The 72,089-nt window shown below is 41.0% G+C and overlaps 1 protein-coding gene across 6 annotated transcripts; it reads right to left on the reverse strand.

The window, feature by feature from the left end:
• Positions 1-5,484: 5,484 nt before the first annotated feature.
• On the reverse strand, positions 5,485-48,258 carry rrbp1 (ribosome binding protein 1). Of its 6 annotated transcripts, none has more exons than XM_031901636.1 (24): positions 48,098-48,258; positions 36,368-37,392; positions 25,772-25,920; positions 24,179-24,301; positions 22,812-22,964; positions 22,158-22,276; positions 21,726-21,879; positions 19,945-20,083; positions 18,963-19,150; positions 18,138-18,175; positions 16,707-16,797; positions 16,486-16,578; positions 14,959-15,051; positions 14,145-14,225; positions 13,789-13,878; positions 13,422-13,514; positions 13,216-13,287; positions 11,734-11,829; positions 11,305-11,388; positions 10,277-10,339; positions 9,443-9,496; positions 8,272-8,355; positions 7,656-7,799; positions 5,485-5,990 (listed from the first exon to the last, which is right to left on the reverse strand). In XM_031901636.1, the coding sequence occupies exons 2-24, from the start codon at positions 37,368-37,370 to the stop codon at positions 5,952-5,954; spliced, it is 3,243 nt and encodes a 1,080-aa protein (XP_031757496.1). In that variant the 5' UTR covers positions 37,371-37,392; positions 48,098-48,258; the 3' UTR covers positions 5,485-5,951.
• Positions 48,259-72,089: the final 23,831 nt, after the last annotated feature.

Below are 72,089 nucleotides of genomic sequence, written 5' to 3' on the forward strand. Positions count from 1 at the left end.
GCAACTCCTAGAATTAAAAGAGAAATAACATTAGCCCACCTTTATATTCTTTAAAGCCACAATTTCAGACTGTACAGACCCCTGATCAGCTAGAGAAGCTGTTAATTCATCATAAGACAAAGTTACCCATTTAATGTTTTCAGCCCTGACACAGCACTGCATTGCACATTGCATAGATATATATATATATATATATATATATATATATATATATACAGTATATATATATATATATATCTTGGCCAATACATACATATAATAATGCAAGTAGAATACATAACTAACTCCTTTTTAATGGCTGACTTGAGACAGATTATGATGTTTTGGGGAAAATACCATCACACTAAAGAGATTTTTTCTTGATTTTTTCTATACCTTTTTACTGGTTTTCAAGCCTTATGCTTGTCTACACTGTTCTAAAGTGTGTCAGTTCCCTCCAGCACCACATCATTCCCATAAATGGTGTGTAATTTCCTTCAGTAGCACTGTAATTCTGACCCTGAATAGAGTTATTGTCCCAGTAGTACTGCTGTATGTAGGTCCCGCAAGCAGTTTGTTAATGCCTTCAGTAATGTGGGTGTCCTAAGACCCTCTGTATTTGTTCCATTAAGAGCTTAAAGGAGAAGGAAAGGCTAAGTCACTTAGGGGTGCCAACATTTTAGGCTTTTTTAATCGCTTACCTTGTACCCTGAGCTGGTGCCCGACTTTCTTGTTAAAGTTTGGCTTTTTACCCTAATGCGCATGTGCAGCATGCCAACGCAGAAGAAGAAAGTGCTCGCTACAGGTACCCCGGGCTGGTGCTGTTTTCTCCGAACAGGGGCACCAGCCCGGGGTTCAAGGTAAGCGATTTAAATCACTTGGGGGTGCCTAACATTTTGGCACCCCCAAGTGACTTTGCCTTTCCTTCTCCTTTAATGCATTAGATGATTTGTTCAGTTAAATCTAGTATCCCCTGTCCCCCTTATGGCAGCCCTGCACACAGGAAATACATCATTGTAACTTCCTACCTTAGCTGGCTGGACTTCTTCCTCTGGAGCTGTGGGGTTATCTGCACTGGGAGCAAACAGCTGGGCTGGCATGGGGACATTGAAATAGAAGAAATCCCTCTGCCTTGCATGTTCCCTAATGGCCAAACCATGCTTGTGATGCCTTTCACGCTGCCATGCCCAGTGTGCTGGGTTATCTTTCATTGCCTAGAGGGGAAAAATAAATATTTCAGCCTGTAAGAATTTGCTATTAACAACTCATCTATATTCTGTGTGCAAACTTACCTTATCTACCGCCCAATTTTTCATTGACTTTACAATGCAGTGCCATCCATTAAAAGAAAAGTGCAAATCACTGGGGGCCGGGCAATTTATTAGTCTCCCCCAATGAATATAGTCACTAACATTTGGATGCCTCATGTCGATATAAAGCAGTGGCCTGGGCTTATCTGCATTGAGCTCTGCACTGATCTCCAAGGGATCCTTTGTGGCTATACAAGACCATTCTGCATGTACAGTATAGAAACATTTCTAATCAGCACATGTATGGTACAGTAAGGCGGTGTCACTTACTAAACTGCTCATGCAGAAGATTCCAGACAGCTGCAAAGATCTGTGCCCCCTGCAAAACCTTTTGTCTGGGGCCCCAAAAGCACAGGTCACCTGCGATTGCACGTGTTGCAAGGCGAATACAAATTCATGGACCAAAATGTGCAGACTATAAGGCTAATGGCAGATAGAGCTTATGACCTTGGCAATAAAGTCACCCCTGCCAATGCCAGGGATTGGAAAGTGCAGTGAGTGAAGCACACTTTAGCAGAACTCAACCTGTCATGGCTCTATAAGCTTTCCTTGTTTTCATTCACTAGCATCAGCATTGGTAACAGGCAGATGGGTATTTTCAACAATGCAGTTTTCCACCAGATGGCAGCAGTGGTAAAAATTCCACATACCATAGACCTAAGCATGGAGGGCATTTGTCCATAGAACACTGTCAGTCTATTCAGCTGAACATTTAACATTTATAAATAATATCAATATGTATGTATAACTTTATTTATAAAGTGCTACTTATGTACGCAGCGCTGTACAGTAGAATACATTATTATAAACAGGGGTATTAAAATAGATAAATACAAAGTATAACAATAAGCACAAATAAATAAAAGATACAATTGTAATAAGATAAGAGTCAAAGACCCAAGAGGATGGAGGTCCCTGCCCTGTAGAGCTTACAATCTATATGGGAGGGTAACTTAGACACAAATAGGCAAATATAAGTGCTGTAGGTTACAGTGGGTGACAATATAAGTGCTATTTCCCAGATCAGGTGCTGGGCCAGTGCTCCAAAAGGTAGTCTTTTAGTTTGGTTTTAAAAAGACTGAGCGAGGATTCTCTCCGGAGGAAATCAGGGAGGGCATTCCAAATGTATCTCAGATACTTAATAGCAGGGGCGGGCCAAGCTGACCGGGCGCCCTAGGCAACCTAGTTGGCCACTCCCCACCCCACCCCAACGGCGCATGCGCGCCAAAGCACAAGCGAGGGGGGGCGCAATCAGAACAGTCATTGCCTCCACCGCAAGGTGGGGGCAATGACAGAGGAAGATGACTAGGGGTAGGCAGGACAGGCTCCAGCCTGGCACCCCCCAATCGTTGCGCCCTAGGCAGCTGCCTCTTCTGCCTACCCCTAGTTCTGGCCCTGCTTAATAGTATATGTGTATGTTGCTGGGTGGAGATACTGTGCCATTTAAGCTTGAACTGGGAATCTGTGGGTCCTGGCAATTGCAAGAGGGGCTGCTGTAGGATGCTATAGACCAGTACTGTCCAACTTCTGTGGTACCGAGGGACGGAATTTTTCCGGCCTACATGGTGGAGGGCCAATAATGGAAGCCAGTTTTGACCACTCCCCTTTTTTAAACCACAGCCCGTGTCATCATATGACCATACCCATATTAATGGTGGTAGTACAGCAAAAACCTGCCATACTCTGCCTACCCTAACCTGCCTGTGTGTGCCATACTCTGCCTTCCCTACCCTGCCTGTGTGTGCAATACTCTGCCTGCCCTACCCTGCCTGTGTGTGCCATACTCTGCCTGTGTGTGCCATACTCTGCCTGCCCTACCCTGCCTGTGTATGCCATACTCTGCCTGTGTGTGCCATACTCTGCCTTCCCTACCCTGCCTGTGTGTGCCATACTCTGCCTACCCTACCCTGCCTTTGTGTGCCATACTCTGCCTGCCCTACCCTGCCTGTGTGTGCCATACTCTACCTGCCCTGTGCTGCCTTTGTGTGCCATACTCTGCCTGTGTGTATGGCACACACAGGCAGCATAGGACAGGCAGAGTATGGCACACACAGGCAGAATACAGTGACACAATGCTGGTACTGCTCCTACAGTCTGCACAATAACTATTTATTAAAAAACTTTTTAATTGCAGTACCACCTCAGTATATGTTCTTTTTGTAGTGTGCAGGGTTTATTTGTGGGTTTCTACTGCTCCTACAGTCTGAGGTGTGAACAGGTGAACAATGTGGGTGCTTACAGCCTGAGGTGTGAACAATGCAGAGGCTGAACAATTTAGGGATTAAAAGGTGTGAACAGTACAGGGGATTACACTTTTAAACCATCAAATCAGCCAGACAGGTGGGGGGGCCACACAGATGGGGGTCGCGGGCCGCCAATTGGACAGCACTGCCATAGACAGTCACTATTTGGTGGAGGGTGGGTATTTGGGCCTCTGTGTATATGGAATGCCAGTGATTAGTTTGAATCCCAATCCAGGCCTGTGCTATTTGTGTGCCATATACACACAGGGTGGCCTTGGGCCATTATTTTACCTGCGCACATGATTTAGACAAGACCTAGTGCACACACTTAAAGGAGAAGGAAAGGTAAAAACTAAGTAAGCTTTATCAGAAAGGTCTATGTAAATACAGCCATAAGCACTCCCAGAAACGCTGCACTGAGTTCTCTGTCAAAAGATTTGTTGTCTCTGTTTTCCTCTGCCAGAGGCACGCAGCTCTCTCCGCTCTCCTGCCACCCCCCCCCCCCCCTTAGGAATGTGGATCTGAACCAATCAGCAGGAAGTTTCCTCATAGTCTTAAAATCTGAGCATGTACAGGGGTCTTGGTCTCGGTGCAGGAGCGAGGCATTATGGGAACTTACTTTACAGAGCTCAGCGGTCTCTTTTCCTATGAGGTTTCTGATCATCTGAATGGGAGAAATATGGGGAGACCTAAGGGCACTATTAGGATCATCAACCAAAGCCCATGGCTTGATAAAGGTACTTTGGTGCCCTGAAATGTTGCTGTTGTTTAGGCTATGTGAATATTCCTGGCACCCAGGCAAAATATAATATGGGAAGTTGTGCTCACCAATAAATTTTAAATTATTTACCTGTATAAAATGTGACCGTGACATTGGCTCATATATGCACGTGTTCTGGAGCTGTCCAGCTGTGCAGGACTTTGAGAAAAATTTCAATTATATCTCAGATGCCCTAAGCTTCCCCCGGATCCTGTCACCAATTGTTTGCCTACTGGGAGTGGCCGAGGACCTGGGACTTAATCATCACTCCAGACTTTGCTACCTCCAGCTTCTCTACTATGCCAAAAAGCCATCCTTCTACAATGGAAAGCCTTGGCCCCTCCAACGCTCACGTTTTTGAGAACTCTAGTCACACCCTTACCAACCAAAAGCTGACCTACCTCGCACAGAGTCCAAAAAAATTTGATGCAATATGGGGCCCCTGGGTGATCTTCCATGAAACCCCAGCAAACTCCACAGCAATAGACAAACTGGTTCCAATTTTCCCAGCTCTACACTTCTGTAGATGCATGAATTTTATAAGAAACTAGCATTCCCTTAGCACCTGTCTACAAGATTAGTCTAGAAAAACAGGTTGCAATTGGTTGATGATGGCAGTGGGCCAGTTATACAAGGTACTACATATTCAAGTAAACCAGTAATGTTAGGGGCCATACATATCCCTTGGTGGGCCTAATATACAGCTGGACAGCCCTGAGTTAAGCTGGCCATACACTGAGATGTGGTCACCAAACGGGTATATTTTTCCACAATATGCCCACCTTGATCACAATGGCGGGATGCAGCCTGTCGAGGTGAGGAGTGAATCAATGAGCCAAAGTGCTCCCATCTGAGGGCCCCATACACAGGCCGATAAGCTGCCAACTTTGTATCTCAGCAGCTTTTTTCAGCACGTGTATGGCCACCATACACATACACGTTCTTGCAGCCCAGATTATTATCTATTTCCCAGTGCTGTAACCAACCACCTGCTGGCATGTTTTGATGAACTTAATGGCCTGAATTCTCCTGTTTATTGACAAGAGAGGGATGTTTATTTAAACACACAATGCAGTTTGCATGTAAAGGTGGCAATACCCTAGCGATACTTGTCTGTATCTGACCAATCAGCCCTCAACAGGTGGATACCATACAAGTTCAGTTTAATATAAATAAAGAAACAGGCGCTAAATACATTTATTCCATTTGGACACATCTTCATTTTAATGGCATTTTGGAATCTTAACAATTCACATGGTTTTATACTGGAGACCAGTTCCAATACATTAGGCATCTTCATAATCACTTCTTGGCTTCCGTTCATCCATCATCACTCAAAAGACAAACAATAAAGAAATTGCACTGTTTCCTGTACACAGCATAGAGTCTTTCCCTTTGCATAACACCCACGCTCCCTGCTCTCCGTAGGCTAGAGGAGTGGGTTAGTGGAATTGGCTTGCTCACACAGATTCTTGTGCTCTTTTGGTCTGGTTTTTTTTTTATTTAATATGTAAAGTACTTTGTTCATATAAAAAAGTATATAACGTTACTTCTCACTTGTGTTTCTGAAGTGTTTTGGCTCACTAGAATGTTATTACTATTTTAATTTCAAGAAAGGAATGTTTAAGGCATTTGGGTAATAGAGGAAGAATTCATGGGTCAAACCGATGTTCCATTGTTGGAATCATTTTCTTCTCCCTGAAAGCAAAGAATAAAAGGCTTGATTATGAAGGGAGACTAAAGATCACTTCCAAGATTTACGGAAAAGTTTTATGAACAGCTAAAAGCACTAGGGAAATGCACTTTATTTTGTTCTAGGCTTGTTTCCGACACAAATTGTATATTTATTTAAAGTGGTAGTTCACCTTTAAATTATCTTTTAGTATGATGTAGCCATTGAAATTCTAAAACCATTTGGATTTTTTTATAGGTTTTTTTTTGTTATTTAGATTTTTATTTAGCAGCTCTACTTTTTGGTATCTTAGCAGCTAGGGTCGTATGGTTGCTAGGGTCTTATATACTCTAGCAACCAGGCAGTCGTTTGAACAAGGCACAGGAATATGAATAGAAGAGGGGCTTAATATAAAGATAAGGAATACAATCTAGCAATAACAATAAAATTGTAGATTATTGCAGATAATTTTAAAACTATAAAAAATAAATAATGAAAACCAATGGCAAAGTTTCTAGGAATAGGGAATTCTATAACACACTAAAAGTTAATCGAAAGGTGACCCATCCCTTTAAGGTAAGCAGGAATACAGACATATTTAGGTCCTGGGTGATCACGTCTTCTAGTTTTATGTGATTTATTCTTTTGGGGCTCATTGCATTATTGATTCATTGCTATTGACACCATGCAGCATTTTTATGAGTTCTCATTCCATCCACCTTGGCTGGGATGCACTGCATGGCCCTAAAATGCTGTAGTGCTTAAACAGAAGCCAAACAACTTACTACAGTAAGGGCTCTGGCACACGGGGAGATTAGTCGCCCGCGACAAATCTCCCTGTTCGCGGGTGACTAATCTCCCCAAATTGCCATCCCACTGGCGAAAATGTAAGTTGCCGGTGGGATGGCACATGCAGCAGCGCGATTTCGGCAAATCGGCGAAAATGCCTCGCGAGGCAACTTCGGTGATTTGCCGAAATCGCATGCGCAGCGTGTGCCATCCCACCGGCAACTTACATTTTGTTTTGTTGGTGGAAACAATACAATTTTGTGTCGATAATGCGCCTAACAAGCACTGAGAGGGAGCTCCCTGTACAGGAAGCCATATTGGGGTACAAGCATGTAACTGCCCACACCTACCCACAGGAGCTCTCTCCTGGTATGGTTGGCATAGCTGAATTTTCTGCACATAATGCTAATGTTTCCTCTAACTAAAGTGCAGGTTCTATTAATGGGGAAACAAATTTTCACCAATAAGTGTCCATTAAGTATTCATAAATGTATTGCTTTAGCCGATTATGAAAGGGTCTAGTGAATCCATGAATTTCCATTAGGATGTAAGAGTACAACCTGCTACCCAGCAATAATGACAACATTCCTAAACTTAGTTTTAACACTTTGTTTCATGGAGACTTTTAGAAAATACCAAATCTATATTCTAAGCTCAGACATGGGTGTCTTTTCAGAGAAGCCTATGGTGGGGATATGGTGGCTAGTTAATATTTAAGGCCTAATGCCCACTGCTAATATTATCCTATCAGGGGGAATTCCTAAATATAAAGGAAAAGCACAGGCACAAAGCGGAGACCACATCCTTCTGAGAGAAAGAGATAGAGTTACAGGGGGTTAGTGGTTTTAGTCAGGGATATTCTGGATAGGAGATGAAACAACAGCAATGAAGGGAATTAGTACCGTCTGGTGAAGTTGTGTTTTCAGGACTTTATTACGCTCTTTTTCCTTAGTTAGTTCTTCCTGAGAGGCCTTCAAAAGCTTTAACAGTTTGGTAGACGCTTGACCTAAGTCCCGTGTTAGTTTTTTTTCCTTCTCAAGTCTTTCCTACAATGTGTTTAGTGCAGGAATTGGTTAGTTGGAAGCACTCTGGACTTGTAAATAAAATAACATATGGGATGATGCACCCTACTATAAAGGGGGGGGGGGGACTAAAAACTTGGCAGTCCCCAGATTCATTCTACTTTAGTGGATATACTGTAATGTATACAGGTTGGCTCATTTAACAGAAGGGCTGCTTTATTTCTCTTTCTATTTATCTGGAATACTTCTGTGTTAGCGAGGGGCTTGAAAATGAAGTGAGAATAACTGGATAAGGAATAAGGTGGAGTAAATAAGAGAGAACTACTGTGTAATGCATATTCCTCTGTATATTAGGATTCACATAATATCTGCCTCTCTAACAGGATTACAGGAGGTGCAAGAAACTCATCCCAAAGCAGCAATAAAAGAAATTTTCCATTCCATCTCCACCAATAAAATCAGGCTATATATCTGGTTTACATTTATACACACAAACCTTGATCTGTTGCACTTCTTCTGTGTCAGGCTCCTCTGTAGATTTTAACTTTTCCAGTTCTTCCTGCAAACTGCGCACTGATTTCTGCTATAGTTAAAAATATTTATATATATATATTACAAGGTGTTACCTGCTTATTTCGTACACAAACAAATAAACATCTCAAGCAAAGCACAACATTTCCAACTGCAGCCACTGGCATATCTAGCATACAGCAGGCCCCTCATCCATGGGGGGCTCAGACAGTCGTGAGGTCTGCTGTATGTCTCATGCCTTCAGCTCTTCACTGTGAGTGAGCAGAGGGGTTGTGCTGGGGAAGGGGATATGTGCAAGCACTCCTGTATCACCTGTAGGGGCTCAGCGACCTATTGTTATGCCAACTATGCAGCCATAGACAAACGCTGCATGGAGACTTGCACACTTCTTTCTTGGCCTGGCCAAAGGGTAATAGCACCGTGAAAACTTTCAGTAGCCCAGAATGTGGCACCAGAGGCTCAGAAGGTATGTATGTATAACTTTATTTATAAAGCGCTACAAGGGTACGCATCGCTGTACAATCTTACAATATACAAAATGACACACAGGGAGGACAAGTGTTATAATAAATACAATAAATATGTATAAATACACAGGGAGTAAGTGCCATGTGGTATGAGACACAGTAGGAAGGAGGTCCCTGCCCCGTAGAGCTTACAGTCTAAGTGGTTGGGTAACATACAGGGACAGATTGGAAGGTAAGAGTGCACCAGGTATGGGCATTTGCCCTTAAGCTCAGGAAGGTGCTTGTAAGTGCCTAGACCACTGCATCTCTCAATATCTGAGTTTTCTAAACTAGCTACTGAAATAGGCATAGGGGCTGCCATGAGGCGACTTGAGAAACTTGCCTTAGGTGGCAGAGCCCCCAAAGTTACTAGGGACACAAAAACCGTTCTTGTTAACTTTAAGCGGCAAATTTTAATTGTGCTCTCTGCATTAGCGATGTGACCCCCACCCCCCGGCCCTACTACGGTGCAAGAAAGAGAAGGTAAGTGCTGGGGGGGGGGGCTCCCAGTTTGGTGGGAAAGCTTAGAATAGAATCTTTACTTAGACTCAGGCTTTGGATATTTTTTTGTGAACAGCATAAAAATTGAGCACATAGTTTAAAATATACTGTCTTCAGTTGCATTCTTACCTCTTGTGTTTCTGCTAAAGTGCTCTCAAGATTTACCATTGGTACTTCCATGATCTGGAAAAAAACAGTGTGGAAAAACAATGTTGTAATGTAGATTATTCACCACAAGAACGGTGTAATAAATTCTAACCACGCTCCACTACTTGGAAACAAAATTACTGGAGAGGTTTGTAAACAGCATTATTCAGAAATGTGTTGCACTGTGTGAAAAAGTGTTATCCTAAACACACAGTGTAATATATCTCTGAAGAAAGGATGATATACAGGTATGGGACATGTTTTCCCAAATACTTTGGACCTGGGTTTTTTTGGATAAGGGATCCTTCTGTAATTTGGATCACTATACTTTGTCTACTAAAACTCATTTAAACATGAAACCACTCTAGTCTGTTATTTATAAATTCATGACTTTGTTTATTAAAAATAAAAATGTCCAGAGAGGCTTATCTCTAGAGGATTCTGCAATATCTTTCACAGAAAGCCAGTTATTTGTGTGAGATTTCTGCACTAAATGCTGATAGATTACACAATAAATATTTGTAGCTAAAGTTTTCTAGGGAAATGAGGGTGAGCTGGGTGAGTCCTGAGAGACAGGGTTCAACAGAGGATACTTGCGTGCATTGCTTGCCCAAGTAAGGGGGCCATGTTTCCCCCAAATGAAGAAATTTATTGTGAGGGGAGAGTCATCCATGTGACATTACCAATCAGGAATAATATACTACATACAGTAGTTCTGTCATGGTTCCAGGGCCTAATACACTTAGCATGAATGGAGTACTCAATTTTGAATGGAAATGCTTTAATATTATAGGGTCTCTGTAAAAGTTTACCAACCTTTGAAGTCTGGTGTTCAGTATCATTTACATGATTTTGCATTTCACTAAGTTGTTGCCGGAGCTAATAGACAAAAACAGGAATACATCATCTTTACTTTAAGCAAGCGGAAAGAAATATCTGTATTTAGAACCAGCCAGTTCTGTAGGAGCTCTAATGGAAAGATATGATGTGGTCTGACACCAATATTCCATTTTAAGGTTTAGGAAAGCCTCACACATAACACATAGTTTAAAGCAAGGCAGAGTTTCTATGTTTTGTGCAAAATCAATTTGTCTGCATCAGTATTTAGCAACCAACGCTGAATATACATATTATACCTGATTCTAATTATTTACATTAAGTAACTACATATAAGCAACTCCAGAAATCAAAACTAGCAATACAGAATGATAAAATAGTAAAGGCTAAAGATTTAACCTAATAATACCACCCTAATGTACCACTACACAGTGTGTGAAAATAAATATGAATTAATTGAATTAATTTTAAGCCCAATTTCAGTTCTCCAATATGACCAAAACCATTATAGATACAAATGTACATTATATACATTATAGATGCAAAAGTATTCACCAGTGAGAATGGTGCCTCCCAGCACTACCTAAGCCATCTTGCTGTTATCTTACATACACAAGGATATTATTGCATAACTTTTGGCTTCATTATTTTGCACTCCATATGCAGGAACAAAGAAGCCATAGCGTCAAATTTACACATATCCAGTGGGATTATTACTGGAGAATTTCTAGCCTTAAGAGCTGGGGAAAAGCTTTATTTTAAAAAATTGCTTTAAGTGTATAGCCCTGCTGTTGCTCAACTACAACTCTCAGAATGCTTAAACCATTGATAAAATGTTGGCGTATGCTGTGATTTGCAGTCCAGCAAATTTGGCTAAAGTTTGGTTGAACAAAGAGCTTACATCCTCTTTAAAGGACAGCACCTTTAACACAGAACATTGTGTAGGAATTATGACCATTATACTAGAACTAGAGCATATAATAAGTGTATTATTATTTTGAACTCACCACAGAGAGTTCTACGCTTTGCTTCCTTGCTTCAGCTTTGGTAGCATTTAGGTGTTCCTGAGATTCTGATAAAAGCTGCTGCAACTGCAAGTAAAAAGAAAAACTTGAGACACCGAAACTGTTAAGTTTAATTATACAAAAACAGCTGTCATAAGGTTATAATAATGTATTTTAATTTCAATTACAATAGAACACAGCTGGGTACAAACTATACTGAAAGCAGGTGCTTCCATGCAGGTAACTTTGAAAGTAACACGATTGTTAGGGCAGGTTGACAAGAGCTATTAAAAGGAATACTGCTTAATAGCAATTGCACATAGGGCTATAGCCCCAATAGACTTTATTGGGAATACCAAAAAACAAGATGCCCCCTGAAGTGGCGCCACAGTGTACCACTGCCTTAATAAGTCCCTTTTTTAATTTACTTACACTCTCTATTTCGTTTGAGTAAGTCTGGCATTCTGTACTTTTTGCATTCATCTGGGTCTCCAGCTGTGCCTCCATCAGAGATATACACTCTTTTAGCTAAAAACAAGCATAAATGGGCACGTGAATTAATAACTGTAAAATTAATTTGGAGTAAAGGTGATGCCTTTATTGATTATTAAAGATGATGATTGTAGCAAAATATTTCAAGCTTGCTATAATCATCATCTCATCCAATAAAGGTATCACCTTTACAGCATTTTTGTTATGTTTCAGTTATAGTTTTAATCTATAACACTTTGAATGGGAAACATGGTATGGCACCTCTATTGGAGCTGCAATATATAGTGAATAAAGTGATAGGGATATTATAAGTCCAATGACCATATAAAAGCACAAGGCCAAAGATCAAGTGCTTTTATACAGGTCATGGAACTTCAAGGTTCCATGATACAACAGGCCGAGTGCTTTTACACAGGTCATGGAACTCCGAGGTGACTTCTAATATCCTCATATTTTACAACAGGGCGTACTTTATTTATTATATTAAACAAGTTTCAATGAGTCATGTGACAGAATTACATTACTAAGCTCCGATTATAACTGATAACATCACTAAGCACTGCTTATAAGGATATAATTTACAGTTTAGTTCCATAGGGAACTGTATATTATAATGTTATATATATAGGGCTGCACTATAATGAGGCAAGTGGAAAATCTTACCACGGATGACACTTTACCAGGTGTGAAATTCATATTGCAATTCCGCTTTCTACACTAGCAATTGTGCCCCCCCCCCCTCCCCCAACCATCAAATCTGTAACCTCATGTGGTACAAGCAGTAGTGCCCCCTTTCTGATTACACTATGGTAACAGTTGCTAAGCATTCCTGATAACTCTAATGCAGCATATAATCTGTTTATAGTTTGTACCTTTCTGTAAGGGATTACAATTAATAACTAGTGCCCATATATAAATGAGAAAACCATTTTTGTTATAAATTGTTAGCTCTCGGTACACAATTATTAACGCATATTTATAAAAACCAACATGAATAGATTGAACATACAGAATTACATACAAAGCAACCAATAAAATAAAATGTGAGATCTGTGATTATATTATAGGGTAAGTGGAGGAGGTTATAAGCATTAAGGTACTGCTTCCACAACATTCCAAATGCCTCATATTCTGTACATAACATTAGAATGTAAAAGCCCTTAATAGATTGTAAGCTCTACGGGGCAGGGACCTCCATCCTCTTGTGTCTTTGACTCTTAACTTATTGCAACTGTATTTATCTTGTATCTATCTGTATTTATTGTTGTACTTTGTATTTATCTATTATTATCTTAATAATCCCCTGTTTGTATTAATGTATTCTACTGTACAGCGCTGCGTACATAAGTAGCGCTTTATAAATAAAGTTATACATACATACATACTTGCTGAACATTAAAGCTGTGCCAGACCTTTGCTTACCTGTTCTGTGCTTTGAAGATCTGACCTTAATTTTTCCACAGTTTCTTCTAGTGTTTTCACCTGGGAATGTGACTACAAAACAAGAAAGGCTATGTATTGTTAATTGGTGTAAATACAACTTAGTGGAAGAAATTAGTGCAAGTATATGCCACAGTCTTTAACATAGTCTGTGTTAGAACAAATTTTCAAATGAAAATGTACTACACCTTTGTGAGATCTTCCTCTGATGCTGCTAATTTTGCCTTCCATACTTGCTCCTCTTCTTCAACACTCTTCTGAAGAGCTTTAAGCATTGCTTCCTAAATGATAAGAAGTTTCAGTATATATCTATAAAACATGTCTTATTCCCAAGGATCTAATAGGGGACAAATGATTTTCCAGTGGGGACCAGTAAAGTTTCCTAGTTGTTTCAGTTTATCTTTTAAAGATGGCATTACTCTAACTGTTAGAAAATAGAGGATCCTTTGAGTGGCATGTGATAATATGTGAAATAATAAGGAACATACTTAAGTACAAGCTGTTCTGTGTACAAATGCACATCGGTAACACATGAAAAAAATTCTACTGACTTACTGTTTCTCCAAGGATGGTTCTGTACTGCTCACATTCAGTCTGTAGAGCACTCTGTGTATCTTCTGCTTCTTTTAATTTAAGCTGTGATTCCTAAAAAAAAACCAAAACAAGTATGAATAACATGTGCTGCATCTGGCACCAGAACGACACATAGGGGTAATTGCAGCTTTCTTGTATTTCTTCTACACACAGTCAGCTGATTCAGCTAATGCAGCCTTTCTGTTTGCACTTATGAACAAGTGCACAAATGAGAGTCATTTTTATTTTGTGTTTTAAAATCATATTAAGGAAAGAGGTAAGCGTTCAAGAACCTATTCTAGAATTGGCACTACAGCATTTCTTACTTTCATACTCACCGAAGAACCGTCTTTCTCTGTTGGCTGGTTGAGAAATTCTGTCGTCCTCTGTCTGAACTCCTGTAACCACTCACTATATGACTGTGGGCACACAAAACAATTGTAAAGACCATCAGTGTCTGCTAGGATATAAATATGGCCATATACAGACATTTCTGGACCTTGAGGCACGACCCCTTAAATTTGCTGTGATTGGTTGTTTTTTGTTCTGAATAAGCAATCCCCACATTTGATATCACCAGCATCTGCTATAGGCAGAACATTTCCTATTCACTTGATTGGAGGTGAAAAACATTATTTTGACCACCAGTAATCTCCCTGAGAGCACTGCAGTAGTCCAAACACTTCATGTGTTCAAAATGGAACCACAAAGCATAGGTGATTGTATAAAGAAGAATATGAGTATGGTTAGAAATGCCATATTTATTATATTAAACTCACTGCAACAGCCTATAGGTTTAACATCTTTGTAAGAGTATTCAGGACTTTTAAGTTGTCAAAAGAGCTCCCCATCTAGGATCTTGTTAGAAGTGTCAGTGACACTCACATGCTCAGTGTGCTCTTGGCAGCTGTTGTGTAGCTAGGGTTAAGGGTCATCACAAATCATAAAGCAGAGAAATAGGTTTTGTGTAATATATGCAGATTATTCCATTCTAATGTGAATCTGATTAAATTATTAATCAGTCTTGTAATTTGACATTTAAATTCTAAATATACAGTATATTGTGATTCAGTCCGGCAACAGCACAGAGGATGTGTGAGGAATCAGCAGATCATGACTCATAAGCCCACCATAAGTATGACTGTGCTGTACCTGTTGTGGCTCAATAGTGATCTGTGGATATAGTAACTGCAGCGTTTCTTTTGTCTGTATCTGTACTGCATTGAGTTGTTGTACCATTTCTTCCTAGAAAACAAAAAAGTTTACACTGGTTAAACATACATGTGTTGTAATAGCTGTTAACCTATAATTCTGTAGGGACTAAAACATGATTGGAATTAGAAGAGCTGGCATTTGTGTTCCCTTAGAGCAGTGCTGTCCAACTGGCGGCCCGCGACCCCCCTCTGTGTGGCCCCCCACCTGTCTGGCTGCTTTGATGGCTTACTCTTGTGTAAGATTTAAATGGTATCAGTACTGGGATTAACTGCCCCCCCCCCCCCTGCATGGTTCTCACCTCAGATTCAGGCTGTATTGTTTAAATATGTAATTCCCTGTGTTGTTCACACCTTTTAATCTCTGCATTGTTCACCCCCTGCAGTGTTCACACCTCAGGCTCAGGCTGTAATCACCCCCATTGTTCCCCTGTTCACACCTCAGGAGCAGTAGAAACCCACAAATAATCCCTGCACACTACAAAAAGAACATATACTGAGGTGTTACTGCAATTAAAAAGTTTTTTAATATATAGTTATTGTGCAGACTGTAGGAGCAGTGCCAGCATTATGTCACTGTAGGCTGCCTGTGTGTGCCATACACACAGGCAGCATAGGGCAAGCAGAGTATGGCACACACAGGCAGGGTAGGGAAGGCAGAGTATGGCACACACAGGCAGGGTAGGGCAGGCAGAGTATGGCACACACAGGCAGAGTAGGGCAGGCAGAGTATGGCACACACAGGCAGAGTAGGGCAGGCAGAGTATGGCACACACAGGCCAAGTTTGGCACACACAGTGAAAGTATGGCACACGTAGGCAGGGTAGGGAAGGCAGAGTATGGCACACACAGGCAGGGTAGGGCAGGCAGAGTATGGCACACACAGGCCAAGTATGGCACAAACCAGCCAAGAATGGCACACACAGTGAAAGTATGGCATGCAGGCAGGGTAGGGCAGGCAGAGTATGGCACACACAGGCAGGGTAGGGAAGGCAGAGTATGGCACACACAAAGGCAGGGTAGGGCAGGCAGAGTATGGCACACACAGGCCAAGTATGGCACAAACCAGCCAAGAATGGCACACACAGTGAAAGTATGGCATGCAGGCAGGGTAGGGCAGGCAGAGTATGGCACACACAGGCAGGGTAGGGAAGGCAGAGTATGGCACACACAGGCAGGGTAGGGAAGGCAGAGTATGGCACACACAGGCAGGGTAGGGCAGGCAGAGTATGGCACACAGGCAGGGTATGGCAGGCAGAGTATGGCAGGTTTTTGCTGTACTACAACCATTAATATGGGTATGGTCATGTGATAACATGGGTGTGGTTTCAAGTGGGTGCGGTTTCAAAAAGGGGAGTGGTCAAAACTGGCTTCCATTATCGGCCCTCCACTACGTAGGTCGGAAAAATTCCGGCCCTCGGTACAACAGAAGTTGGACAGCACTGCCTTAGAGTACATTATTTCTTACCTTTGCCTTCTTTTCAGAGTTCAGCTTCTCCTCACTGGTCTTTTCTGACAAGCCCAGTGCTTCCATGGCTTGCCAATTCTTCTCCCTTAAATCCTTGTAACGAAAAAAAAAAAAAATTAAAAAAACAATAGATTATATATATATTTATTTGCAGGAACAAAACCTGGGTGCTGGTACCAAAAAAGGCAGGCAATTTATATCTTGACAAACAGAATACCTACATTATTTTTATTTTTCTGTTGTTCAACCGCTTCTTTTAATTCAGAAGTTTCCTTTTCTAGAGATGCAATATGTGAATCTTTTTCTTGAAGCCTGGTTTATAAGAAAACATGTATTAGGAAAACACGAGGGGTAAAACACAAAAATAAGGTTCTTCAAATAAGGTTCTTCTGCTTTTCTTTAAAGCACTACCCTGCTGCATATGGTTGGCAGAGAGAGCAGTACTTTGGCTTAGTCTAGTGATCCCTATCACCAACCCATAGAGTGAAATGGGGACTGTGACACCCCAGTGTTTTGCTTTTGAGTGTGTAGTGAAGAAGTGGTAGAAGGGTGACAGAATGGGAAGAAATGGCCATAGGACAGGGGTGTCAAACTCAATCACATAAGGGGGCCGAAATCTAAAACACAGGCTGAGTCGCGGGCCAAATTTTTTATTAATATACTTAGTAAGATACTAAGGGGCTGATTTACTAACCCACAAATCCGACCCGAATTGGAAAAGTTCCGACTTGAAAACGAACATTTTGCGACTTTTTCGTATGTTTTGCGATTTTTTCGGATTCTGTACGAATTTTTCGTTACCAATACGATTTTTGCGTAAAAACGCGAGTTTTTCGTATCCATTACGAAAGTTGCGTAAAAAGTTGCGCATTTTTCGTAGCGTTAAAACTTACGCGAAAAGTTGCGCATTTTTCGTAGCGTTAAAACTTAACGCTACGAAAAATGCGCAACTTTTCGCGTAAGTTTTAACGCTACGAAAAATGCGCAACTTTTTACGCAACTTTCGTAATGGATAGGAAAACTCGCGTTTTTACGCAAAAATCGTATTGGTAACGAAAAATTCGTAAAGAATCCGAAAAAATCGCAAAACATACGAAAAAATCGCAAAATACCGATCATTACAAAAAAAACGCAATCGGACTCCATTCGACCCGTTCGTGGGTAAGTAAATCAGCCCCTAAGGGTATATTTATCACAATGTGTAAAAAGTGGAGTAAGACATTACCGGTGATGTTGCTCATAGCAGCCAATAGATGCTTGACATATATGCCCTAGGACAATACATATGTCTCTGGGAACAAACCCAATTTTATTTTTTTTATATTATTGGCCCAAGTGAAGATATATTTATAACCTTACAATGTAACTGTATTCTCAACCCCAGTCCCATAGATATTCAAGGCTGACTCCAGTTTCCAGAATTTTTTGGTGAGGGTAACAGTCAGCTACAGGGAAATGAGGCCTCGGAGACCCCCTTACTATTTGGCTGGGCTTTTAAGTGTAGGTGGAGAATTTGGTTTAGTGGTAGAGGGGGGGGGGTGAATAGGGAACCAAATCTTAAATTACCCTCCTTGCCACCACATTAAAATTACTTTATCTGTGCTAGCTCCTATGCACCCTAGTGATCACACATCAGTGAGGAATGTCCTTACCTGATTTGTAGTTGTGCAGTTTCAGCTTCTCTTACTTCCTGTAATGAGAAGCAAAAATGTAAATTTGTTACAATGTAACCCTCTTATTTATTCAGACTCTCTTTCACTTATATACCTAAATGTGTATAGAGTTGCAAATAGCCACACAGAGACCCGTAAAAAATTAATTAGTTAAACTTATTCTTAATTTAGTCAGGTACAAAAATGGCCTCTGCAATTTAAAAGTAATGATAATATTAATAAAGTACCATCTTCTTAGCATTGCATAGAGTTTTTAGTTCCAAACTGAACTGATTCTGTATCTGTAGAACTTATGTTGTTTGTGCGTTTAATAGCCCCTGCTGCTGGCTTTGCTTCTTGATAGTTCTAAAGTGCCCCCCACCAAGTGCAGCCTGCAGCTTTTAGCTGGAAAACAATTTTGCTGGATGCAACCTATCAGCAATACTGTGAAAAAAATGAAAATAAGCACTATTTAAGGCTGCAACACACACTGTTTATTGATGGGCAGTAATTTTGGCCGTGCTCAAATGTCACTGCTCGCCCCCAAGCATTTCTTATTTAATTAATTGTGAAGGAATGAATGTCACTTCTACAGCAGGAGTAAGTATCCTCCTCAGGAGCACAAAACTGGCCAAGTCAAGAGCAGTTCAATTTACACACAGACACATACACAAGCCCACATTTCTAATAAATATAATGTATTCAATAGGAGAACACAGAAAAGTCTAGGGCACACTCAGACACATATACTACTATGTTATTTATATGTATTTATACATGCAGTGCCTTTTGGAGGACATATGCAGTGTACAAACAATCACTTACCTGCTGCTGCTTTTCTTTATCAGTGTCTTTATTCTGTCCTGCCTCCAGCAGTGCCTCTATGGATTTTATCCTTTCCATAAGCTGGGAATTTTCTCCTGAAACCCCTTGAAGCTGTTTGTTCAATTTATCCAGCTCTTCTGATTTCTGCTTGCTTTCTGCTTCATAGGACTGCAGTTTAGTTTGAAGATCTATTGGGAAAAAAACAAACAAATCTTAGTTGTTATAAAGGGAAATTGAAACCTGCAAATTTCAGGCTTCAGAGAGCATATTTCTGTTGGCAGATTCTTAGGGGAAGCAGTAGTGGTAGTAGTCATTTGAAGACAGCACTGCTCTTTCCATGCTCACCCCTGCCCACGCTTCTATCAAACTGGCGCAAACACAAAAGTCTATTTGCATGTATCGAGACGGGGAAGCTTCCACTCCCCTCGGCTCTGTTGCTGGATTTGACAGCAAGTATCCAGAAGTGGGCTTAGGGGTTTGAAAAAACTTGGAAAAAGAAAAGTAGTTTCTATATAAGCCTATAGAGAAAATATCTCCCTGTTTGTAGCCAATCACAGGATGAACTATAACTAGTTTGCAAGTAGGTGTGCTATCTGCACTTACTGTGTAGATCTCAAATACCACTGGACTGCAAGGAAAGAAAATGTACACATCAGTACAAATGCCCACTGTGGGCATAGGGCTTTTGTCAAACATGATAATGGGTAACTTGTTGATTTAGAACCAGCAACACCACATTGTAGTTTTTGGTTGTTTGCTGGGACATGTACTACAATATCTGAAGGCTGCAGCTTGCTCATCTCTGATGTGAGAAGCTAAATGCAAAAGCTAAAGTCTAAATAAGATTTCAAGTCTGACAGATCCTTGTGACTTTAGAAAACATTCCATGGTAGCAAATGCTGCGCACTCAAATATATCCTTACTGAGTGCCGTTTATGCTCAGCTGAACCAAATTGTGCCAAAATGGTGCTGAGCGCCTCACCTGCATGGTTCTTCTGTTCTGCCTTGGCCTTTTCTGTGTCTGCCAGTAGGTTCTGGTAAGTGCTCTGAGACTTGCGCAGTTCTTCATTAACTTCATCTAATCTCTTTTGTAATGTGGTTTCACCCTCCTGCTGTAATGTCTAAACAAATAAGTAAACATCAAAACCATGTCAGTTCAATACAAGCAGCAAATACACAGCTATCAAACCCTGCATCAAGTTGCAGTAACACTACAATTCATTCATTCACATTCAAATGTGTAGGAGGTTTATTACATGTGCTCTGGAAGACTGGAGGACATTAGTTCCTTCTCTGTGGGTGCAACCTACTATGCCAAAAAAAATCCCGTAGACAGTATGATTTTGATATACATATGGACTACTCATATACTAGATATTACTAAAAGTATTATTGTAATAATTAACACATTTATATTCAGCACACTGTACAATAAATGGGTGCATATATTGAACACACAGGATTACATACAGAAACAACCAATAAGTGATACAAGAAGTAAGGAGGGTCCTGCTTAGTAACTTGGATGGAACATTATTTTTGCTCAGAAGAGTAATGTGTCTGTGCAGCAGATGTGCATCCCTTCCCTTCCACTACAATAGAAAAAAAACCCATCTGAAAAAAAGCCACATGGGCCAGTACCGGAAACATTTGGAGAATGGTTTTCCAGTACAGAAGCCTTTTGCTACATTATTAATTGCTCCACAAAACACTACCACCATAGATATTAAAAGGGAAAAGGCCCTCTGATTCTCTGATTATTCTTTCTTTTCACCTGTTTTATGTTAAAAATATGCAAAAATAAAAAGAATTGCTCCACAGAAGCACAAGTTGGGTGCCCCTAAAGCTGATCATCCATCACAACATCCACTCAGTTAGTTAGGTCATCAAACTAGTACCAACTAACCCAGTTTGGCCTCCAACATGCAGGGCCAAATTAGGATAATTCAACTGCTTGTCTGCTGGATAGATGATTGGATCATAATTGGAAACCAGGTTTTCAAACCTGCCAAATAAGATTGGTCATGCTGGCCGTCAGAAGAGACCAATACACAGGCCAATAAGCTGCCAACACAGTCTGGAGGGGCTGAGCCGGTAGCTTTGAACTACCAATGCATGGCCTTAATTCACAAGGGTACAATATACTGATTATTTTTGAAGTACTGTTAACTTAAATGAAAGTTAATGTGTCTCTTCAACTAAAGAGTACAGGTATGGGACCTGTTATCCAGAAGGCATGGGACCTGGGTTTTCCAGATAAGGGATCTTTCCGTAATTTGGATCTCTATACCTTAAGTCTACTGAAAAATCATTTAAATATGAATTAAACCCACTAGCATTGAGAATTGAGAATTAATTATATCTTAACTGGGATAAAGTACAAGGTAATGTGTTATTTTTACAGAGAAAGAGGAGATATTTTTTTTTTTTTAAATTAGATTTGTTTGCTTATAATGCAATGGGAGATGGCCATCCCGTAATTCTGATCCAGATAATAGATCCCATACCTGTAACAGATACCAATGCAGTGATAAACCAAACAGGCAAACTGCTGTACTGTTGCCATTGCAACCATGTAGGGCCAAGGCAAGTGCCAGTGGCTAAGTTTATTTTATAAAAACAGTAAATTACATATAACCCTTGGTGATTGGAGAAACAATGTACTCTGCTGTATGAAAGAGCATGATCACAAACCACAGAACTAAAAAATAAATAAAAGCATAAAACAGTGATACATTATAAGACATACTGACATATTCTCACCTGCAGCTGAGTGATCTGCTTCTCGTATGTCACTACTTTACCATCAAGGGACTTTCTACGTTGTTCCTCTTGCTGCAAGGACTCAGACTTGTCACTAAGTTCCTTAGAGAGTTTGCTGCACTCTTGACGCAGTTTTGCCAACTCAGCATTTTGTCTGTGTGTGACAAAAAGTACCAGTCAGCGAGAGCAACACAATGGATCATAAGTTACCCCCACTAAATAAGGAAGACATTAAAGCTCCAAAGAAGAAAATCGGCAGCTGTTTATTTCTGCAACAAGGTAAGTAATGGAAATACAAGCGCTTATTTGCTTTTAATAAGATTATCCAATACCAGAAATCAACCTTTAATACAGCGCTCTTCTCATTTACACATGCATACAATAGAGAATAGAAGGAAGAACTGATATAAGCCATTTGACTGGAATACATACTTGCTCTCTGTCTGGCTTGTGGCCTGGTTTAAGGCATCCCTAAGGATAGAATTCTCCTGCTGCAGGCGAGTAAGCTGTGCCTTGGGGCCATTCTCTATTTCCTCTTGCAGGGACCGAACCTGTATCAAGAGAAACATTATTTACATGAACCAGCAGCCCATGAAGAAATATAAACTACCATAACAAAATGAGAATTTTTACTAACAGATTGTTTATGTGTTATCAGGCCACAAAAGGAAAACATAAGGCCCTGTTTCGGAGAAGGTCTGGCTAAGGGACCCAGTAAATCAGTGCTATTTGCCATTTTTGTGGCCTAATGGCACAAAATCCAAGTGCCTTAAAATGTTGTGTGGTTGCAAATGTACACTTGCACAAGTGCTATAATAAGTTCTGAGAAATTAAATGATGAGTTGCACACACCATTCTTTGGTTCCATTCAGGGGTGTAACTACAGAGGAAGCAGAGGCTGCGGTTGCAGGGGGGCCCAGTAAGGCCCTAATTAATGAGTGACTTCAATATGTCTTGGTAGAACAGGTCAACTAACCGGTGTTCTGGGGCTATACATTGCATTTTCTCTGAAGGCAAGTAACATCTAGTTACACAATTGGTTCCACTGATTAGGGTTGGATTAGGGTTGAAGGCAATTCTACCTACCTTGGTTTGCAGCTGCTGAGTCTCATTTACATGGTCCTGATAGCTGGCCTGCATGCGTGCTTGCAATGCATTGATCTCCTGTTCGCGAGTCACCAGCTGCTCCTTAAATTTGGTCTGCTCCGTTTTAGCCCTGGACTTCTCACTCTGCAGTTCCTGCATAGAACATACACCAGTGAATAAATTGGCTTATGGCAAGCTATCATCATACGGGGATTCTAGCACAATAAAAATGATTCCTACTGACCATGTGTTCAAATCGATCATTTGCTGTCACTTCATACAAAATCAGAAATGCAAAATATGTAGCCACAAACATTTATAGTAAATAGCAAACATTTAATCACTGTTGGCAACATAGCCCCCACTTTCCCTGGACACAGCCATCACCTGCAGCAGGTATTATTTTTATTTTTTTGCTGGCCTGCAGACCATTAAATGATGACTCATTTTTTACTATTAACCAATCTGCTTATTATAAAAAGAAAACAAAAATGCTTTCTCTAATTTGGAACATTTGTTTTATTATTACAAAGAAAAAAGGAAATCATTTTTTTAAATTATTTCATTAAAATGGAGTCTATGGGAAATGGCCTTCCTGTACTTTAGAGCTTTCTGGATAACGGGATTACGGATAACAAATCTAATACCTGTATTTAATTTTTAGGTTTACAATCAGAAAAGGCACTGAGAGGGAGTATGGTGGTACAGATAGCAGCACTCTCTGGCGGAAGGGTGCTATTAAAGAGATACTGACACCAGAAATTAAACCTTTTTTACATCTATCATAACATTGTCTTTGCATGAGTTTTATAATTTTGCCAAAAAAGTATTTCCTGATGCTTTTCCATTCCTTATCTAATCCCCCATGTTCTTCTATGAGGGGGCAGCCATATTTGTGCAGCAGGAGTCCGTTAGCATTAGAAGCTATACCTGACAGGCTGAAAAGGGACAGTCAGGTTGGCAAAACAGTCAGGTTTAGGAACTTCAAGTAACAATTACATACAAAACCAGCCCTAACAGTGAAAAATGATCAACGTGACCTATAGGTAACATTTTATGTAGATTCACAATTTGAAAAGTCATTTTTTTCGTGTCAGTATCACTTTAAGTTAATTCCAAATGGGGAAACAGCTTGTATATTCATTACAAGTCTGTGTGGGTTTCCTCTGGGTGCACCAGATTCTTCCTAAACTACAAAAACATACAAACAGGTTAACTGGCTCCTGATGGAATTGATCCTAGTGCGTGTGTGTTAAGGGCTTTCAACTATAAGCTCCACTGTGGCATGGAATGATAGAAACCATCTCTGTACAGAGTTTCAAAATATATGTCAGTTATATTTAAATAAGGGGCTAATAATAACTTACCTTGTTAACTTCCATGAACTTTTCCTTATAAGAGTTGGTCTTTTCATGCTGGGCCAACAGTAACTTCTCCTTCTCCTCCACCACCCGTTTAAGAGCTGCCACTGGATCTCCTTTTTGAGTTGCCTATGAATAATATTAATCATTTTGTTAGATAAGACATACTTGCATAACTTTAATACTGAAAATCTGACACTGACAATCCCTTGAGATGGTTGCCAAATTAGTATCACATGTTCACAAAATCAGATTTAAAATAATAAATCACAATAAATACTGCATTATGTATGATCGACTGTGTAGAAGAACATAGGGAAAAAAAACTCAGTCAGATGAAGGAAGGCCTGAATCGGTCTGGCAACTCTGGAAGGGTCACCAACCATTTGGGGTTTTGCTGAGCTACCACCATTAATGTGGGGATAGTCTTAAAAAGCTCTTGTGATATAATATGGGTGCGGTTTGAAGTGGGTCCACAATTCAGGCTAGAAAAATCCTGGCCCTCTGTACCACAGAAGTTGGACAGCACTGAACTATAAGACCTAAGCCTAACGAGTAAGGAGAGGCAAAAAGGGAGTAGAACAATCATAAGACTGACATACAAACAATGTATTTAGTATTCTTATTCTCTCATTGTGCCACATAAAAGCTTTTAGAATTTATGTTCATATTAAACAGATGTTTATGTTTTAACCCCACCCTAAGTAGTGGGAAGACCACAATAAACTACAAAATAAAACCAGACACACACATATTATATATATATATATATATATATATATATATACATACACACACATTTTTGTTCAGTTTCATGAATATGTTGTTTTTACCAGTGTCCTGAAGCATTAGGGCCTGCCCTGTACTTAATACCTAGCATAGAGCAGGAGGTAAGGACAGGGCCTCACTGTGGCCTGGGCCTCTGCCACCCCCTAATTTTCATATCTGACTAAAGCAAAAGTTAGGGAATGGGTAGGGTATAGGGAGGGATGACTGTCAAATCGAGGCAGCATTGTATTGTGGGGGTAGCCACATGTCTCTTCAGTCTGAAACAAAACACAGAGACCTGCAGCAATTCTGTGAAAGGTGTTGTGCAAAGAGACTAGGGTTGCCATCTTTGCTGCTCATAAACTATGGGCAGGGAGGCAGATCGTGATATCACTGGGCGGGGCAATGATGTCACTGGGGCGGCTTTCTTATGTTACAGTGGGTGGGGCTATAATATGAAAATCACCGATTGGCCAATTGTTGTGTCAACCTTGGAGAATCCTGTCCGGTTTTGACCCGGACAGCCCTACCAAAAACTGGCCAGGTCAAAACAGACAGGTGGCAACCATAAAAGAGACATATTGCACACTGCCTTAGAGGTCAAAAATATCCCCTAGTGTTTGTAAGATACCAACATAGACTCAAGTGCTGGTAAAGTATGGTCACATTTAAGTTTTTGTAGAAACATGGTAAAAAAAATGTTCAATGTGCATATATGTGTATGGATAACATAATAAATGGGAAGATCTGATCGGATGTTGAAGGTTACTGGAATAGGGCAAATTTGTTAGATATGACAACATGTGGCAAACAGATTTGGAAACACAGTACCGTTTGCCAAGTATCCTGCATGATGCCATATTTTTCTGCCAGTATTTCAATCAGCTTCTGAGCTTCTCCTTTGCTGAAACACATTGATTGGATGGTAGGAACCAGGGTCTTGTATGGAATATAAACTGCACCTTCACATTCCTCTGCACCTGTTGTAAAATAAAGGGCAATGTAATTCAGCGGAGATACACTTCTCAATATGGAAAATAAAACCCACCACATTGTAGTTTGGTTAAAAAAAAATGTACATTATTTTTAAAACCTTAGTTTTCCTGTTTGCAATGAAAGCTTTGCTTCCTAAGTATATGTATTGGTTTTCTTGTTAAGAACAAGTGATGATTCCTGCTTTTTGGCAACATTCCAGATACAATTATAACTGCAGCACCATCAATCATTACCCATGAACTCAAACAGGAAGAAGCACTGCTGGACCAAAACAAGGGATCCAAAAGGAAAAAAAAATATAACCAAAAATAGCACAAAATTCAACTTAAAACAACATTTTAGCAGAAAAAATCTGAATTCTAAGAAAGAATATGGTGTTGGATTTCTTTATAATACCTATTAAAAACAAAAACTAATATTACTTAAAGGAGCAGAAAAGGTCCAATTACTGTGGAGTGCCCCCCCCCCCCCAGTTATTGCAATCACTTAGCTGATACCCCGGGTGCTCCTGTTAGCAGAAAACTGCCCCGACCTGGGGTATATTCGAGCTAGCAACCCACTTCCTACTTCTCTGTTCACATGGGTGACATGCACAGTAGAGTGAAACGCAAAACTTTACCAAAAAAGCAGTTTTTTTCAGGCCAGGATTTTAAAGAAAGGAGAGGATCAGCACTGGAGCACTGCCCTGGGGTACCAACTAAGGTATTACACACACCTTAAAAAAAACTATTTATAATACATTACTGTGCCTGCCCAACCCCAGGGAAGAGAAGACAGAAGAGGAAGATGATGTGTTGAATGAAGTTTTCTGCTAACAGAAACACCGTCACAAGGATTCAGGTTAAAGATAATAATGACTGGGGAGTGCCTAACATTTGGCTGATTTCACCTTAAAAAGGTTCTCATTAAGTTTTGACTTTTGAAAGTTGAAATTTCATATTTATTTTTCCATCTACACTAAGGGGCTGATTTACTTACCCACGAACGGGTCGAATGGAGTCCGATTGCGTTTTTTTCGTAATGATCGGTACTTTGCGATTTTTTCGTATGTTTTGCGATTTTTTCGGATTCTGTACGAATTTTTCGGATCCAATACGATTTTTGCGTAAAAACGCGAGTTTTCCTATCCATTACGAAAGTTGCGTAAAAAGTTGCGCATTTTGCGTAGCGTTAAAACTTACGCGAAAAGTTGCGCGAAAAATTCGTACAGAATCCGAAAAAATCGCAAAACATACGAAAAAGTCGCAAAATGTTTGTTTTCAAGTCGGAACTTTTCCAATTCGGGTCGGATTCGTGGGTTAGTAAATCAGCCCCTAAGTCTGCTCCAACTGATAAAGACGGCTCTCAAAGTCAAAACTTGGGTGACTTGCCCTTCTTGTGTCATGCAAGGTTCCCACAGACATTAAATCTTAAAGCAATTAAGGATATCACAAGTAAAGAGAGTAATCAAAGCGTTGTCATTCAAACACTCACACATACTGATGTGCCCATTGGTTTCAATGGATCTTGGCAGGATTGAGCTCCCAGATTGGCAACATGGGTTGTGCCTCTCATGCCTTTGGCTTTAATGAAATCTGCCTGTTACTTTGCCCAGAGAGTGTATTTCAGTCCAAAAACTGAAGTATTTTTTGGGCCATATCAACCCCATGAGAGGCTGGGGCCTTTGAAGTAAATGGAATGAGACACAGGTGGTGACTGGCAGTATTCCGACATTAGTTACTCTGCAGTTAGTCTGATGTTCATGCAGGTATGGGACTTGTTAACCAGAATGCTTGGGACCTGGGGTTTTCCAGATAAGGGGACTTTTCGTAATTTGGATCTATATACTTTAAGTCCACTAAAAAATGTAATGTAAACACTAAATAAACCCAATAGACTTGTTTGCCTCCAATAGGGATTCATTATATCTTACTTGGAATCAAGTACAAGGTACTGTTTTATTATTGCAGAGAAAAAGGAATTCAATTTAAAAAAAATTAAATTACTTGATTAAAATAAAAGTATATTGGATGGCATTCCTGTAATTTAGAGTCTTCTAGATAATGGGTTTCCGGATAACAGATTACCTACCTGTATTGTTATTAATCACCTACCCTTTGAATAAGCCTCTCTCTCCAACCAGGGATTTTATTCAGTATTCCGAGAGCAGACTCAGTACCTCTAGCAACTAGAAAATGGTTTGGTAAGTAACCTTTCCCCTCCCCCCACCCCCAAAATAAAACAATGAGATCATTTTTGAAACATTCATATAGCATAAGGCAAGATGTTCCCTTTTATGGGGCATGATGACGAAAAAATGAAAAACGCGTTGACAAGTGGTGGGGGGGCAGGGGAATAAAAGCAACAGACGCAGAGGAAACCTGTTCCCAATTCTAAAAGTGCTTTCATCTGTTTAAAAGTGGAATATGCATCGTCAGATTCTCTAGTGCCCATATGTTTGTATTGTCCTGATCAAGTTCTGATCCTGATCAAGTACCCTTGAAGTGTAAAGTTTTTTCAGAAAATAAAAATAAAATGCACCCACAAGGGAAAAACAAATATACAACATGGTCTTCATCTACTTAGGGGACTTACATTGCTAGACGAAGAGCAGATACAATTGGGTTCCCAGAACATGTCGCTGCATCCATGATTTACAGCACATAGAGAAAGCGCCATGCAGCAGGCCTGTTTGGGAAGCAATACATCTCCAGCACAGTCATGTCTTTCCCTGCTGCTTCCCCACAAACATCTTAATAGCTTCCACGTCCCCACAGAGATCTGAAACTGATGCAAGCCCTAAAGCAGCTCTCTGCAAAATATTTCAAAGGACCCTTGGATATTTGTAACATTTTCAGAATCACAATACACAGTAATCTCTGAAAAAAAATCACCAAAGGTATAGTAAAAGGCACAGCATCCACCTATATACATCATCACTCAACAAGAGCGAAATAAATAGGAAGCAAGTTGTATTCTATGTCCTTATTTCTTTTATTATAAAGTGCAAACTGATTATTTTTGCACCCCTATTGCCTTCCCTTTCATCCCAATATAATTAGGAGAGTTTAATACAACATATGAGCTCTGTATAAACAAACCTCTCCCTACCTTTTGCTGTAATATGTTTCAGGGTTAAAAGAGGAGCAAGTTATACATGCTCATGCTCCATAGACTTTAAAAACTACAGGGCATTTAGTGAGCAAAAGCAGCTGGCACTGTTGGAGATGGTTCAGCAGATGCAAAAAAATATGGTAGCTCCAGTCCCAGCTCTTAAGAAGAAAATATGCTAGAAGCTATGCATTCAGCCCTTACTGCGGAGGCCCAATGGAGTGAATGGGGGCCTGCCACAAAGGGTAAATTTTGAGAAGATGGCGAAATGCGCTTTTAGATACCTCAGGGAGGCAGTGTTTGCAACAAACACTTATCAGGTGTCCTACGTATTCTGAAATGTTTGCAAACTGACTGACACAAAAATGTTTAATTTAATCTATAACCCTGTTATAAAGCAAGGAGACCCAGGACAAATAACGGAGCAGAAAGATGGCCTTGATCCCAAATATTTTGAAAACCACTATTTTAAGGGAAAATAAACAGAGTTTGTTTTAATTCACTTCTAGACACTGTGGTTTCATCCAGACGCTTCCTAAATAACCAGCAGTAGTTAGGTGGGGCCTGGTGGTTTATTCTGCCAACCTTTCCGAAAACAATTCCACTCACACGCATTATAAATACAGGGAAGGTATAATTGGAACATGAGACACGCTTCTCTGGCATCTTCGCTTTCAACTGCAGTCTTTGTGGATCAGTTCACAACTTGGCTGTCTGCTAGTCCAAAATGGGTGAGCCAAATTGTATAAAGATATTTACTCTATCACTGGGAAACTATTCTATTTTGCTCACTCAAAATAACAATCAGTAATGAATTTGCCTTCCAAGAACCTAAACACTACCTCTGGCAAGCAAACTGACTCCACGTAAGGAAAATACAGCAACAAGGGATACCAGCTGCAATGAATTTATCAATGGCAGATGTACCATTGGTACAGCAGGGGAAGGCGAACTGCAAGTAGACCTTTTAAGGCCCAGGTGACTGCTGGCTATTAAATATCCAAATAAAATACATTTATAATACAATAATAAATCTTTCTTCAATCGCTGACGTTGCCTTGCAAGAAAAATTCGGATGACTTCGGAAAACCAAAGCGGCGTGTGTGCTATCCCACCAGCGATTAAGGGCTCTGGCACACAGGGAGATTAGTCGCCTGCGATAAATCGACCCTTGTCGTGGGAGACTAATCTCCCCGAAATGCCATACGCGGCGGCGCGATTTCCCCGAAATCACTGAAGTTTCTTCTCAAGGCACTGCGTATGGCATCCCACCGGCGATTTACATTCTCGCCGGTGGGATGGCATTTTGAGAAGATTATTCACCTGCAATAGTAAAGATTTATCGTGGGTGACTAATGTCTTCGTGTGCCACTGCCCTAAAAGAAAAGGCAACACTGCGGGAGAGGCTTTGTTGACTCTCAATTTCCTTCACCGATGATCTAAATGAGAAAGTCATAGTTTGTAGGCTAGGACATTGTTCAGCTGGAACTACAATGACCTCCGGCCACACTGTAATTACAACAAAGCGACTTGTGGGTAGTATCATGGGCTACTTATGTGATTACCTACTGGTGTTTTATAACCACAGTAAGGGCAGTGGCAGATGGGTAGATAAGTCGCCCGCGTCAAATCTTCGTTGTCGTGGGCGACTAATCTCCCCGTAATGCCATCCCAGTGGCTAGAATGTAAATCACTGGTGAGATGGCATATGCGTCGCTGCAATGTCCCGAAGTCGTCCAAAATTTCCTCTCAAGACAACTTCGGCCAACTTCAGGACATTGCAGCGACCATATGCCATCCCACCAGTGATTTACATTCCAGCCGGTGGGATGGTGTTGCGGGGAGATTTGTCGTCTATGGTAACAAGGGACACGTGTGTCCTAATCTGTAGGCGCAAGAAGGGAATCCTGTAATTACCACCTGGTCTGGATGTGGCAGATGCTCCAGGGTTACTTTTTTTTTTGTATTTCAACAAATCTTTATTGAATTACAATTTAGTTACAGCATTGTTATCTCGTAAAAGTAGAATATGTACAGATACCCTTAGATATGGATAGTGAACTATATAGGAAGAAGAAGAAGAAGGGGAAACCGGAAAAGAGGGGAAGGAGGAGGAACAATCAACCGTAGTGGAGGCGATGCTCAAGAGGATCCAAGGGGAGGAGAGAGGGAGGGGAGAAGAAGAGAAGCAGAAAAAAAAAGAACTACACAGCATTTTCAAGGTAAGTAACAATATGATAATATTGCATTAACTCGGTATGGCATGGCGATACGCACTATAGTGGTCATAGACTATTATGAGAGTTTAGATAAGAGAGCTAAAGGCTGCCAACACAAAACAAACTCCTGTTCTTTCTCATGTATAGAAGAGGTAATTTCTTCCATTGTGTATATCTCATTCATGACTACAAACCATTCTTCTACAGTAGGGGGATTTTCATCTCTCCAGTGTCTGGGGATAAGAATCTTAGCTGCAAGAAGCATTTGTAATAAAAGACTGTGTTTAAAGATAAATTCAGGTGCATCCGTATGATGCAGTAGGATTAATTGAGGAGTTAGTGTTGTTTGGCAACCCAATATCTCTTGGCAGATTGATTGTATACTATTCCAAAAATGTGATAATATTGGGCGTGTAAACCAGATATGTGTGAGGGACCCCTGTGCAGAGTTACATCTCCAGCAAGTATCATTCGCTAGTAGGTGCATTCGACAAAGTTGGAGTGGGGTTCTGTACCATTTCGAGAGTATTTTATAGGAATTTTCTTGATATCTATTGCTGATCTCGCTATGAGCCTGAAAATTTTCCCCCATTCTTTTTCATGCAGATCTAGTTGAAGTTGCTCCAGGGTTACATTGTGTCAAAAAGTGCAGTCAATTCGGAGGCAGGAAAGACAGAGGGACACTGAGAGAAACAACACATTAGTTCAAGGAGGGCATTCATTGCATGGAAGTCTGGGCTATTGCAATTCCTCTTGTGGTCATAAATGACCCCTACTGTTTCAAGTACTTATCTTGAGAAACAGGAAAAGGTGATGTACCGTGTTAGCCAGGCAAAAATGGTACCCAGTCAAAAAGTGGCATCACCTTTATACCACTTTTGTTATTTTTTATTTCAAAAGGGTTACCCTGTAAACATCTCTGGAGAAAGAAATAGGCCTAATTTGCTGTGACTAAGCAGAATCACAATAAGAAAGTCACAATTAGAAAGCATATACTGACAAGTGAGATACAGCGACAGTGGATATGTGGGCATGTAGTTTCATGGTTCCCACTCCATTTAAGACAATGGGAAGGAATCAATAGCAATTGGGGGTGTTTTATAACCACAGTAACACTGTGAATCAATAATATGGCTTTGAAAGCCCTTTTGCTAATATACTGCTAATAGACATTGCACCTTGTTTAAAAAAAAGTGATCCTTATAACAAAGTAACTGCTACTTACAGCCCAGTAGGTAATTTTATTTAAATCATCTTGATTTTTAAAACAATTCCATTTTTGAACAGTGCTAACTTTGATGAATGAACGAGTAGCCTTCAACTTAGAGATGAAACCTAATCCATGAACAGAAACATTCAATCTAAAGTCTGGCCTGAGGAGCAAAATATTTTGACTAGGTGGCTCTTTGTTTGTTTGTTTAGCTAGCTGAGAAAGCTAAATATGTAGCTTAGCATGGGGTGAAGCTTCAGTTACGAACGTAAAGTGTGAACTGCTGCTACGTAATTAGTGTCATTGATGTAACACTGGCTGCTTGTATGTTTCTCTGACAAATGGGTCAAACCATTTCAAAGGCTGCCACACAGACACAGCAGGAGCTATGGTGGTTAAGTTACAACTCCTTTTCTAATAGGATTTACCTACCAGATTCCACCAGCACATCCCTCTGGAGTGTGGCATCAATAAAACTATACTATACAAAAAAAAAAAATGTAAAAAAGTAAATATAGAAAATGTTGTACTCACTAGTCATATATATATATATATATATATATATATATATATATATATATATTCTATTCACTATATTCTTATTACTGTTTGTTAAAGTGTATCTTTTGCATGTATTCATGTACACACACACACACACACACACACACATATATATATATATATATATATATATATATATATATACTGTATATATTCATATTTACAGATGCATGTGCTGTACAAAGGGAAAGGTCTTTACAGAAATTATATAACAATTCCTAAATTGGACTTATAAAGAGGTTTATGAGTAAGAAAAAGATATTTTTATCGAGGACAGTAACTGTTTTTAACAGAAAGTTTAGGCTTCCGCTGAAATCTCCATGTACAAATAGGTGAGATCACTTCTATCCGCATGGGTTGAAGAGAATAATGGAAGCATTCAGTGCACACACTTATGTTCCTCTCCACTGGAGATGGCATCATCAATGAATGAAGAATGAGACAGTGGTTCAACCAAGAGCAAGATGTGTGGCGTAAGCACTTAAAGGCTTAGGGTTGTCAAAATAAAAAAAAAAAAAAAACATATTTCGTTCTACATAGCTTTTTATATTTTATTATAAAAACCCAATTTCCATCATATACACTCAATCTAATTCAGATTTCCATCCTTTAGCAATTTAAACTAAAGAATGATGGGTTCTAGGAGCTGTGACACAGAACAAGGCGGCTACAGTTTATATGTGAGTTGTTCCTCATATACAACAACAGATAGGAGTGTATAAAGCACTCAAGTCCTTTCTAAGTCATGCCTATTGTCAGTAGTTCTATAATTCTTGAGTGCAGGTCACCATTGTATTTTACACCTGCATGTACGATTCAAGGCACTAAACCAGATGTGATCCCCCGGAAAATTATTATAACCCAAATAAAATGGGGAAAAAAACCCGGTGGGCCCTGACAGTGGCAGGAAAGTTAGTGCTGCAACTTGGAGGTATGCATTGTGGGGGGAGCAGTGTGGCTTGAAGGTATGTCTTGGGGAAGATGTGTGGTGGGGAGAATGCAATACTGTCAGAGGCCTCCGTGGCTATGGTGGAGGGGCCCTCGAGGTGGCAGCCCTGGTGGGGCCTGGACACCCAAGTCCAGCACTTAATTGCTGCATGCATTAATAGAGTAGGAGCCTCCTCAAATCCTCCTTAAGATTGTGCAGCAAGTGTGTGGCAAGAAGCTGAAGGCTAAAAAAAAAAAAAAAGAGAGATGTATTCATGGGTGACAAGGTCGGACTAGGCCAGCAGGGCAATGGGAGAAAACCCGGTGGGCCCTGCCCGCAGATCTCCCGACGCGTTTAAGGTAAGAATAAAAGCATGCACGCTCAGGGGGTTGGGCAGGCAGCAGGAGCCCCCAGGGGTGGAAGTTTGGTATCCCTGCACCCCCCAGATGGGGGAAACAAAGACCTGCTTCCACAGACCAAAGTTCTGTGTAGAGTATGAGTGCATTTAAAAAAAAAAAAAAAAAATATATATATATATATATATATATATATATATATATATGGTAGTTGCTACCATTTTTTTGCACTTTGCACCCTGCCCTGCAGTTTGTAAATGAGGCCCATAATCTGCAGCAATTTAGTTGCTACTAGTCTGTTACCATAGGGACATTAGTTGGGATCAAGTACAAGGCACTGACCTATTATTACAGAAAAAAGGAAATCACTTTAAAAAATTTCATTGAAATAGTGTCTATGGAACATGGCTTCCCGTAATTTGGAGTTTTCTGGATAATGGGTTTCTGTGTGATGGATCCTATACCTTTAATATGAATTAAAATAAAATGTGCAAAGACATCCTACAATGGTTTTACATATTTTCTTGCCATGGCACCAATTTCGCCAGTATGTGATGGAATGTGCCCTTTGCCTAGAAAGCAGAGGATACAGTTTCACGGATAACAAGAATGTTAATACGTTCCAGACACTGTCTCAGCTGTAATCACAGCCCGCAGCAATTTATCCTTGGCTCAATGATATTCCAGCAGTTCAGTGCAGCAGAAAGTCACGCCAGCCATGCCACATTAAGGGGACACAGGTCCAACATAAAATCTCAGTTCAAATATTCTTTTTAGTGATATGAAAGGCAAAAATAAGCCGCTTCCTTTCCCTGGCTTCTCCAGGGATATTATTATTATTTAGGTACTGTATTATTATTGTATTTAGGTACTGTTAGTAGTATATTTCTTTTAATTAAGTATGTACATATACTTTAAGTTTTTTTCTAAATAAGGCTAATGGAACACACAGACTGGCTACCTTCTGTCTCACATGTTTGCACAGGAAGGAGGGGAATCTGGCTGTCCCTGTACACGAGGGGTAGACTTTGGATCTTTCTGTTCTGTCTCTTTGGACTCTACTCCATGAAGGGGGTGGATGCTACTGGATAGCCTGAGGCAGGAGGCCTCAGTAAGGAGAAGCCAGGGCCCTAAGTAGGCTTAGTGAAATCGGGGGTCAGGCAGACTGTCCGACTTCAGACAAATTTATAAATAATGAAAATAAAATGTGTCCAGCAGAGGGAAGTCGTAACAGCTGGTCCGTCTGGACAGAAAAAGCAATCTATTGATGCCTCACAGCAGTGCGTGGAAGTGCCAGCCGCCACTTCTTTTTATTATCCACTCGCTTGGCCAATGGGCACAAATGCAATATGTATGTATATTTTTATTTATATAGCACTTCTTGTCATGCAGCACTGTACTTAAAAGAACAAACAGGGGTCAATACAAAATTCAAATAAAAATACAAATAAATACAGTTACAATCAAGCTTAAGTGTTAAAAAGACAAGAAGGTAGGGGTACATGACAGCTTCCGCTCTGTTGCGTAAGAGAGAAATACAGACAGCAAGGATACACTTTGGAAAGACTAAGCTTTACCCTCATGTTTTCCCTGTATTAATACAAATACAGCTGCAGTTATTTTACAGCAGAGATGTAGCCAGAAATTATTTACCAGTAGCCATATAGAGCCAAGCTGTGCTAATAAACGTTTTGCTAACAATTGCAAATTAACCAACAACAACTATTACTGGCCAATGACTAGACCCATATGGGCTACTTACCAACAGAATTTTCTCACTGCCTGTATACCCATGTTTGTGTATTTCAGCAGTATTAATACCAGCTGTGTCAGTGATAGCCTTTACTTTGGATATGGGTTGGGGAGTTTTGGCCCCTAGAGCCTCCTTAGGTGGCCTAGGCATGGCTAGGTGGCGTTTCAGGTAGTCAAGTCACCCTTCATCTGACTAACGGTAGCTTGACTGCCGGAACAGTTGGAAGGCAGGTTCTAGATCTTCTAAGAAACACTGAAATATTTCTATACTTTGCAAAAAAATTTTAAAAGTAGAACATTTATATAATTTCTTACTTGGTTCAGTTTTTTTCTTAGGAGCACTCTTTTTCTTTGGCACATTCTCCTGTTTGGAGTCTTCTTGATTAACTATGGCTTCAGCTTTTTTAGGGGGTTGAGTGGAGGATGCAGGCTGAGATCCAACAGGAGATACTGCAACGACAGGCACTTCTTTGATAGGTGCATCTAACACTGGCACATGCTTAGAGGACACAGCCTGGGTGAAAGTTACAGCTGGACTTGGAGATGGTTCAACCTTAAGGACCTTCTTTTCCGGCTTTTTCTTTTTGTCTTTAGGAGATGGAGCAGATTTTTCTTGAACTGGAGCAGGCTTTTCGGAAGCAGGAGCGGGCTTTTCGGGAACGGGAGCAGGCTTTTGAGAAACGGGAGCAGGCTTTTGAGAAACCGGAGCAGGCTTTTGGGAAACCGGAGCAGGCTTTTGGGAAACCGGAGCAGGCTTTTGGGAAACCGGAGCAGGCTTTTGGGAAACCGGAGCAGGCTTTTGAGAAACCGGAGCAGGCTTTTGGGAAACCGGAGCAGGCTTTTGGGAAACGGGAGCAGGCTTTTGAGAAACGGGAGCAGGTTTTTCGGAAACTGGAGCAGATTTTACAGAACCTGGAGCAGATTTCTTAGGAACTGGTGCTACCACAGGCACAATTGGAACTTCCACAGGTACAACTGGTACAACAGGCACTGGTGTCTTCTCCAGAATTAGCTCATGTCCAGATTCAGCTTTTTTTGGGTCTGTAGGTTCCTGGTTAGATTCATGTTCAGGTATTTTTCCATTGGGCTTTTCATCCTTCTTTTTAGCTTTTCCTTTTTGAACTGGGAGCTTTTCTTTCTTCTTCTTATCAACTTTGGGCTGGTTCTTCTCAGTTTCTTTGCGCTGCTTGGCCAATGCTTCTTCATAGGATGTCTCTTTCATTGAAAAGGTTGACACAAGAAAGATTCCAAGAGCAGAAACCAACATAAAGCCACCAAACACCATGACGCCCAAGGTTTGTGGATCGTACAAATCCATCTTTGGTTTTTCACTTTAATGTCTTGGGGGAAAAAAAAAAAAAAAACAATATTAGAGGAAAAAAAACAACAAATATCTATGTTTCACAAAAATTCTGGTTATGCAAAAAAATATGAGATTCTGTAGAGCAACAAATCAGTAAAGTTTTACTTGGATTCCCCAGAGGCAGTAGTGTTCATTTCCTACAAGAACAGAAAATCCCAGATCTAAAGCATAGGCTTTCAGAAAATAAAAATTTCCCAGTTTGAAAAAAAAATTTCCTTAGCATGCAACCAAAAACATTTATAATCAGTATACGTATTTGGAATTGCTATTGAAAGCAGTGTTTGTTTATCTCTTTATGTTTGAGACTGACTCAAATATCGGCAGATGATTTTGCTCCATGTCAGTAATTCAGTGGTTTCTCTTACATTGTCTCAAGAATCAAAATGCCATGCTCAGTGTTTTAGGTATCAAAGGTAATACAATCGTTCCCATATAATAATCAAAATGTATAATTATAATTATAGTTTACAACATGTAACGACATGTACAGCGTGTCTTAGCTAACAACTAAGGGGCTGCTCCATGGGGGAACTTACTAAGTGTACCAGGCACAAAGACTTTCGAATCCTTTAAACACTATACATCAGAGAAATACCATCTTTATGGCTTATGAACTAACTGGTACTAAATGTTGGCAGTTAAAGAATGCATAAGACCCAGCTCTCTAAGACAGAGGCTACCGCATGAGTACCCAGGCAAGCAAACAAGGTTGTGTAACATTCTGGAATAGCAGCCATGTGAAGGACCAAGTGGCGGTAATATGGCAAAATCACTGGGCACCCCAGTGCCATGCATGTAAACCCCAGCAATCAGTTACTGACATGGACATCTAAAGTCTTTATTACAAATGCAGGAAGTTCTTGGCAATGCTCAGAACAATACATCCCTATAGGCTTAACAGGAGTCACCCCCACATCTATTATGAAACCACACTGCATATTTCTGATTCATTTTCCCAGCTGGGGAAGGATACAGGGTTCAGATAGCCTGCCATATGAGCTGCACTGTTTAACTCTTAGTGACTCACATACTCTCCTCCCACTCCTAGAATAGGGCAAGAGCAGCAGAAAACAAAAAGATTCATCTGAATCAAGGTGATCTATAATTTAATCCTTTATAACATATATTGTTATATCAGTAACAAAGTCTATGTGCCCATAAACGATAAGATTGGCAAACGAGCAGATTGTTCCACCTTAGGTGGGCATACCGGAGTAATCCGATCAAATTATGACGGGAATAGGAGCTGTCGGAGTGGGGACTGCATCAACGAGCTGCTGTGGTCCCTGATCTGACGGAAAAATCAAACCTACCAGATTGACACCTGCCTAATTTTTGCCATTGTGTAGGCCTATAAGGGGTCCTGATAAACAGGCAGATAAGATGACATATTGGTCTGAAGGACCCAAATCAACAGTTTAAATCTGCCCATGTAAGACCCCCTTTAGTTGTCAAGACAGATACAGTGTATTATAGCATAGTATCCAAGGCTACTGTGATACTAATATCTACAGTTAGTATTAATGTTTGTATATATAGTTCATCTATGCGAGTGTATAGATTTGTAAGTATAGGTTGTGTGTGCTGGGTTTACTTGGAAGGGTTGAACTTGATGGACTCTGGTCTTTTTTCAACTCTACGTAACTATGTATTGTTATCTATTAAACATCAGACAAATGTATTAATTGTGTCAAACCATAGTTTAATTTTATTTTGTTTTTGTGGGAAATTATTTTGCACTTGTAACTCCAAAATTCCTTAGAGGGTAAACAACTTTCTGAAAACACATCTTCCTTGTGTGCCAGTGCACCATACACTAACTCACAAATACTGCATCATGCACAGCAGATGTGCAATTTTCCAGAATGTCTGATCCCCAAATCTAATATCCAAAGTACATGAATATCCGTCTGGATCAGTGGGCACCATACACACAATAGCCTGCGGCTATTTCAATATGAGGATTTTATGGTATCCATCAAGTTTTTACCTTTTATGCAGCCTATTCGCCATAATTTATGCCCATATTTTCCTCTATTGCAGACATGATATAACATGATAGACATGCCAAATATTATATGGCAATGCCTGGCATTCAGAAGGTGATGTCTAGTTTGTATGAACACTGTTTTACACAACTTGATATAGGCCCCATGTAAACTGCTGTGCGTATGGCGCAGATGCACAGCTGTGGTTGCTGTGAAAAACACATGGTAAATGCTTTCTCATAACATATGAATGGAAGAAGGAAATAAGGGAATTCTAAAGTTCAGGGACAATATAAGGTAAAAATAATTCTTGTTTATGTTGCTAAAACAAAAAAAAAGTATTCAACAGCAAGATAAGAATTCTCTGCTTACAATGGATTGGAGAAAATTCAATGCTAGCAGAGAGATAGCAATCTGAAAGTCCCGTTTTCATTGCTGCCAACATATAAGGCATTTTTACAAAGAAATCTGATTACAATTGTCTGGCTCCCTTTAAATAAATACAACTGGCTTTACTTTTTATCCTTTATAAAAACATGGCCAGTGTGTTGTTGGAGAGAGGGTAAACCGTACCAGTGATGTGAAATATAGATGTTTTTTTATGACCACTTAGGTATAGAGCACAAAGGGCACTTTGCCCGCCACAGTATTCCCTAGAAACTCCTTACTAAAGGCAGCCATACTTGAGCTGATTGGCTATGATCTCTGACTGACTGGCCACAGAGAGAGCAAGAGGGGTTACACATGGTATACATACCAAAACAAGCTGACATGGTGCATCATCAGATTACATGTTATATTTAAAAAAAGAACAATGGGCCCGATCCTAAATTATGACTGAAATGGCATTATTAGTCCAGAAGTTGGAACTCTCTACTGGTAGTTTGGAAGATTACAATTTGAAGATTGCTCAAAAGCGGGGGAAGAAATGTCCATACACCAAAGGTCACCAAATGAGCGGATCTTTCCCCCAATAACAGGCCAGTCCATTTAGTCGGCTCTACAACAACAGGAGTATGAGCCATTGGATCCAACAGCAAAATCAAACCTGCCCAATCAACATCTGGACTTCTAACCAGTTATCAGTTGGGTTGGCCTGTCGGAAAGCCCCATACACGGGCAGATAAGCTGCCAAATCGTTCTGAAGGGCCTGAATCGGCAGCTTAAATCTTCGTATGTATGGACATCTTTAGTCTGTTAATCAGCTGGGTCCTCAAAGGAATATTTATCAATGGGCAATGTGCATTACAGGAAGTTTAGAGGAAAAAAAAATCTTTAGTGACTACCCTTATGCTTCATTAATGTAAAATGTAATTAATGAACTGCTATAAACTTAGTAAGCCTAGCGGTAAATGTTAGGGGTGAAGGGGAGGTGGCAGCAGGACTGCTGCCTGGGGTGACAGCAGCCCTTGGAGCACACTATTTCCCAGGAGGAAATATACATGTGCTACTCATTTATCAGTTCCCCGCTGACTGCTCTTGAAATCTATACAGCAGTCATGTGACCCCTATGCAATTAAATCATTGTACAAAGTTTGCCCCTGTGACTACAGGTATGCCTACTGGGATCATATTGGAGGGTTTGGCAAATGATTGCTCAGCTGGGGTCAAGTTTTGCTTCTAACTACACAGATTAAATCTGATATATTATTTATAGTAGTAAATATGTCTTTGGTCAACAATAGCAAAAATCAACAATAATGCAGAGGCAAAAAAGAAAGAAGCACATCTGCCTCTTGTGTCTGGATCTTCCTGGGATGAAGTGAAGGCACTAAATCGGTGGTGCAGTGGAGGCAACATCCCTCAGCACTGCTGATAATTAGCATCCTCTGAGATACACTTAATCCTATATTCAATTAGTTACCTAGCATTTGAGAGTGTTTTGATAGCTACTCTGAAGCCAAAAGTAAACTGTATCCTCTAGGGGAAACAGGCTACTTTATTCTATAAAATATAATGATATCAAGCTTGCAGTCAGTTGTTGCTGTACTACAACATCCAGAAATCCCAGATCACAAACACCAAAGGCTTTTTAGCCAATTAACAGCTGATAAACCTCAGGCTGCGTATTGCTAGTTAAAAGAACAAGCAAAAGCCTGGCATATGAAAGTAGAGACACTCCTTTGGGTGACTCTTTACCTGATTTGGACACCAACAAGAAGGACCAAATTGGGACAGTTCTATTATTTGGCCAACAGTCCACTGATTGGATCATAATGGAGGCCTAGGAAGTCCCAGAACAAGAGTGGGAAAGGGCCACATCAATGCAATGATACAGTCCTCGTCTAACAAGAGCTTCTTACCTGCCCGATAGTTATTGGTCAGGCAGTCCTTAAGAATGTCCCATACACAGGTCAAAAAGCTGTTTACTTATTCTGGCGGGGCCAAGTCAGCAGCTTTTATTAACCCATGTATGGCTGCCTTTACAGCATAAAGGTTATGGTCAGGCAGAATGGATCATGGTGGACTGATCTATGTATAAAAATACTACTGGCCTAGGTGATCACTGGTATATTTGATTTGCAAACCTGTGACCTAGATCTTTTCAAGCCTGACAGTACCAGTAGGAATTTCCAGCTGTATGCTAACAGCCTATATAAAGCTAATCTCTGGCATAAATTGTATAATATGATCTTTCAATTTACTTTAATTAAAAGTGATGGCTGATGTCCAGCCCCCTAACCACCACCAGTTCTTCCTGGAACAGATGAAGCCACAAGACGTTTCTCACTAACAGGAATGAGAGCTGCAGCCACCCTAGGCAGAATTTCAATAGAGATAAGAAAGCCATGGGAAGTCACTTAGATTATGATAAATTGCTCCCAACTAAGCTGAGGGTAGAAATGTCCGCTGGTTGCAACTTTCCTGTGCCTCAAGAGTTTAGCCATGGTAAGCAAGCTTCTTGCAAGACTACAGGTTTCCATACTAGACTGTTGCTTGGTAAATACATATAGGGAATAAGAGTCATGATGCCCAGGAGACTTAATAGTAGGACCGTTTGCAGCTGAGCCTTCTGGAGAAGCAAAGGCACCTACTTGCTCTTTATAACATCACTTGGACCTGAAGAAACAACCTGCTATCCTTAGAGGCTTTGGCCTCAGAGGTCTCCCCTTCACATCAGTTGCTCTGCTCATGTAAAACCATTACTTCTGTTCTAGACCCTTGAATTCATTCTGCTGTTTTGTTCTTTAAATCATTATTCCATCAAACGTTCCTCCAAACTATGATGAACAATACAAATAATAAATATTTGCTGTATCCATGGCAACCCTGTCCTTATCAAAGGGTCAATAAAGATAAGGGAGGGGAGAGTGAGATTCTGTAGACCGCAGCTTTTAAACACACAGTGACACGTGGGAAAAGGGAATTAAGAACAATATAGAAAAAATCTGAAAATGATGATCTATTTTATCTTAAATTAAAATAATGGTATATGTGTAATCAGTGGCATATAACTTTTCTGATCCCTAATGGCTGACCTGGTGCTACACAATAGGGTGCCTGCCCAAGGCCACACATATGACATTAGTGCATTTTGGCAGCATCCTGTGCGGGCCATGCCACCACTGCGTATGTATTTAATAACTCAGCAGTAGGGCGACAGGTTAGGCTTACGTGCTCTTAAAGCATATTATTAACCCTACAGCATATCCTCTAGGCCTGCCACATCACTATGAACTCTAGTTGGACACTAGAAAAACAAGTTTTAGCCTGATGTAACCCCTACTGCGCAAGCCATAGTGCTAAGGGCAATCTGAAATGACATTTAGAGGCTAGTTATAAAAACAAGTAAAATGAATTTACATTCACTCAAACAACTTGATCTCCTTTTCTGCACCTATTTATAAAACATAAATAACCACAGGCTAACATGAGGTTATGCACTAGTGCAAATATACACCATCAGAAATCACCTTTTGGAGATCTTGGGCAAAAATACATTTTAAAAACTAAAGGCTGACTGGATGGGATTGCTTCCTTTCCAAACCTATAAAAAGGGGCAAATTACAATTGCTAATTAATAATGTGCACCTACTAATATGACAGTTATGATTAAGTTTGCATTTCTAAAGATTTTTCACCCATGTTCTATATTACTTGCACTTTAACTGTTAATTTGAATTCCTTTGTAATCTCAGAAATCACAAAAAAAATATTTAGGCACCCAAAGGTCATTCCCTTATGCTGCTGCTCTATACAGAAAAGCACACACACAAAAAAAAAAAAACAAGCACAAAGTGCAATGTTTTTTACACTTGTTCTGCCATGAGCATCCAAAAACACAGGTCCTAGCACTCCAGTCTGTGCTTCCCCAGTGAATACAGAGCTGCTTGGTTTTGGTAGAACTCTATTCATTTGGGGTGGAGGAAGGCACATACGTGTCGCCTGAATTGTGCCTTATTTAGATGCGGATGTTGATGCCAATTAGTGCAGGGTACAAAGAAGCCCTGTACTTACTTCCCGGTCTAATGACCCATGTGGACTGCAAAGAACAAGTCAGAAATCCATGTTTACTAGAGCTTGCAATCTAGAGGAAGTATAATATTACATTTTGTGTCACCTTCTTGGCTGACGCTCTGCAACTAGAAAAGCCCTTATTGCTAAGGTAACAAGAGAACACGTGCTGGGTAAAACTAGTACTAAGCTTTTATGAAACAAAATGACAGCATAATAGTGTGTGCCATTATACATCTACAGTAAGAGTTCCTAGCTATCAATAGAGGGCCATTGTCTAACAAACTACAACGCCCTCTCGATATGACCATTAGAATGGTACTTGTTCGTTTAGGGTAACTGTAACTTTTTCTTCCACAGATTATGACGTTGCCCTAAACCCACTTCCTTGAAGAAGAAAAGGTATAATTACTGGGAGGTGGCAAAATTTTAGGCACCCCCTGATCATTTACCTCAGACCACAGGTTGGTGCTCCTTGTTACTAAAAAAAAAGCAACAAACGGGGTACTTCTGCAGGAACTCATTCCTGGCCATCTTTTATCTGCTTCTTTCTTCTTCTCTTGGCCCCTGGTCCAGCTGTGCAGTAGAGTGAAAAGAAGACCTTAAAAGAAAAAACTCGCCTTTTCACTCTACTGCGCATGCTCACTGGTGCTAAAGGAAAAAATAAGTGTAACGTGGTGCTCTACAGAACTACCCCGACCAGCGCAGTTTTCTGAAGGGGACACAGGCACTGGGGTCTTAAGCAAACAATTATAATCACTAGGGAGTTCCTAACATTTGGCACCCCAAGTGTTTTAACTTTCCTTCAAGCTAACTATACTGAATAAAATTATACAAAATTCATAAAATTTTCATATCATCATATATTAGGTGAAAAAATTCTGGCCCTTTGGTGTAAAGGATGGTGCCATCAGTTGGTTTGTGAATACATGCACATATGCAAAGGCACCAAGTTGACCAGTGCATGGTGCATCTGCAGATTTCGGGCATCATTTCAACTATTGGGACAAATTAACAGAACAGCAGAACTGTTTATGGTTTATGGCCATTAGTACAGTATCAGGCCTGGACTGCTAATCTAAGGATTGTGACAAATGCCAGAGGGGCTGCTGTAAGATGCAGTCACTATTTATTGGGCTGCTGGGGGACTGTTTGGGCCCCTGTGTACTTGCAATACCAGGGCTTATTCTGAAAACCAGTCCAGGCCTGCACGGTATTCATCTGCTTTGCCCCTGAGCCAGTCAGATACCAATGTGTATTGTGTAGTGTATGGCCAGCTTTAAACTTCAGTTCAGGCAAAGGATCGTAAATAATTAAATGGCAATAGAAATCAAACATTTCCCTAGACATTACAGCTTAAAGATAAAAGGCAGCTTGTAGTCCACAAAAAAAAAAAAAACCCATAATCAGGACTTCTGATCTTCCCAACAGGATACAATAAGCACCGTCACATCCCAAATCCATGTACTCAGACTGGGTATAGCCTGTTGCACTGGAAGACACTACAGATACCGAGTTCCACAGCCCTCACCTGGTGGCATAAGCAAACACAATTATGACATTTCTTAAAAGATGTATAAATATTTGATTCCAGTTTGTTTGAACAGCAAAGCAATCACACCCCATCCTTATTCCTGTTAGATCAGTCAAAGCTTTTTGCCTCCTAAAAGGGATGTCTACCAAGGCTTGCTAAATGAATACATCTTTCCCCCAATATGACCACATAAGGCTAACTGGAACTCTTGGAAGTCCATTTTAAAGTACCACTGCCTTTAAACTGGGGTATGGACATTGGTAATAACATAGGAGTTTAAACTGGGGTATGGACATTGGTAATAACATAGGAGATGCCAAGTTTGATCCTGGTCTAGTAACCCAGAGCAAACAATTAGACATTTGCTGACCAGGTAATGCTGCCATGTTGGTTGATTTCTATGAATTATTAGACCTGATGTTATTACAATTCCCTACATCACTAGACATTCAAGCCTCTTTCCCCCTACTTCGAATGCAAAGCCACCAAGCCAACCCCCCACCATTTTTTGGGTTTAGATCACCTTTAAATGTTTTAGACTCTTTTGTATGCCTTTCTGTGGTTTTTGGCTGATAAGCAAAGATCGAAATAAAACATATTATACAGTAGTGTTTATTCACGCAGGTAGCCCAATGTGCAATTTTGTATGCAAAATGACATCTTTTTTTCCCCACAATGCAACATTCCCCCAAACTACAAGGCATAATTACTATCGCATGCCATGTTAGAACAGAAATGAGTTCTTATAACCACATTCTAATCACTAATGTTCCTATGTAACTAGCATTTGCTTTATCCTAAGTATCTTTAGCAACATGTGCATCCGAGTATGAGGAACAGGCACCAAGAAATGATATAGTCAATAATGTAACCCCCTATTGTAAAATATAAGGCTATTAAAAGTTATGATCCATGACCATATACATATGCAAGGCTGAAAGCTGACTTTTAGTATCCTTATACTGTACAAGTGGGGGTACATTATTATTATTATTATTACTTGTGTTTTAATACACAAGTATTGTAATAGAGAGTTTTTTGAGAAATTACATCACCAAACACTGATTATAACTGATGACATCACTATGGGGCCAATTCAAATCCTGAATGGGAAAAACTCGGATTAGATACGATAATTTCTGAAGATCGCAAATATCATGAAAATGCTTACGAAAAAATCGTATTAGTCACGATAATATTGTATTGGCAATCCGAAAGTCACAAAATTTTCGTACCAAACGATTGTAAATGGCGGCAGAACTTTTCCAAATTTTTCGCACAAGCATACGAAAATTTGCGCGGGTGTACGAAAAAGTCACGCAAGCGCGAAAAATCGTCGAAAATACGCTTGGAGCGTTCGAATGAACTTAATAAATCTCCCCCTAATTATGTAAGGATATAATTTACAGGATATTCATGGCTCTTGTGTATTATATATAAGAAAATGATTCTAGTTTGCCTAAAATACAATGCTTAAAGCACAGAGATGTGCGAGATGCAGCAGCAATAGAAGCAGATGCAATAGAAGCAGATGCAGCAGCAGTTGAAGCAGTGCGCCCCTATGCGAACAATGTGCGGCCCCTAGAGGTCTGGCTCTGGGATGGAGATTACGGAGTTTTTTTCCAGACCGCTAGATGGGTAGACGTGTCCCTGAAGCCGGCAGATGAGAGGAGGAATATGGACACGTAAGCCACTTGTGGGGGCAGGTCACTGACTGGATCTGTCTCAAACCAAAGGGGTTGGATTATTCTCCTGCGCTTTCTGAAACTTTCCATTACCAGATCAGACAGAACTCTGAGGAATTTAACTGCAATATATCTCGCTGAGGATACTGGGTATTTTCTCTCAGAGGAAAGCCAATGAGGCTCGCACGTCTGCACCCACAGGGGAAGCCCAGTTAGCCAGTCGCACATACAGCCACACTCGCCCTGTTCCTAGAATGCAGCCCGCAGAGCGATCCCGAACTGTTCCCGTTGGTTTGCCCTGATCTCCCCAACACTGTCCCCGACCCCTCGGCTCCCCGACCCCCCGGCTCCCCGGCTCCCCGATCCCCAGACTGACACGTAGAAACAAGAGACGCCTCCCCTTCCTAGTTCCTTATGCAAAGTCCATGCAGGTAACAAAGGTTAGAGAGAAGGCAGAACAAAGTTGTAGTTGGACAATAACTCACCGCATCCACATGCTTATACACTGACCCTGTCGCACTGCTGAGAGTTGTAGTTGGTGCACACCTGGAGCATCGCATTCCAGACTGTTAATGCTTATTCTGCAAAGGGACCACCCCAGCGCCCCTCCCCATCATCCTCATTCATCCTCCAGGAATTATTCAATTAAAGAAAAAACAAAACTGACGCAAAATCAAATCTCCAGATTCACTAACAAAAAACATACCATTCATTACTCCAGTTTCATAAGCTGATATTACTGAAGATATGTACATAGATATATACAGCCTATCATCACTAAATATGAGCCCAAGCATGGATGTAGCGCAACACTGAAAGTTATGCCCAGCTGTGCAGCCGCGCAAGTACAGTACATACAGTACAATGCAGCGCACTGAATTCCCACAGCTGGAATGGCCTGATGGATAGAACGCCCAGCTGTGCTACATGGTGTCAGTGTCCAACTGCTCCAGCTGGCAGGGAAATGTTGGGCTGTGTGCGCTTGGGCTTGGCGGTGCCATAGCGGCTGAGAGCACTTACCTATACACTGAGGGAGTGTAGGGGAACGCTAGGCTGATGGGGATGCGGCTGCACAATGTCACCCAGTGGGAGCTGCGCTTCTGTCTCACTCACTGAGCCGGCTCGGGCTTGTGCTGCTAACTCTCTGGAGTCGTGGCACTTTTCTCCTCACTCGGATTTTTTTTTTTTTCCTTTCATTGCAACTTTATTGCGCAGGAGCGAACAAACAAGTAGTGCAGGTCAGTTACATATTACGAAGGATTTGTCAGTAGCCACAGGTTGCCGGGTGAACAAGCAATAGCTTTACTGCACAGGCGTTATTGCTATATAATACATCAGAGCCACCAGTACCCTGTGAATTATTTTTTTTATAAATGGTGCTTAGTGATGTCATTACTTATAAGTGGTGTAATTTGTGTATTGTGTTAACTTCCTAAAACGTGTATTATAATAAACCAATGCCCCCTTCTTAAATATACCTCATCATTCTATTATTTTTTTTTTTTTGTGCATTTATACCAGGGAGCCCAAAGGCAACCTTTCTGATGCCATCTTCCCCTTTCTCCTCCCTCTGCCCTTACCAACCACATGTCATGAGGGGGATAATGACTAGATTGCAACAAAATTGCTCTTTTGTTTTTTTGCAACAAAACCATGTTTTGGTCTCAAAAAACCTGAACCCAAAAAAATCTATGATTGTCTCTTAGTGAGTGTAACCCTATTCTGGCTAATAATTGCCAGTACCGGCTAGTAGGTATGAGCACGGGCACATGTGACTCCAACACACAGGCTGGGCCTTCGCAAAACGGAAGAATTACACTTGAGAGGTGTTGCAGAACTACAACTCTCTACTGCCACAACGTGTATATAAGTAATTATGGACGCCAGAGGTTCTTTTGCATTGAACTAGAACTTGGTTTATTGATGGTACACAGCATATGCAGGGTTAATACTCACAGCTTTGAGGTAGAATAGCACATAAATGTCAAATGCAGTTGCAGATAGCAGAAATAGTATAGCACCACTGTGGAGATAGGTATAGGGGATAGCCAGGAGTCCCAAAGGTAGTGTCTGCTTTATCTGGACCGGATCCCTACAGCGACGGTGGTTCAGGGGTTAATAACAGCCTAAATCCTATGTCTGACACTGCGGTCCCTACAGTAAGGCAGCAGAGCCTTGGGTGTACTAAACCCTCTATAGTCTCCTATGTGGGAGCGTATAGCTGCTCATACTAAATAGCCCTGAACTAAGTCACACTCCTAAAGCGTGCTATAACAGAGTCTAACCTGCAAATGACTACACCTCATTCACGGGGTCCCTGATCCCCGACTTAGAATCACTAGATGGATTGGCTTCCTCTAGGGCACAGACTTCTGGGCCAAGTTGAGAACCCAGGCTCGATGTGCAACCTGTTCTGAAGGATAGGAATGCCAAAGAGGAAGCGCCCACACCCTGCAAATCACTATATTACAGTGTGCAGGAAATGGTCATCCTAACTAAGGGCCAATAAGTGCATAGTGACACATAACTAAAGTGGCAACATTACAATCTGCTCAGTAACAGCAGATAGCACAGTGTAGGGCTAAAGCCATAGGAAGCTTAGTTCCTATGGGTCCCTACATTCTCCCCCGGGAAAACCCATTCCGACCCGGCAATGGAGAGAGAATGCAAACACATATATCAAAACATTTGTTTGAAAATATTGCAAAATAAACAGTTCCATACAACCGCTTCAGATAGTCTCTCCTGAGATCTATCACGACATAATGGATACTGCAAGAAAAGGCATAGTTAAGGCACAATAGTGAACTGTTACTGTTACGTTACTGGAACATATATACAACCCACATGAGTGTCTACCAGAGAACACTCAGGCCTATACTTAGAGAACCATGGGATAACTCCTGTCCCTGCTCAGGGTTTCCCAGGCACACACTTACAACTTGGGAGAGTCCTGCTGCCATCAGGCCCACCCAGGCACTTGCTTAGATTGTGGTGAGGTTTTACATAGTTCGTTACACAACCCCGGTTGGGTTTTTTCTGAAAAGGAAAAGTCATATAAAGCACATCTTAGCAGTGCAAACATGTAAGTGCAAACTTTAATCAACTGGCCCCACCAAAAACCATTCTTCAGTCAATGCATCTCATCCCACCCTAGCCCAGTGTTCATAGAGTGCCAATTCTATGCACTTTGTAGGATATGAGAAGAGGTAGTAAGTCCCACCTTGATAGGCAAGTCAAAATAGAAGTTATGTTGTGGTGGGGGCTCAGCAGTCTTTTTTTTAGAGCCAACTATTTACAAAGCTCAAATTAGTCTCTTAGGAGGAAAAATGAAAATTAGACAGCCCAACAACTTTGGGGCAACAAAGGAGAAATGTGCAAGTCTCTAACTCATGTGAGTGAGTCCAAGCAAAATCTTTAAGGGAAAAGGTTCCCAATAATGAGAATTATCCAGGCATCCTAGAGCCACTGTGGGTATTCAGACTAGGGTCCCAAACCTCTCAACAGTGTCCTCGTAGGAGATATAGTACCTTGGATGTGGTTTGTCTATGCGAGCACCGCTGGGGAGCAACGCATTGATGCAGAAATGCTTCTCCTCGCTGTATTTGCCGCAGCTTTTAACAAAATGCTTCATGATGGTACGGCCGTACCACCACTCATTTACGGTGTCGCATAGGTAAGTGAGGTCTTTCTCTCTTTTCTTTGGGTTTGCGTGGAACAAGCCAGCCGGGCCGATATCCTCGCGGCGACATAACTCCCCGTACAACCACTCCTCCAGATGTCGATCCACTTTATCAAACACCCACTCAGGTGCATATGGCATGAAGAATCCATACAGGTCTCGAACCCGGAAATTTATTATCCGTTGCACCCGGGAGACTGTGCGGAAGACTTCTGGATTTGCTCTACCGGGGAGGACCCAAAAGGTACTCTCATCCACGTCTGGAAACCGTCGGATGGCAAGGTGCCTCTCACTTGAAGGGCCTACCTTGGTGCTGGTTGTAGCGGTAGTGTCGATTTGTTGAGTCTCTGGGGGGTCATCCTGATCTCCCCATCCTGGAACTGACTCTGGTGCAGATTGTTCTGCAGGAGTATCAAGGACACTTCCTGAAGGTGATACCCCCAGAGTAGGTGATGGTCTGGAGGAGCCACGGCCGCGACCCCTCCCCCTGGCGGGTGGCTTGTTTTCAGCCGCATCGGAGTCGGAGGACCCCATGATGAATGGGCCTTCCCCTGGCTGGCTCCCATAAACCTCGGACACTGACATGGGAAATGTGCCCTTTTTCCTCGCAATAGTGTAAGATGGCTTGCGTAGGGGGTTTGGAGACAGTCCAGTAATAGGAGCGCATTCAGGCGCTGTAAAAGACTCTTTATTAGGCTCTGAGGGTGGCTCTTTAGGTGGCTCAGTAGTATCCACTGGAGGGGTAGCTTCCCCTTTAATCTCTGTGTCTGTGGCGGCGATGGCCTTGGGAGACACGCTGTCCAGGGCTGAGACCACTGAGGAGGCTGGTTCACTGTCCTCTGGCTCCACAACAACATTGAAGGGGCCATTCCAGCACTCCTTTGAGCAATGGGGGCAGATGGAGCTAAATTTGTCAAACTCCTTTATAAGCGCTTGCCCGCACTTCCCACAGTAAGGGGTTACTAGGTGGATGTTGTCCCGTATCACCCTTATGCCAAAGTTCCCTGCCCATGTGTATCTGGGCTCAAGCTTGACTTTTTCTGGCTCCCGGAATGAGAATGGGTACTTCACCCGGGGTATATCCAACTCCTCCCACCCGTCCCAGCCGGCGTCCGCCATTTTGTTACCTGGGCACGGGTGCTGTGGGGTCCTGGAGGTAGTATCCGCCACAGTGAAATGTCCACAACAGCAGCCGCTGTGTTTGGAAGGTGTGGACTGTATGCTGTAAAAGCTTGGGTAGCTGTTAAAGGCTTTCTTAGCTAAGTCAGGTAGCGATGCTGCAAGAGCTATCTGAGATGCGTCCGCACTCTCAGCAAGTCTGGCACAAAATGGCGCTCGTGACATCATGTCCGGGCACCTCCCTACAGAACCGCACTTGATTGGCTGCCTTCCCCCACGTGACTGGGGTGATGGGCGGCGGTTTCTGCAGCGCGCGTCTCCTTTACCAAGATGGCGGCGGTTTACTTCGCGCCAAATATGGCGGCGCCCACAGCTTGCAGCGTGGAGTAGGAGATAGGCGCGAAAATCACAAAATACAGTTTAGTAGTCTGGGCACATGGGACACTCGGGAAGAACCTCAAACCGAACCCACGGCCTTTTATACAAGTATTATTTCAAAAAATCAGGCGCTTTGCTTTAGTGAGTCCGTAGCTGCAAAAGCGCTTGTCAGTCACTTTAATAAAGATAATACACGGCAGTGTGCAATAAGGGCCCCACGTTGGGCGCCATAAATGTAACCCTATTCTGGCTAATAATTGCCAGTACCGGCTAGTAGGTATGAGCACGGGCACATGTGACTCCAACACACAGGCTGGGCCTTCGCAAAACGGAAGAATTACACTTGAGAGGTGTTGCAGAACTACAACTCTCTACTGCCACAACGTGTATATAAGTAATTATGGACGCCAGAGGTTCTTTTGCATTGAACTAGAACTTGGTTTATTGATGGTACACAGCATATGCAGGGTTAATACTCACAGCTTTGAGGTAGAATAGCACATAAATGTCAAATGCAGTTGCAGATAGCAGAAATAGTATAGCACCACTGTGGAGATAGGTATAGGGGATAGCCAGGAGTCCCAAAGGTAGTGTCTGCTTTATCTGGACCGGATCCCTACAGCGACGGTGGTTCAGGGGTTAATAACAGCCTAAATCCTATGTCTGACACTGCGGTCCCTACAGTAAGGCAGCAGAGCCTTGGGTGTACTAAACCCTCTATAGTCTCCTATGTGGGAGCGTATAGCTGCTCATACTAAATAGCCCTGAACTAAGTCACACTCCTAAAGCGTGCTATAACAGAGTCTAACCTGCAAATGACTACACCTCATTCACGGGGTCCCTGATCCCCGACTTAGAATCACTAGATGGATTGGCTTCCTCTAGGGCACAGACTTCTGGGCCAAGTTGAGAACCCAGGCTTGATGTGCAACCTGTTCTGAAGGATAGGAATGCCAAAGAGGAAGTGCCCACACCCTGCAAATCACTATATTACAGTGTGCAGGAAATGGTCATCCTAACTAAGGGCAATAAGTGCATAGTGACACATAACTAAAGTGGCAACATTACAATCTGCTCAGTAACAGCAGATAGCACAGTGTAGGGCTAAAGCCATAGGAAGCTTAGTTCCTATGGGTCCCTACATGAGTAATTCAGGATTAGGTCATTATCTCCCTTACCATGGGGTTGGCTGATTGCCAGGCCTGGATTTGTGGAGAGGCCACAAAGGCCCGGGCCTAGGGCGGCAGAATCTGGGGGCGGCATGCCGCCCCGCCGCACAAAAATCTTGAAATGTGCGCTCCCATACGGAGCAATGGGGACTTCTCTGCACACTGGGGGGGGGGCGTGCGACCGGGGGCGGCTTCTGGGTGGGCGGTTTTGAAATCCGGCCCTGCTGATTGCTCTGCTTTTCAGCATAAGAGCTGGTTGAGGAGGACTCTTGTTGTAAAGTATAATCTCACCTCAGAGATCATGACCTGTATAAAATCACCTGGCCTTCAGCCTTGTACCCAGTGTCGGACTGGCCTACCAGGATACCAGGAAAACTCCTGGTGGGCACAGGTGCCAGTGGGCTCTCTTGCTTCTAACTATTTAGCCTATTTCATGGTCATTCCCTGTTACTGTATGGGAACAAGGAAGTGTAATAGATAGAAGAATAGAGTATAGTATGTAGAGAAAATAAAGTTTGGGGGAGGAGAGGAGGAATTAAAGTTCTGAGAGCAGGCCTGATGAAGCCTTCCTGATGCTACCCTCCATTACCCTCCCCACATTTACGTCTTCAGCAGTTGAGCTAGTAGAGCGAGGGGGCCAAATCACTAGTTGCGCTCTGTGACTAGAAGACTTGAATTCACTTTTAAAAATGGAATGTCAGCTCTTTGAGTTTCCAGGAGCTGTTTTTTGATGACCCTGATTACCTGCCACACACTGCTGCCTAAGGCATCATGACAAGATCTGCCCTGCCTTTATATGATTGTGGAACTCCTTGGTGACACATAATATATCTTTATATTTTATATGCAGCAATATAAATAATGTTTTTTTTTAGTAATGATATTGATTTATTTCAGCGGGTGTATTAGTTGTTCTATAAGAACTAATATTTAAACCTAGGTTATTAAATAGAAGGGCATATTCATTTACCTTGACACAGTGCGCAAAGTGCAATTTCAAGCCCAATCGCCATATTTTTTCCCACAATTCAGTGGTATTCCCCGCCTGAAATTCTGGGGTCATTGCAGATGCAAACAGCCAATTCTCTTGATGCAATTATTTTGCATCTACTGCAGTTGCAGTTGCATAGAATTCGGCAAAATGGACCCCACTGCATGTCTGCCTTGTTCAAAGCAGGTGCAGTTCCGACAAATATTTTGTATGTCTGCCTGGTGTCAATTCTGGTGTTTGGCATCCCTAAAAACATCTAAAATACACAACATTTCATCAAAATTAATCAAATTTGACATTCCACATTTTAGTAAATATACCCCAAAGTATCGCTAAAAGTCATATAAATCTGTGTAAAGTTCTTTTAAAGTTTGCCATTCACATTTTAAATGACATGCCAATCCCAAAAATAGGTTTTTGCCTAATAAACCATAATTCTAAGCAACTTTCTAATATGAATGGTTGTTTCTTTTTAAACAATGTTGCTAAGGTCGGTGTCCTTCAGCAAGGTAGGTCTGTCAATCTGCTGCCTTGTGTTACATTGTTTCAAGAGTCAGAGCCACTATGGTAGAGAATAGAAAAGAACAGACAAACTTCTTTTAATAGCAATTATATATACAAAACTCTTTTTCTTTTATTAGGCAAAACATTGATATTCTGGGTTGACTTGACCTTTAATTGTAATTTTTTGAATATTTTATTTCTGCTAGGGGGGATAAGAGATTCATGTAAAATTCAAATAAAATGCTGCAGAAATTGTCAACTCAAAATCTCAGTGATGATGTGTCATAAGGCAGCTAAAGCCTTTAATTTAATTTGGCCTAGGGCTGTTGGTAATAACACCTACCATGGGCAGCACCCTATACCTCATAAGACATGGATCAGTGGAATAAATATCTGAGGGTTAGTCTCTGTCACCCACCCACCAAGTCAGTGGCCAGAAACCACCTATTCTTGTAAATCCAGGAAAGGGATTCCAACATTAATTGTTAATTCCAACATTTGCACCGGAGCCAATAGGTTTTACTTTAGCCATTTCTAAAAGTTCCCATACATGCACTGATATTACTGTACGAAACAAGGTTTTGTACAATATTTGGTACATGTATGGGTTGACGAAACGACTGATATTGGCAAAAGCCTTGAATATTGGTTGTCTTGTCAATGGGGCAGGTCTAAAAATTTTGATGGCACCCAAACATTGGCTGTATGTTAATGCTGAATCTTTAGACAGGGGTAGAATTTCAATTACCAATTAGCCTTAAATTACCTATGGGTTTCACTGGCATATGCTTCAGTGTCCTTTTCTTCCTGGACATGGCATATGCATGGTGTGGCACCCTAAACTTCGGGGTACTGGTGCATGTGTCTATTGCTTACCACTAAATCCTGGACCTGGAGGAGGAGGACCATGCCAGAGCAAACTTGAAGGTAAGGTTTCAGTCTTATGTGTAAGTGCAGGGGTACACAGGGAGATTAGTCGCGCCGCGACAAATCTCCGTTGTCGCAGGCAACTAATCTCCCCACAATGCCATCCCACCGGCTAGAATGTAAATCACCAGGGGGGATGGCATACGCGGCACCACGATTTTTGGCGAAGTTGCCTTGAGAGGAAATTGCCTTGAGGGCAAATTGTGGCGCCGCGTAAGCCATTCCACCGCCGATTTACATTCAAGCTGGTGGGAAGGCATTGTGGGGAGATTAATCGCCCGCGACAACGGAATCTCCTTGTGTACCCCTGCCCTAAAGGATGTCATGGAGAGTAATTAAAGTAATCAAAGCTAATTAGAGGGTTAAGTTTCTCTTTAAAGGGATAATGAATATCTCAAAACTAATGGCTGTATATGTTTTTTGTGCAGGTACTGGGATGGAATCTATTATTTAAAAATCTTGGTAGCTGGGGTTTTGTTGGATAAGGAGTCTTTCTGTAATCTGGATCATCATACCTTATGTCTACTAAAAACATTTAATCATTAAATAAACCCAATAGGGTTCTTTTGTCAACATGGGTTCATGCAGCTTAGTTACCATCAAGTACAATTACGTTTTCTTAGGAGTGAAGACATGGAAATAAGATGGAAATAACAGAAGCGTAGAGAACACTGAGAAACAATGTGAGCAGGGTGTTCCATAGTCTCTGTATATCTATAATTATATGGTGTGGGCCTGTGATTCATGTTGATTCGTGTCATGCAGTGCCCATGTTGGTGGCAAACCAGTGGCCAGTTGTACCTTAATTTTATTCTGTCAGCCCTGCATTGTGAGCATGTGCATGGGTACCAGTGCCCTCTGCCAATCATTGTATGTGCTTAGGGTGCCAGTATCCATTGTCTTTCACTTTATAACATGCTTGTGGTGCCAGTATCCATTGCTTTTATTTATATAATCATAATGCTTGGCACCTGCGGAGATATGTCACCCCAGTGACGATTCTTTTTAATGCGCCCAACAAATCTTCCCATGTGTAATTTCCCTTAAGGTGGCTATACACTTAGCAATTCTGATCTTTTCTGTGACCATCGGTCACAGGAATGATCATTTGTTTCCCCCACTGATGTTCAGGGCTGAATCGTCAGATGTGGAGGTAGAAACAATAGGAAATCTACCTCCTCCTGCCGATTCAGCCCTGAATGCAGATTTTGTTCTGGGTGCCTTAAATGGTGCCTGATCAAAACCTTTTAACCCAGCCTGTCGACGAGATGACCGATATCCGCAAGCCTTTGCATGCACAGCACCGCAAAAAAATCATGCCCACCCTCGGCCCATGTTCACAATCCAAAACAGCCTTAATTGTGGGCACTTCAGATGGCACCCATCGTCAAAAGGGACTCAGTTTACAAGGGATAAGTTGTAAAGCCTGTTTGGGAGAGCAGTCACTTGGCAATATGCATGGTGTCAATTATGCCCCAGCCCACTATTCTTTTAGCTCTAATGGGCTGTATCCATGGACGCAAGTTGCTGAAAGAACCCTGGAATTTATGTTTTTTTTGCCATAGACTACTTTCCATGCTGTATACAGACAAGTTTTCCATTCTGGCTTTCTTCTGTAGGAAGGTGCTGGGTATTAGCTCTAGACTGCCTCGCATGGCCCTCACAGAATTACTAGTTTCATAACACTTTCCCATGGAACCCTCTAGCCTAAAAATATAAATATGTATGTCAGTGCCATATATGGCACTGGAATAAAATCAAGTCCCAGGACTGAGATAAGAACAGTACTTAACACAATTGTAAGAAGCATTATTAGTATTTAATCTAAGTGCGCCTGCTTCATTTTGTGACATTTCGAGTGCACATTACTTGCTACCATAGCTCAGCACTCTTCTTATATTACATATCTGGCAAACATAAGATTTGCTTTTCCCACTGTCCCTACTGTGGGGTAAGAAGCTTGTGAAAAATATATTTGTTATGTCCAAGATTCATTTTCTGTCTCTCAAATGTGGAAAAATATACTTTATTTATCTTTTCTTCAGCATCCAGGGTGGATCATTTAAATGATTTGTGACATTAGCATATCTAATATATGTAATTATTATTCTATAGTAAAGTCAGTGATTAATTTATTTTTTGTTACAAGTCTCTTGGGGTCAGTTACAATTACAGCAGCAGTGAATGTTCAAGCGCAGTGATCCTTGGCACAAAATGATGTCTTGGAACAGAGCACATACAGTGTGAGAACATCACTGATTGTTTAATCACATTGGCGCAGAACTCTGTACTGTGTCTCCTTAGGGCTCATAGGGTTGCCATGATGGTATTATTATTATTATTATACTTTTTTTATATATCACCAACCTATCTCACAGCACTTTATACATTATTCACAGCAGTAAATCTTGCAATCCAGCCCTGCAAGGCAATAGTTCTTAAACATTGTGACATCAAGTTGCAATAGTACAAAGGAATGTAAAGCTGCTTTAATGGTATGGAGTGAAGATCTGCCAAGATGGTACAGAGGTGTGTAAATCCAGTGCCAGGCCAAGAGGCAGTTAATTGCACCCAAGGCAAATACCACTGCCCCTACTTACCTCCACAAACTGCTCTGGCTCGCCCTTTGCGGAACTTTGAGCAAGTCAGGGTGGGCAGGAACGGAACATACCATGCCCCATTTTGGTGTAACTACTCTGTACCAGGCTGCCCCACTCAAAGACTTAGTGGCCCAGCAGTCACCCCTTCGGCTTGTGTATAAATCCCTGCTCCTTGCCCCATCTTCTACCTGAGAGTCGGCAAGGAATGTGGATTTATGTGGATTTATGTTTCGCCAGTGGTGCCCGAGGTGGCTACCTAGCCTGCCTACCCCTAGTTCCAGTTCTGTGTAGATCTGCAGTGATGGTACTAAGGTGTGTAGATCTGCCTTGATGATACAGAGGTATTTATAGTAAACATGGTTCAGAAGTATGTAGGTTCCAGGATGGCACACATATTTATAGAGCTGTCATGATGATTTCACAGAGATCTGTAGAGCTGCCATGATGGTACAGAGGTGTGTCTTAATGGCAAAGATGTTTGTTGGGTTGCAATGCAGGTACACAAGCAACACAATTTAGCAGGTCTGTTTAGCGCAAGACTCCTGCAGCACCACATAACCCTAATCTTTACTTTCCCTTAGTCCTTGTATTAGCATTGTATAAAATGTATCTTTATGATTACGCTACAAATGGGGAAAATTCATGATAGGTCAGTGGTCTGTAATTAGATTTCCTGCTTTAGAAGAACAATATTTTACTTTGCTCTTTTGTTGATAACAATGGATGAAAAGAAATATGTTTTTATTATTTTATAGGCTGTCTTATTTCACTTGGAGATATCTGATTTTCAGTCAGTGAAATTCTATTTGCTTTATTTATTACATTAAATAAAAAATCTTGAATGTCATGTGATAGCAGCCCGGGTACTCAATTATCAGATACAGAGCCTGCAGCTTCTAGGACCCCAGGGGTGTAGAGAGGCCTGCAGTGGCCCCAGCCAATGTACAGTTAATCAATATATGGCATGCAGCTCAAAAAAAGCTGGTAACTCTGACTGTACATTCCAATCTGATTATTTTTTCAAAGGTTTGACTGGGGCCCAAGGATTTTATATTGCATATTTTCAGAAAGTTTTAGCTTACAGGCATACAGAATTTCCTTCATGGCATACATAATGGGTCATTTATCATGTGTGGAGCAGATTGTAAATGACACATAGAGATGCGAGCTGCACTTTGTCCTGTGGGTCAGCATTCAAACAGGTCCTTGCAACTTGTGCATCATTTATATGGGAAAATAGATGAACACTGGTAGACACAGGCTGAAAAGAAGTCCTGTACCCACCCTGTGCCATATGGCAGGCGACAACAACACGGGAGCCTTTCCCACAAGAATGCTCAACTCTTCACTGAATGCTGCAGTAAGGGACAGAATTACTCCCCTTAAAGCACATCAGTGCATTCTAGTCTAGGTAAATAATTCCTATAGGCAGGGTTATAGACTGGGTTAGTAGAACACCAGAAGAAATCTGACTGGTTTGCCTGGTTCTGGGGTTTCAGTCTGTGGTGGCCGCAAGAGATATGCAGTGAGTGGTAGGGCAGGGGAAAGGGTTTGCAGTGTGAGTGGGGAGCCTCTGACTAGCTTGGCAGTGCCGGATTTCTACTGGGGGCGCCCCGAGGCCACCCCCATTCGGCGCCCCCCTACCGCCACGCACATGCGCGAACAATCCCACCGCGCATGCAGCAAAGTTAAAACTCCAATACGGAGCAGTGAGGAGAGGTCCCCATTGCTCCGTATGGAAGCAAAATTTGCCTGCGGCAGGGCGGCATGCCGTCCATATGTTTGTGCCGCCCTCGGCCCGGGCCTTTGTGGCCTCGCCACAAATCTGCGCCTGTAGCTTGGTGGGCACTTGGGTGATGGCCCCCAGTGGAAGCACCCCTGTGACACTGTTATGTGTCTGCTATAAGCAATTCCTTTTTCTCCCCAAATAAATGGGATGTGGTTGTGAAATAAATGCAAAGTTCTAACAACCAAAATTATGCTTTTATTAAGATTATAAGGCACATTTACTTTCCTAAACACATTGTGCAAAGTTCAATTTTGAGCACAATCACCATGTTTTCCCCTCACAATGCACCTTTGTTTACCACAATTTCCAGCATTATCATAGACACAAAGACAAAGAGCCCCTATAAATACAATTTATTTGTGTAACTATGCAAATAGAAAAATGGATTTTATGTTTTAAAAATAATATATTTAATGATAGTGTTTACCTCACTTGTCTCTAAGCTCTATTTTTTTTTGTCTTTTGAATGTAACTAATTCATTCTTTATTTAGTATGCAGGGGGGAAGGAATTTATAATTCTCTGTATCACTACTGTATCACTTATAGCCCTTTTTATTATTTGCCTTTATTTTAATAGGGCCATCATACAGCATGTGGGAAGAACATACCAAATTCTGGTTGGAATAAAACCTAGAATGTTAGTACTGCAAGGTAGCAAAACTAAGCACTGCTTGCCCTGTCTGGTGGGATGCATCTGTAGAGATATGGGTGGGGATAGTGTTCTCCATACAAATGCACACATACAATGGAGAAAGTACAACAAAAAATTTCCTTTGGTGCTGGGATATCAGGTGGTCTTTCTGCTAACTGTAACTACCATTCAACATTTATGTATCATATGGAAAAACTTAACTATGCAGAGATGCCAACTCTGATCCAAAGGGATCCAGGAGCATTGTGACTCTGCTCACCCCACTCTCATTCTCCTTGGCCCCCACCCTGCCTTGCTTACTGCTCCAGTAATTTGGCTGGATATTGGAGAACTTCAGGTGATAATTATATGCATTTTAATGGAGCTGGAAAGTTAGTTTGTAGTATGCGCTGTACCTGGAGTAGCAGAATAGTAATTCCTCAATTAAATGTTGGTTGCTTGCCTCTATTCTATTGCATCTCGACTTTCACACAATCAAGTAGGTGTTACAAGTCGTGAGTATGGATAAGATTGTACAGAAGTACTGTTCTTGGAGTAGTCAGGGATGGCCAGCAGAGTATTACATGTGATTGCTGCTTCCATTCCCCCAATAATGCTTTACACTGAGTACACAGAGATGGGTGGGAATGTTCAGAGAGTTCAAGAGTATGGGTGAAAAGAAGCAACTCGGCAGTGAATTCTTTAGAAACCAGAGATTTTTTTTTAATATTTTGTCTAAAATGCTGCTGAGTAATTTGGCATTGCTCACAGCCCTAGGGTGTTTTATTAGTATATATGATCTTCCCTGGCAAAGACTCTTGAAAATATCCCACCCACCCCTTTTTCCTTACTTCATTTCTCACTTCCTAGGAAAGTTGTTGCTGAGGATGATGTTTAATGTGATTATATATTACATGTAACCATGCTTGAAAACAGTGGCGAAAAAAGTGGAGGGATAATAATCCCATAATAAGCCTCATCCACCAACACTTTTTGGTTTCACCCATATTCAAGCAAAACCATTTTGCTAGTTCCTGATGCCCAATATGCATGCCAAAGTATGTGTCCTGTAGGGACCTCAAAATGAAAATAGTGACTTTTCTTGGCTGCCAATTCAGCATCTGCAAACACAGTCCCCTTCCCTTGCCAGTGTATTGTGTGTCATAACACAGCACAAACCCAGCATTTTCTATATAATCCCACAATATTTATTAAATATCATCTTCTCACCATTCCATTTTTTCCAGGATTCCAAACTTGTATTTTCCCTAAGGGGATGCTATTTCACAGAAATAAAAAAGTGGAGGGATGGTAATTTCCAGGGTGGGTAGCCAGGTATTGCAAAATTAACACAAATGTACTTGCTGGTAAATGTTTAATACCCTCCTATTCTGCCCCTGGCCCACTTATTTAAGTCCTTATCTGCCCCAGTTCTTTCTCCCTTTTCCATCTTTGCCCAATTGTGGAAAATCCACCATTGACCCATTTACTTACGTCATTGCTCCGCCTATTTATGTCAACACTCCATCTACTTCCATCACCAGTCAACCCCCTAACACATCATTAAACACCCCCTGGCCATTAAGTTTGCATTTAAAAGGAAGAAACTTTATAGATAAGTAAAAGTTATGTGCTGATTTGTCACTGTGGGCTAAAATATAAATATTTATTTTTATTTATTTATTTACTTTTGGAACCTTTATTTTTTTATTTTAAAGATTTATGATATTACACTTTATACTCTTTTATCTGCAAGGCACTAACTGCAACAGGCTGCATCATTTTTCTAACCTGAATTTAGCTGGGTCAAGCTGACTTGTTGCATTGTGAAATAAAAAAGTAATTATTGACCAACATTTACTAACTGTACTGAGAGCAAATTTGAGATTATGACAAATCTCTAAATTCTCTAATGTCTCTTGTACTTTGATTAGCCACTTCAAATTAGGGTGACAATAACAGTGTTGCTGAATCACAACTGGACATCACAAAATGATTCTTTTTTAATGTATTATTAACACGTTATTATAATGTGCCAACCTATCCATGACACTTACATTGTCCAATATCGAACATACAGATTACCTACAAAAAATACAATAGAAAATGTAGATTGTGTTATTGTATTGGTGTTAAAGGGAAGCTGTTATTAATATAAATAAGATGCAGACATTATAATGGTTATTGAATATTTTTTTTTAATAAATAGTTTTTATATTTATGTCTTATAAATAAATGGTTTATGAGTGGGGTCCTTCAACCCAACTTTTTCCCAGCTCAGTCAGGCTATGTGCCAGTATTTTATTGCCAGTCACTAGAATCAGCTAGCTAGAGCAGGGGAAATTTGTTGGTGGCTCACAGCTTTAGTGTATTGTTTTCAGGCAAAAAAAAATATTAGGTTTAGGAACTCACATCAAGACCAGTGATAAGCGAATCTGTCCCTTTTCGCTGCGCCATAAAATTCGCAAAACGGCAAGAAAATTTGCAAAGCGGCAAAAAATTCGCAAAACGTCGCCCGCGTCTATTTTTTGTCGCCCACGTCAATTTTTTTTGTCGCCCGTGCCCTTTTTTGATGCGGCCGCTTCCAATTTGACGCGCAACAAAAACAATTCTGCGCGACAAATTTTTCTTCTGCGAATTTTCAAGGAAGTTTCGCAAAACAATTCGCCAATGGCGAAATGCGGAAATTCGCTACGAATCCATGCCTAACGACAAAAATTCGCTCAACACTAATCAAGACTTATTGTTGAGGTTGCTGTTGACTCCCATTTAAACACTATAATTTGATCAGCCTTACGATGTGCCCTTATATTAGGCGACTTCATTCTTCAAACATGTATCCTACTGTCTGTGCCATAACTAGATTTTACTGGGCCCTGCAAAACTTCCAGAGTGAACCTGCTTTACCAATATATAATAAAACTGGTCATTAATTAGGACCCTCTACACCCCTGACCTTTACTGCAGCCACATGGTCTGCTTACACTATAGTTACACTTTGGCTACTTTAGACAGTATAATATTTTTCTGTCTCATCTTCTAAAGTTTAAACTGAATTTAAACATCTGTGCCCCCATCCAACCTGACCCTGCCTAGTTATACCTAACCACGATTGAATACATTGCTAAACCTGACTTTTTGTCCGCCTCCATTTTTGGGGTCTGTGAATTGGAACTACCCCTGACCCCTGTGTTGCTGGCCCCTCAGTGTGGTATAATAGCTCATGAACTGTTATTGGAAAAGGGACTTTAAAAGTGCCTTTTAATTTACCATAATTATTTCTGAGGATTTATATACCCTTTAACAGGCTTGCAGTGAAAGCTTGAGAGCCCTGCTGATTGACGCAAGAACATTATGTTCCTCTGTGACCTTATTTTAATCCTTAACAGCTGTCACATCTGGATATTGATATTAAGCCGCCTGCCGTGCCTTGCACACATGCTGACCCTATGGGGAGGCAAGCGATACAGTCATATTATACTGTTCTGCACATGTACAGTATGATTGTATCATACTGTACATGTGTTCTGCATATCTGGGCTGGGAATGATACTAGGCAGATATCTCTGCCATATCAAAGACTACAGCTAAAGGCTCTATCCCCTGCCTTGTTGCAAATTCCACAAATGTTAAAATAGTCTTAGGAATGAATTTGTTTCTGCCTCTCCTGCTTGCTTGCCTGCTTGCTCGCATAAACCTTTTGTTGCATTGTCTCTACCACTAATGCTGTTCCATAATATCCAGCAGAAATATTGATCATATTTTAGTACAATATCCATATTGGACTGATCTGACCAAACAGCATGTAGACCTATTGATAAGATTGCTTAGTGGAAGTTTGTCTGTGTGGCTGATGTATTTCCTTGCCACCAAATGACCTGACCAACTTGGTGAATCAATTCATTGTCTAACCCAGTGTTTTCAGTTGCCCATTGAAATTGGGCTTGGTCACACCAGAGACTCACTGGTAAAAATGATCATTTTCGAGCTAACATAGGCACAGACAGTTGTCCAGTTCAGCATAAAATAAAGAAAAACAGCTGTTGTGTATTTGTGGCCTTAGGCTGATGTCCCATGGAGAGATTTAGCTCTTTGCTACCACGGGCGACTAATCTCTCCAAAATGCCTGTCCATAGCAACAATACGAATTCATGGTTGAAAGGCCTAAGCATTGCCTCGGTTTTCTGAAGTTGCACAAAGTTGCCTGGAGGAGGTAACTTTGTGCAACCTCGGAAGACCAAGGCGCTGAGTAGGCCTTTTCACCAGCGGTTTGTATTGTTGGAAAGGAATTTTGGAGTCATTAGTCACCTGAGGTAGCAGAGATATATAGTGGGCAACTAAATCTCTCCATGGTACATCAGCCTTATTTATACTACAAATCAAAACGCAGTATTGACCATTAGAGTACAGGTATGGGACCTGTTATCCAGTATGCTTGGAACTTGGGGTTTTCCGGAAAAGAGGCTCTTCATTCCTTTTGTCTAATAAAAAATAATTTAAACATGTATACTGACAATTGGAAATTCAACTAAATGTGAAATACGGTACACTTTCTGTGTGTGATAGGTAAGTGATAGCAAGTAATAAGGTATTTCTGCAGTGAAAACAAAACACCCTTATATAGGAGGGACACCTGAAACAAATAATCATTTTGTGTCTGTATCCTTTGCTGATTCAAAACAGACACAGTTGCATGTATTATTAGTCCTCCCTAATACTGGTGGAGAATATATAATAATCCACTGTATAGTTATATAGTTAAAGTGTGTGTGTGTGTCCATGCCTGATCTAGAGGGCCAAGCAGACAGTATAGTGCAGTTTAGATGTAGCAGATGTTTTTTCCAGCAGCATGGTGGGGAGTGTTAAGTATGGATCTGGTGCAATTTATCATACCCACCACAGGCAAACCTAGGGAAGAGTTTTAAGTGATGGACAGCAGCACAGTTCTCCAATAAAAAAGCCAAACTCTTATGCATTTTAGGCATATGATTAAGGGTAGAAGTGCCTGAAACAGGTAAGGCTTTGACCTTGGCTTTGTCTACTTTTTTATTCAGAGCTAATAAAGATTGATTCTTTATTGGAGAACTGTGCTGCTGTTCATCACTTTTCTTAATATAATATTGGAGCTTAAGTAATAATGTCATGGTTAACATTTTAAAAAACATCAGTTAATAGAGCTTCTCCAGCAGAATCCTGCACTGAAATACATTTTTCAAAAACACAGATTTTTTTTAAAATTACATTTTTAAATTTCATATGGGATTAGTTATATTCTTCATTTCCCAGGGTGCCACAACTATGTGATCTGTGCTCTGATAAACTTTAGTCACACTTTACTGCTGAGCTGGAAGTTGGAGGGATATCACCTCCCTCCCAGCAGCCGATCAGCAGAACAATAGGAAGGGAGCAAGATAGCAGCTCCCAGTAGGTATCAGAATAGCACTTAATAGTAAGAAATCCAAGTCTGGCTTGGGACTCCTTCAGTTACATGGGAGTAGGAGAAACAATAGGTTACCTGAAAGCAGGTGATGGTGCCTACACACCAACATTACAGCTAAAAAAAATACATTTGTTAGTTCAAGAATAACATTTTAAATGGTAGAGTGAATTATATGCTATGTAAACAGTGTAATTTAGAAATAAGAAGTATACCATAAAAATCATGACAGTATCCCTTTAAGGAATGCCGAGAACGTTCAGCCTCTCTCCAAAAAGACACTGGGAGGTGAGCTGGGAGCGAAGAGTGGAGTGTTGTATAATAAACAATAATATTCACAGCCACCAGAGCTGATGGGAAAAACACGAGCATTAAAAACATAAATTGCCAATACTGCATGCCTGCTGCTGTTTCAGTTCAATTGATTTATAGCTTTCTGTGTGAGTGTGATTGGTCAGATAAAGTAATCCATCCATGGGATTGCGGTAATGTTTATAGTTACAACGACACTGAACTCTTATGAAATCCGAGTTTAATTTTTAATTTAACAGAATAAGAGTGAGTAACCCAGTTCAGAGAAGGACATTGCACAAATGGAAAATTCTCGGAACACCGAAGAAGGTCAGTTAGAAATCCAGTGATGATGCAATGAAGCATCAGAGTATAATATTACTCCTGTTACCTGGGAAAGTAACCAGTTCAGAGGGATTTGGCCAAAATGCACAAATCTATCTGTTTATATTTATCTGCTGAGAAAAGAAGTTTTATTTTGTTTTGGTAAAACCAGCATGTAAAGTAGACACAGGCAACCTATTGACACTCATACAATAAATTCCACCACCATTTGAACTTGGCATTTGTAGAAACCTCAAAATGACCATCACTGATATAACGGCACACAGATCTTTGGTGCAGTTCCAAAGGTGCAAGCCAATCCATGAGCTAATTTGGAATGGGTACTAAGTTGACTTTTTTTTTTAAAAATGATTTCCTTTTTCTCTGTAATTATAAAACAGTACCTTGTACTTGATCCCAACTAAGGTATAATTAATCCTTATTGGAGCAAAACAATCCTATTGGGTTTATTCAATATTTAAAACTCAATTTGTGGAGATCCATGTAACAGAAAGATCCCTAATCCAGAAAACTCCAGGTCCCAAGCATTCTGGATAACAGGTCCTTTACCTGACCTATCACTCGGGTAAATTGGATATCCTTACATTAGCCCTGTGTTTAGCCATCTATAAGAAATCCAAACATGCTCCATATTTAGGGCAAAGACACATGGAGCTACTTAGTAGCAGCTACTTGTCATGGCTACTAAACACCAGGAAATACCATGCCATAGAGTCATAGTCATGAGCCAATACTGAGAATTGCCTCTGCTAAAACACACGTAGAGACAATTATCAGTAAATGATCAGCATTGTCTATTGCTGTAGCCACGACAGGTAGCTGCTACTAGTAGCTCTGTGTGTCTTCAACCTTAAGTTAACTGATCAGCAATAACCTATTGCCAATCTAATCATATAACTGATGGCTTCCCTGCACATCATTTCCTATGGCAGTGTACTCCATTACAGCACCATCACTAAACATCATGGCTATCACATTTCTCTGAGTGCCAGTCTAAAAACAGAATATCAAAAGATCATTGCAGAATAGTGCTCATGTGATGGGCAATATTTATACCTAATAACACTTTCATAGATGCTGGGAAAAATAAGGGAAAAAGCCATAGGCAAAATCAATTAGTGAACATACAGTGCACAGCATGATGGCTTGATACTTAGCACTAGTGCTGGGGGACAGAATTGGATTTCCATCTGGCCATGTTTGCCAGAAGTTTTTATGTTCCCCCTCCAAAATTCCTAAAATTGCCAGGCAGCTTAACTGTCCCCTGATTAATCTGACCCAAGTGTGGGTGCACGTAATAGGGAACGATAGGGAACCTCAGATTGTAAGCTGCACTGGGAACTGACGTGAATGATAAACAATCTGTATAAAATTGCTGTGACAATGTGTCAGCACTATATAAATAAAGGAAAATACAATGGGAAAACCTAACAAAAAGTGTTATGAGCCAACTGCTGGTGTAGCAAACCTAATTACATCTGTTTAGCTAGCAAGTTGAATTGCGTTATCAATATGTACCAATACACAGCAGCTGGCTACACTTTTGCTTCTTGTATTCTACTTCTGTTTAACCAAAACCTCTTAGTATAATTACCACTAGCAGCAGAACCATTAGAATTGCACGGATGAACTAGGGAATCCTTCCCACTGAGCACTCAAGGGTGACTGTTCTACATTCAGGCTTCACTTCACTGTGTTTGTTTTGCCTTGTTTTCCATATTGCAGCAATCTGGTTAGTTTGTTCTGGAAATGCCCCACGTACATGCAAACATTTCTGTCCAACTCTAAGCGCCCTTTCTCTATACATCCTGTTTGCCTTTCTCAGCTCCTGCTGGAGAGCCGGCAATAAATAAGGCCTAGTGAAAGTAGCTGTCAGGGCAGAGAAGGAGTCATTCTCTGTAGCACATTATCTCTATTCTAATTTATATTTAACTAGGATCATGATTACAGAGTACACAGCCTGTCAAGTGGGTGGTGGCATTAATTTTTATTCCAGTGTTGCCTCTAGCAGTGCGCTTGTGCATGTATCTGCAATTATTAATATTATGAATTGTTTATAAAGTGCCAATATATTCTTCAGCACAAATACTGACCAGTACAATGGCAATGGTAAATGAGGTCTCACGTGTCCCATAATTGAGTACTTAGACCCGTCTGGGGATTTTGCTTTAAAATAAGTGTAGCACTTCAGTGAGGGATGCACTGGCTTTAGGGTAGGGCAGATAGGTATTTGCTAAGGACTCCATCAAAATAAAGGACCCATGGGGAAAACATAGGGCACAAGAAATTGTAACTAGTTGGTTTCTTGAAGTCTCTTGGAATGTCTCTGGTTCTTAAAGATATTCAGCCGTGTGTAGTTGCACAAAATATACCTGATTATTGTGTATGTTGACACCATTGGTTAAAGTTACTTGTGCCTAAACATATTTCTTGGACATCTACATATCTGTGCCAAGCACAATTGCGGCCACCCAGTCTCTCGGATGTATGATGTGCAAGTATGATCATTGACACAGGGGAACCTTGGAGCAACTCCACCCTAAATGTGGAGGTAATTCCAGGGTTTCCAGTATGGGCTGCGTAAATAGGCGCAACAGACATGTGTCTAAAGAATCGTGCACAGATGTATTGCCGCGGATATGTACTTTTTTCTATACTGGACACAATTGCGCCGAGTCCAAATCTGTGCATGGGTAAAAAAAAATGTGTAAATGACCCTTTAGTATGGTTATATTAATGAGATTGGTTGTTGGAAAAAATATATGCATACTACCTGCTTCAAGTCTGCATAGGAATGAACGGTAGTCCTTATCTAAATCATCAGTAATTGTCAAACAGACTGGGAAAATAATATATGCTATCATATGCTTTTATTTTCTTGTAGTGTATTAGAATGGTTTATTTGCATGAAGCATGATTTCACATTTAACCTTTATGTAATATATTTTTGTAGAGACCTACATTATTTTGGGGTATAGTTTTCTTTTAATTAAGATACTGCTGCTTTGTTTACATTAGCTAGTTCCTCTATGACATATAGCAGAGTTTGCTTAGCCTCCGGTATCTGTGGCAATCCTAGCTCATTTATGAGATATTTATTAACTATTTCCTATTATTTAGTAATGTGGGAGCTTTCCCACCACATATGTATGCAGTGGGCTGGGGGTTGGTTACATCTGTAGCATGCATCTTTTTCCTTACTTCCAATGGAAAACCCTAGGCTGCTTTTTGGGCCTTACTGTTTTAATATTACATATAAAGTGAGGGAAAACAGTGGCCAAGAACCTCAAACTGTGAGTCATGGCCTACTGGTTGGGGAGAGGGGCAGAACTAGAGGTTATGAACACTAAATTGCCCTGATATACATAGATCAAGTGCATAGAACAAAAAAAACTACAGCATAAAGGGGCCACTTACAGTCTCACACATGGACAGTAAGGTATGGGTAAATAGTTCAGAGCAAGCAACCCTCCTGTTTTTAAAGGTCCATCCCCCAGTTTCCTGACACTCTCAGCAAATCCCCCAATATTTTACCTAATTCTAAATGTGTTTGCAGATCTCCAGAAGCAGTTAGCTGAGAAGTGGGCACCTCTGAATGTTGAGCATGTGCACGGGTGTATGGATGAAAGCGATGGGGTTTCAAGATTAAGAGGATTTATACCACTAGTTATGTATCTGTGCTAGGGTCTCCCTGTCTGTCTTCCATGCTCAACCACCACTTTGTTTCCACACTAAACCTTCCATGCTAAGATTGCTGCTATAGAAAAAGCATAAGAGCCCTTTAAGCCCTTCTGTACTTCAAAGCCAGCTACAGTAAACTCAATAAAAACAGTACTTAAGAGAGCTCTTTAGATTTATTGGTGCAAAAATATCAGACCGGGAATGTTTAGGTGCTGTATCTGCTACACGCAAATCCTCTAGCTCCCATAACTGTTATTGCCCATATTGTCGTAGACCCGACCTTGTGATCCCATAAACACCCAATAAACATTTTGATATGTTTATTTTATGCAGATTCAAACTGCATAAACCCTGAGGAAAAAATAAATTCTAATTCAGTAAATGATACATTTTTCTAAATGTTTAATACTATAGAAAAAAACAGCTGACCGGGGATTTATAAAGCTAATATAAAATGGAGTCATATTGATTAAGTCAGTGACGATATTGCCCTTATCAACTTCTATCATCCTTGACCACACTAACCAAACTCATGAGAGGCTCAAGTCTCTGCCCCCTTAGCTACACCACCCAGACTCTGCACTCAGGGATATATATCTGGTAGGTACTTATTGATATAGTTACGTTTCTAATAGCATAAATTTCATTTTTCATGTACCTTATGGTGTGTTGATATCTGCAATAGTTACCCTGTTTGTTTAATTGGGAGAGAAGGCAGAAGAGGCACTTGCCTAGGGCACAATGGGGGGGGGGGGGCTAGAATTAGGCGCGCCCCTTTTTTTGTCCCCTATCCCTATTCCTGCCCTTTGCTCCCCTTGCAGTTTAATTCTCCCACAAGCCCTGGTTAGAGTGACAATTGAGGAGTATGGCTTAATGGGGTGATATTTGTGGTGAAGATATATTTGCTGTCCTAGATGTTCTTGAAAATGAAATGACTAATAAGCCAATATTGTCATATATCTGTACTCACCAATGTTTGGAGCTTTAATGGGGGCCCTGGCCAACTTTGAACCTTCAAGTTGGGCTTGAAGTGGAAAAGTTTGACAATCACTGCTTTTACTGACTACAGTAGGGTTGCCACCTTTTCCTTGGCTATTTACCAGGTGATGGCGTGGAGGCAGGGGCGGAACTGAAAAGGGGTGGGTTTGGGACACAGAGGGGGCAGATCTATGGCATGAATGGGGGTCGAGCTGCTATACTGTTGGGCAAACCAGAGGGTACTACAAGGTGAAAGAGATAATGGGTGGGATGGGGGAGTGGGGGTGTAATTGGTGCAGATTGGGGTGGAATTGAGGGAAGCTGGGGCAGAATTGGGGCGGCTGGAGGCAGAACAACTAGGCATTACAAATTTACCAACAAGTACATTGCCGGTAAAGTTTGTACATGGCCCCGGTGAAACACCGGTTGAGTGGCAACCCTAGACTACAGCAACCTGAAATAAGAACGATATCCATGATAACACTGGTT

This window comes from Xenopus tropicalis, chromosome 5, assembly GCF_000004195.4.
Source record: "Xenopus tropicalis strain Nigerian chromosome 5, UCB_Xtro_10.0, whole genome shotgun sequence".
NCBI classification, from domain to species: Eukaryota; Metazoa; Chordata; class Amphibia; order Anura; family Pipidae; genus Xenopus; species Xenopus tropicalis.

Bases quoted from the DNA above. Each gene is read 5' to 3' on its own strand.
- rrbp1 (XM_012962871.3), bottom strand. From the start codon at position 37,370: ATGGATTTGTACGATCCACAAACCTTGGGCGTCATGGTGTTTGGTGGC. The intron at 18,176-18,962 runs GTAAGTGATTGT...TTCTCATTACAG, and splicing joins ATAAAGAAAAGCAGCAGCAG to GAAGTAAGAGAAGCTGAAAC. The intron at 11,830-13,215 runs GTAAGCAAAGGT...GCTTGTTTTTAG, and splicing joins ATCTTCAAAGCACAGAACAG to CTAAAAGAGTGTATATCTCT.